This window comes from Talpa europaea (assembly GCF_964194135.1).
Source record: "Talpa europaea genome assembly, chromosome: 6".
Lineage (NCBI taxonomy): Eukaryota > Metazoa > Chordata > Mammalia > Eulipotyphla > Talpidae > Talpa > Talpa europaea.
The window spans coordinates 11379568-11451656 of NC_140072.1; positions in this window are offsets into that span (position 1 = coordinate 11379568).

The window sequence follows — 72089 nt, forward strand, 5'->3', positions numbered from 1 at the left end:
CAAAATAAAAACTTAGGCATAGATTTAAGAAAGTAATTTCACTGCTATTATTTGCATTTTCATGTATGTTATCTTCCCTTCTCCTAGCATCCTTTAAATGACCAGTTCCTCTACCTCTGTTGAGATTCCTTTCACCAAAATATTCTTAAACTATCTGCTTCTTCTGGCCTCTCCCAGATTCCATCCTATCTGCTAACTCCAACTGCAAGTAGAGGAGCCCTCTTCTCCCAGTTACAGCCAAAGTCTACAAGAGTAAGCTTTGTTCTGCTCTGAACCTTGATTTCTAGTCTCCTTTCAGCTTTGCAAACATTTGCCTTCATCCATAGCACTCTCTAAATCTACCCTCAAAAGGTCAGCGAAGCTTCTATTTCCTTAAGTACAGGATATACATTTTCCTTCTCATCTTTCCCAATCTGTTAGTACTCTTATCACGGTCATCCACTAATTACTAATTCATAACTGTGACATGTCACTTTCTTTTACGCCTACTTTCTGATCACGTCTCAGCATTACCTACTTGTGGATGCTGGTATTTCCCATGATACTAAAAAGCTCATGTCTAGGTTTATGGGGTGAGCAGTTTAGAGAAGGGGAACAGCATTTACTGAGGTGAGGAGCCTGGAAACAAGCTATGGTGTGGGTGACATTACCACACCGTAGGGTCAGGGAGTCTGAGGTGTCCTGCAAAGATCCATGATATCATTTGGGCAGATGAACCCAAGACACTGAAGTCCAGAGGAGAGATGTGGCCTGACAAATAAATCTGTTAATCATCAAAGACCAGAATGAAATGGAAGCAATGAGAAAGGACAGGATAGTCTGGGGAGAGTAGGCAGCCTAAGAATTAAGATGGCTGTTGGGGCCTCCCCGGTGGCGCAGTGGTTGAGCGCTGGGTTGCGAAGCTGCCCACAGCCTCTGCAGCGCAGGTTCAATCCCCAGCCACGGGGCGAGGGTCCCACCTGGAGCGCAGACCTCTCCTGCTGCCCGCTGCTCCCCTCAGCGCTGTGTTTCATCAGTCTGCCTGTTCTGTTCCCTGCTCTAGTTGGTGAGTTCTCTCACCCTCCCATGCTTCTGACTGTACCCAGTGCTTGTATAAATAAATAAATCTTAAAAAAAAAAAGAAAGCTTAAATCTAGGGAAAAAAAAAAAAGAATTAAGGTGGCTGTTAAGGAAGCTACCGGGAAATGAGAATATTTGGTAGGGTATTTTATTTAGAAGTGAGAAGCACAGAATCCCAATGGTGAATGGTAAGAATTGAAGAAAACTCCTTAACCAATGCTATTTCAATAAAAAATGCTGCAATTTTAGGGGCTTCCCTGGTGGCACAAGGGGTTCAGACACAACCTACGAAGCTATCCATAGCTTCTGCAGCACGAGTTCGATCCCTGGGCAGGGAACTACCCACATGACACAGCAGACCTCTCCTGACTCACCCGCTGCTCCCCTCAGCAGTGTATTTCAGTCAGTCTGCCTGTTCTGCTCCCCAGTCTGTCTCTGGTGAATCCTCTGACCACCCACAACCACAACAAGCAAAGAAGAAACTGGGAGTCCTGTGGAACATTAGAAATGGTTTCAGAGGTACTGAGATACTGACTCAGGGAGCTCCCCAATAAGTCAACACAAAAATCACCAAAACTAAAGACTGTAAGAAATATGTTCATCTACTGTCTTAGCTCTATCTTAATGGTTTATATTACACAGAACATTTCCACTTACTTAAAACTCTGGTGGTCAAGTCTCTTTGTGAAATGCCAAGCCTGAGACTAGACTGAGTGTTCAGGAAGTGGGGCTAGTCTACACTGCATTGCTCGCAAGTCTGTGGTCTATGAGATCGCGACTTCTTAACACCCTGATATGGTTAGTTTATCAACATCTGACTGGAAAGCAACTTATCTGGATCCTATTCGATTGGCCTCATATAGAAACTTATTTACTGACATTGTTTCATATATATCCTGGTGTTCTTGTACAGATCAATAAGAATTAGCCACGTAAAACACATGAGTGAGCCTTGCATCCTGACGTGAGCAAACAAACATTACCGTCTAATATTCATTTCTAGAAGAGTTGCTCTTCCCCTGATGATACTGCACTTTTTATTTCATTATTGGACAAATAAAAACAGTGTGACTCTTCCTGCTCTTTTATTACAGTTTCAAATAGTTCACAGTTAATATGTGTCTGACATGTAATTTCTCCCTCTTATTACATTCTTTCCCCATTTCAACAATCTTACTTTAAACTTTTTTTTCATTGCAAGCTCTCTCAAATACTTTAAAAATGTAGAGAATATAAATAATATACACATAACCGCATTAAGGAGATGCGTGTGAAACTTAGTTCTGAGACGGGACTGCCTAGCTCCAGTGTCTAGACTTTGATACTGTGCCATTTCATGGAGATGGTAAGATTATTTGGATCAAAATGTGAAACTATAGAAATGATAACTGGTCTATTTTCAACCAAGCAAGAGCTATTCAATACACAGACTAGATCATACTACACTGGAATGAATTTTCCTGGTTTTTAGCGATGCCCAACAGACATGAGTGCAATGAATATACAGTCACTCCCCAGTGACTTCATAGTCCACAGAATTCCATAGAAATCTTTTATATGCAGAAATAAAATAAAGTGCACTCAATTTGAGTACTCTCAAATCTGAATGCAGATAAAGATAGAGACATTGTGAATTAAGACAGGCAAGATCCATAGAGATACACATGTAGGGACTAGGCCTTTCAACAAAGCATTGAGATAAAAAAAAAATTGTTTGGTTGCTGTTAAAATGGAGACCTCAGGTTATGTCAATCGCCTCTTCAAAGCAGTATTATAATGTTCATTTTCCTTATATGTACACAGAGGACTCAGAGAAAGGATACATCTCCTATTCTTTTAAAAATAATTTCAAGGACTTCAGATAGTAAAGAGAGAAAAACTAATTGTATAAAGATAAAACCTCTAGAGGGTTTTTGTTGATATTGCCTTCATGGAAGAGAAGTTTAAGACACAGTGATTATTAAAACAGGAAAACTCATCCACGCTCTCATTAAAGTAGATAACAAAATGATTTTGCTTAGAGCAACAAATGTGAAATCTCTTAATTTTCTTCCTAAACCATGTGACTCTTTAGCAGCTTAGATAAAAGAAACAGTTAGAGCAGATGAGCATCAGATCTCCCGTTAATGCAAAGTAAATTGAATTCTAGAGAATCTTGGTTCTTTCAAGTTGGCTGAGGGTGCCACAGTTCAATACAAAAACCATTATGCTTACTTACCACGCTACAAAGTCCTCCAAATCATTTATAAGGGTTGAGCCTGAACGAATGGCCCCAAGCTTGCCTGCTTCATTGCCAATAAATCCAAGCCCTCCTCAGACATTATTGAATTGTTCTGGCACTCATACACAGCACATAGCTCCTTTCTCCTCTCGTTTCAAAGCATAAGGCTGCTTTTTCTCACTAGCTACTTTTCCTTCTCCTTTACCTGCAGTACTGCTCATTCTGGCCACCAGTATTCACAGCCCTAAGGAATTTGGGGCATATCCAGGGTGGAGGCAGGTTACCCTACACCCAACAGAGGTCTGCTGGGGAAGACCCAGTAGGATATCATAATGACTACCACAGTGTCCCACTGACTTCTCATTTCACACCTGGCAAACTCTCCACCAGAATGATTTAAGATTTCACTCCACACTGGGCACTCACAACTCTGGGGCTGCTTCTAGCCAGGAGAATGGACATGCCGAGAGCACTTTAATTTCTAGTTACCCAAGCAAACCAACGCGAGTGATTGCAAAAGTAATCCAAATAGAGGATGACTCACAGAGCACATTTAAATTTAGTTCTGGGGATTGTTATAAATTCCTTCTATCATCAGCCAAAGTATCATTATTCTAAAATTTAATTAAGCCTATGTCAGAGTCTTTAAGAGGATACCAAATGGGGTGGAAGTATATCGATTAGAAAATAGCCCAGTTTGGATACATGCCATCACAAAATATGAAATGAGCTACAGCTCCATGGTCTGGGTCAACTGGGTACTAATAATGCACCTGCTTAAGACTGGCAATTAGGTTTCCCTGAATTCCTCCTCCATGTGGTTTTGGGCTAGAGCCAGCTAATGAGATGAACTCACATGAGTTTTAGGATGATTAACTCTGCCCAGAACAGGGGTGGCTTGGGACATAGGACCTTTAGTGATAAAACAGGGAAAGTTGTGCACAAACCAGGATAGCTAGTTACCCCGAATGTTCAAAGCAGAAGTGAGGCCAAGGTTATTACTCTTGGAAGATGGTGGGCTCAGGAGGATGGTTTCCGACAGGCCCCAGATTGTCCTCTCTCCCCTCCTGTCCTGATTTCAGTTCCTCTTGCCAACCTTCAGCGCTGTCTCCTATTGGTCAACAGAGGCCACCAGCCCAGCACCAGGGGCTTGATGCAAGACCCTGGAGATAGCATTCCATGAGGGGCGGACACTGCCACAGAGCTGACCACACACATGCCTTTGCACATTCCTCCCTTTTGTGGTTTATCTCAACTGGTGTTGCTTAGATTCCCACAGGCTCTAAAGTGCCCAAAGGCACGAGTGAGTTGTTCACACAGAGCTAGTTGCTGTTAATAGACTTGCACCTTCCAGACCTGCACTTCCCAGCTCCCCCCACTTTGAATTAACTCTCATTTCTATATGGTCTGTTGAGAAAGCCCTGGCCAGGTATCACAGGGAAGCCCCATGGAGTTCCACTGACTTCTCCTCACCCTACACCTGGGAATGCTCCACCAGAATGATGTAAGATTTCACTCCACCCTGGGCTCTCACAGGGTGGAGAGCCAAAATATTTGTCGCTAGGTTTCCTGATCTCTGACACACAGGGTGTGGTACCAAATGAGTCCAGATCAGGAACCGGAATCCCATGTCATCCTATCAGGAACCTAGTGACACACTCAGCAACAGAAATGCAGGGCACACACGCTGCTCTCCTCAGAGTTAATCCACTGTCCCTTCTGTCCCTGCTTTCCCCATCCCCTGGATTTTATTTTCCATCCTAAGCCATTCTTTTGTCCATTTTAGCATTTATCACAATTTTGAAATGTAAATCTATTTATGTGATTAATGATTTAATGTCTGGTCTTCCCTGCTACCCCACTGAAGGTTGGAATCACACTTGTGCTGCCCAACACCATTTACAACATCTACCCAAAGGCTACAAAATTCTTGGCACCTACTAGAGACACAATGAAACATGACAAATGCAGTAAATAAAGGAATTGCGCTTTGAGGCCTAGGATTCTCATCAAGGAACACACACTTGTGCATTTGTTTTTTAAGTACAAACCACAATATACATCCATGGAAGAAGGAAATAAACAACTCTTCAACTCTAAACATTGAGAGCCTTTTTATATTCCACCAGTAACATAACCCATGGCCAGGTAAATACTCGTCTCCTTTATTTCCCCCAACAAAGAGAATCAATTACAAACTTCTCTGTTAATCCCCTAAGTAAAATGTGAAGTCCATTAAAGACTCAGAAGTTAGTAACCCTGGGATAGAGAGTAATGTTTATACTATTAAATGAATAATGGCTCCACATTGTCTCGAGGAGAATTTTCCTGGGTTGCCATTTGGTTTATTTGTTAGCTGGTTTTAAATCATTTAACGGGTCAGGAAGATGCTAGGCTTGGCATGAATACTAATGTTCTAACAGGGCTGTGGAGGAACAGCCGGTTTCAGCAAAAGTTAGCACCAATTTGCTTTCTGGCTATTCACTTTGGGATTTTGCTTTCTAGAAGTCATGGTAAAACTGTAATATTGACATGGGTTAAGTGGATTGAAAGAACTCTCTATTCTTTGGTCAGTAGGAAACTGGGTTAAACCCTACTCAGTTCTAACCTGGGAAGTACAGTTCTTGAGGTCAAATATTTCATACATTCAGGCCCTACTTCACTTCCAAAGCCACAGAGGTCACTCATTTTTAAGACCAGACTTGATAATCATTCTTAGAGTAGTTGCCAACAGCACTTTCATCACTCTGCTCTGGCACCTGAACATTAGCCTAGTCCCCTGGCATTTCCTTTGTCATCTGAAGTTCCAGAAAAGTCAGCAGCTCCTCTGATGACAGACACTTAGGAATCCCAATCAACAAGCCAAGTTCAGCAGTCACCACGCTTCTTCTGCTAGACACACACATGAATACACTTACCCAGTGAGAAACATCCCATGGTGCAGCAGATACTGACCTCTGACAGGCCCCCCAAACTTCACATTCATCTCACAGGTGGGAAAGTGGAGACCCATGCAAAGACAGGGACAACTGAATTTTTCTTTCAAAGTAAAAAAAGGTAAAACATAAAAGTGGTGCTCTTCTTTGGCCATTCACACTTCCAGTAGGAAGCCTGCTGTGTTTTTGTTTTTACACATGTGATTGAAGCAGCTCTGCTTTATGACTTTATATCAGAGTCAGTTGTGCATCATTATAAACCAGCCTCTGTGTATACACAGTAAAAACACCACTAAAAGTGCAATCGTGGTGGCCTCCCTGGTGGCACAGGAGTTAAGTCTCACCACTATCAAGCTATCGCCAGCCACTGCAGCATGAGTTCAATTCCCAGCCAGGGAGCTAACCCACATGGCATAGCAGACCTCTCCTGTCTCGCCCGCTGCTCCCCTCAGCAGTGTATTTCAGTAGATCTGCCTGTTCTGCTCCCCACTCTGCCTCTGGTGAATCCTCTCACCCCGTGCACCTGTGGCCTACACCGCAATTTTTGTATGCATAAATAAAATAAAGTGTAATTATATCCTTCACATAGGATTGACCCTTTGAGGTGATTGGCCCACCCCCTTTCATTCTGCTAACCAGAACCCTACTTTCACCCCAAGACATTTGGGGGGATGGAGGTACTGAACAAGTGACACAGTCAGTGGCAACTTGCTGACCTTATTGCTTTTTCACCTGGCCCCTGCACCTCCTCACCTTCACTAGACCAGTAAGTCCAGGTCACACCTGCCTCACATAGTAAAATTCTGGGTGGAGCAGCTCCTCTACCTGTCTCTGCCCTGGACAGCTTATCTCGCCTCAGCCAGTGAGATGCTGCTGCCTGGGGTTTTGGATCTTACAGGAGTAAAATAATGAAATGTAAGGACAGATGAGAAGCATTCCATATGAGAATAGGGTGATGAGTCCTTTCCTTTTGTGAGGCTCCTGGGAGGAACTGAAGATCCAGGCAGCATCCACTGTGAGGGCAGCATCCTGACTACATAATTCCAAGACAAGGCTTGTTTTTGCCTGGGATCTGATCCTGTCTGTCCCTCCAAATGCCTCACCATTCAGAGCTCCTGCTCTTCTTCCAAATCTGGGTCTCCAGCCTTCATCACATTCAGAGATAATAAATTCCACTTCTGTTTGACTTTGCCAGAGCAGATTTGTGACTTCACAGTCTGGCACTTATGGTGAGGCAGAAAACTCTTGTAGAAGAGATAAACGGAGACGCCTGTTGGCTTCACTGCTTGATGGCTACGTGGCCCTGGGCAAGTCATCTCCTTAGCTGGAACTCAGCTTCCTTATTCTATCATAAAAGCACCCAGGAATAGATGGCTCCTGTCACTGCTACAGTGTCATTATCATCTTTTGTTTAGTACATTGTTATAGATGCCTAAGTTGATGTCACTGAAGTTCTTCATATCTTCGATGAATTAATTCAATTTAACAAATTTATTGAACACACATTTTGTGTCAGGCAGCATGTTAAATGCTGGAAATACAACAATGAATAGATCAGTCATGGTTTCTGTCCTCTTGGGGCTTTTCAGGAAGACACCGTGACTGCCAGCCAGTTTCCATGGAGCAGGGGACGCATCGTGCTCTCGGGAGGACAGGGTGTCCTCGGAGCACATCGTAAGGGGAGCCAGGGAATTTGCTCCAGAAATTGTGACTTCTGAGCTTTTCTGGCAAGAACTGGAGGATGAGATAGATAGGGCGGGGAGACAAATTGTTGTAAACCTAAGAGACAGCGCTGGCCTCAAAGGCCAGGACAAACTGGGAGGAGATCAGTCACTGGGCTGAAGGGACGATGCTGATGATGTGGAAGAGGAAAGTAGGGACCAGATTAGACCGTGCAGGCCCGACTCACATCGTACCTTTAAATTTAGGGAATGTTTCAGAGATTCAAAGGCCTTAGGAAATGTTAACCTCTCTCCCTCCTTCCTGCTATTCCTACCTCTTTTCCTTCACAGAGGCAGGAAAGTCAGCAATTTTTTAAAGAATGATTTAAATCAGCAACAAAGCTTACATGAAAGCATCTTTTCAAATTTAATAAAAAAAATTAAATTCCCTGTTTCTTGTGTCTGCCTCCCTGAAGTTTCTCGAGGGAGTCACATTGAATCTGCTCCTTAGGGATGCACTCTGGCCTTCGACATCAGGTTTTCAGCAGGTTAGAGGGAATACCTTTCTGCTTACCTAGCGCCCACTTGGCTGATTTGATGTAGATTTTTGCAAGTGGCTCATGGATGACAAAGGGGTGGGCAGAGAAGGAGACCCATGGAGCAGGCAGCTTGAGCACAAGCTCTTATGTGCTTCCTGGAGCAGCTTTGCCCCAGCGTGATACACATAACAAACATCTCTCGCCTTTTCATCCTCAGAGCAAAGGAGAAGTCTGCTGGAGAAGTAAAGAGTTTCAACAAAATTAATTTTCCCATTTTCCCAGCACTGTGCTCTGGGGGGGGGGGGCATGGAACCCCAAAATCTACGCTGTGAGCTTATAACCTTTATTCTCTTAACCAAGCCCCACATTCTTAGGTTTCCTCATTACCCACTTGTTTCCTTTAACCAAGACAAGAGTTTACTTGAGTCTCTGGAGACATCCACACTCGGAACCACTGGGGTGAGGTCTGCTGTTGCTCAGGGCTACAGCACAGCCTTTCCCGGGATTCTGCCCTAATAGCAATGTGCTGGCATTTTTGGTATTCACATCACACTGTGGACTCCCACTGAGCCTACCATCCACAAAATCTCTACGGCTTTTCCCACGTGTTGCAATGGAGCCACTTCTCTCCCATCTCATGTACAGTTTGACTTTTGAACCTGAGTGCAGGACCCTCCATTTATCCTGATTAAATTTCATCTTGTTAGATCCAGGCTATTGTTCCAGGCTGTCGACATCATTTTAGATCTGGGCCCTGTCAGCTGTCTCCCTCTTTGCTTTATGTCATCTGCAAATTTGATCAGCATGCTCCCCATGTTTTCATCTATGTCATTGAAGCGAAGGTTGGGTAGCATAGAGGCAAGGACACGGCCCTCCTGGTCACTGGAGATGGCTCTCTGGGTTACTGGTGATCAATCAATCAGCATTCATTGAGAACTGTCTTCCTTCCAAGTTCCAGTTCGCTGAGCTCCATTATCATCCAGTCCACATATTCCCAGCAAGTCCACAGTAATATCAAGGGCTACTTCGTCAAATGTCCTACTGATATCCAGATACACTATGTCAGACACCGTTTATCTAGTGGAAGAGAGAGACTGGGTGCAGGAAAATCTACAAGCTCAGCTGCAAACACTGATAAATCCAGTTTATGTAGAGTGGCTTTTCCAGGGACATAGAACTGAGCCCCTGAGAGCCAGGGACGTTTGTCTGTTTTTCTCATGGCCATTTCTTTCTAGAAAGTGGTGGTTAACAATAGAAGACACTCAAATATTTATTAGATTACTTAATAACCATAGTTTAACCAAACCAATTCATAAGCAAAATGTCTATAGATTTCTAAACAGAGGAACTGTAAGATAGGATACAGGATTCACTCCCTGTCAACTAGTAGTTGGCAAACTTGGCCCCCAGGACAAATCAGGTTCACTACCTGGTTTTATAAATAAAGATTTATCAGCACACAGACATGTTCCTTTGTTAACATATCGTCTATGACTATGCTATACTATCTATACTATACTATTCTATACTATACCACTCTACACTATACCACAGTAGTCCTATACTATCGTGGCAGAAGCTGGTCTACAAAGTTGAATCTGTTTACTCTCTGGGTTGTATAGAAAGAAGTGACTGACCTCTGACCTAGTGAATTAAATCCACCCTTGATATCTAAGATGCTCCATAATGGAACTTTCTACTAATTTGCTTACTGATCAAGATTAAACCTCTGGAAAATTATCCCCTAAAGTAACATGCCTATTATTTGTGCCTTTCATTTATTGTTGGGTATGACCAGAAAGACCTGTCACCCTATCTAGGGCTTTTTCAAATTGCACAGCTCACATAAGAACTACATGCAAAGTAAACATAATTATGCACCAAACCTGTGCTAAATGTGTATTAAAGGCTGAGCACCCCATTAGACAATAATTATCTTCACAATAGTAACACAGGTAGATAATATAAGGTCCTTCTTTCTATTGACAAAACTGAGAAATTAAGCAACTTGCCTAATGATTCATAGAGAATAGAGATCGTTGGCTAAAATTTGAGTTAAGGTTTGTCAGAATTTACAATTTGGTTTGTTTTTATTCATTGCATGTTCAGAAACAAACCAGTTTACAAAGATGGTAAATGGAAAATTCTAAATATATAGAAACCTTGATTGGGGACTTAAAATACAGTCATTTTTTTTAAATCTTCTATTGAAGCTTAAGTCATCTAAAGTCAATTTTGTTTTGAAAAACCACTAATTTGCATGAATTTTAATAATAAAATCAATATAGAGACCATTCAGTTAAAAATTGGAGATAGCCAGAGTAGTGCAATTGTACTTGAACTATCCTAAGTGTAAGTTCATTCATACCCAGCCCTAAATCATACTGCGTTCTTCACTCAGGCAGCTCCCATCCCATCTGCCAATGCACAGATGGGCTGGTCTGTGCTCACGAGTGTTCTTTCTGTGTTGTATGTAACAGCAACAATGAGGAACCCGTGTGTCCATCAGGAGCCTCACGTGTAACCTGTTCTTTCTCACCGTGTCCTCGGGCAGCAGGTAAGCAAGTAGCATTATCTAATCATAGTTTCTATTTATGTCCCTCCACTTCAAATCACTTCTCTAGCCCAGGCTGGCTCTTTCCCTCCACTAATAACTGGATTTGAGCTTTCCCTTAAGATCATATTTCATCAGCTGCTGGCGCGTCTCTTCTGCTGCTAATGCCACACTGATCTGCTTTGGCAAGCTTCCAGACCTTCTTTTATCACCTCAGGGGCTACATCCTAGCCAAGCTTCTCTCTCTACCCCTGACCTTTCCATATGCCCCTCTCCCCCACAAGCTCTAGCATCAACCCCCTGGCCAGATTTAATTTCTTATCCATGTCTATTCAAGCAGACACGGAAACGAAAATAGTATTTCCCTGGAAAGAGCTTTATTTCCCTTGGCCAAACTTAGCACAGCTTTCACCATCAGGAAGCATCTTCCAGGGTTAGTTTGAATCCCTTGAGTGGACCTAGAGGAACAGCGAGACAGATGTAGAGAAAAGGAAGAAGAATCTTATGTGAAAGCACATTTAAGATCTGCTGGGTATTATGTTAAATAAACACCACAGGGTAATGTGGTATTTATGGAAGGATAAGACCCAACCTTAAAGATGATGGAGCATCAGTGAAATTTAATTACTTGCTTAGGTCTCTGCTGTGCAAGAAGTGCCACATGACAACATAGGTGGCCTGATTTTTACAGTTTTGCTTCTCTCCCCCCATGAGGGAGCTGCTAGAAATGGCTTGTGGATGAAAGTGAGCACACATCACAAATGGAGCCTACCCCTACCCACACCAGTTCTCACTCAGCAAAGGGCAATCTGTGTCAAATTCATGTGTTCAGCCCCCGTGCTCCACGGAGGACTGAGCTCCAGGGAGGAACTCAATTGTTAGAGGCGTTGATGCCATGGCAGACCCATGCAGGGTGCAGAGTTTCTCAGGAAACAGAAGTGAGGGTTCTAAAAGGAGTCCAGCAAGATGTGATCCTCCCTTCTCCTGCTGTGGCAGAATTGTGTGAAGGGGACTACACAGCATGAGCACAGCTGGCAGAATTGTCTCTCTTCCTAAGAGGGAAACTTCAGACAGCCTTTTTTGGGTCTCAGAACCCCCTGAGGTCTTTTTTGGGCTCTTGGACTCCTTGGCTGAATATCTGTGAATGCACAACATGATATGCACACTCTTCTGATGGGGGTCTCTGCCACCCAACTTGATGAGGGGTCCACAAGCAAGTTGGAGATGATGCTAACATCTAGATGGAGGCTGCTTGAACCATCCAGAACTAATAAACATAGGTGTGCCTTCCACACTGCGTTCACCCTGAACACCTCTTTGGGACAAAGCCTGGTGCTATTTGAGTAGATTCACAACAAATGTGGTATTCTCTCTGCTTCTCCAAAATACAAGGCAACTGTGTGATAGATGGGTGGTTGCTAAGGTTTAGTCTTTAGAGGTCTTTCCCAAAGGAAAAGTATTACATTTCATTCTACAAATAGGTCAGGATATCGATCTCTTCTAGGGGCGAAGGAATATCTAGACAGCATGATATTTCTTTGAAAATTCAAGTTTATGGAGTCAGGAAGCCAAGATTTGTGTGCAAGACCAGTAAATTCACCATTTTGAACTATAGCCCCACCACCAAAAAAAAAAAAAAAAAAAAAAGGCATGGTGTAGGTAGATAACTGAGTACTACAACATTCACATCACTCAACTGGACCCTTCTTCCTACAGCTCCTCATCCCTAGGCTGGCTTCCTGATAATCCCTGAAAACTACCGCCATGCTTCTAGTGACTAAACACCCTGAAAACAGTCTGTGATTCTTGTTCTTCCTAGCCCAGACCTTATCTCAGACCAAAGCAGTCACTATGCATTCCTGATCTACTACCTACATACTTCTTGTGTGTTTCATTCCTCGCCCAAGCTCCTGCCTTGGAAGACCAGACCCCTCCTGTGTTTCTCCTGGTGGCTGGCCATCACCCCCTTTCCAGTCTCATTGTCTCTAGTCCTAAAGTCCTAAACACCCCATCACTTCCAGTCTACATCACATAGAAAAATAATGACTTGTCTTAAATACAAATCTGATTATAGCATATTTCAATTTAAAATGCTTCAAAATCATTGTATAGCTGCAAAAGAAAGCCCAAGTATTTCTTTAGCTCCATTTTCCCTTGTATTCCTGAGAATCTAGCTAACTAATACAATTTGGACTTTTTTTAAGAAGATGATAAATTGAATTTTTAAAACATTTCATGGACAATCACTTTTAATATTGAACTTTTGATTACATGATAATTGTAAGTTCACATGCAGTTTTTTGAAACACAACAAAGAGAACTCTTGAGTTTTTTACATGGTTCCCCCTATGGTAATATCTTATACAACTAGAGTGCACTGTCACAGCCAAGATGCCAACAATGGCAATCAAGATGCAGAATGAACTGTCACCCTAAGGACCCCATTCACTACCTTTATAATGATAAAACCCTTGTGCCTGACCTCTGGCAACTATTGATACATTAGTTCTCCATTCTCATAATGTATAATTTTCAAGAGTATTATATAAACAAAACCATATAGTATGCAACCTTGTGGGACTTTATTTTTCACCAACCTTGATTCCCTGATTCATATAAGATGTTTTGTGTATCAGCAGTTTGAGCCTTTTTATAGTTGAGATGTATTTCATAGAATGGATGTACCACAGTTTGGTTAATAATCCATCTGGTGGGTCTCCCCTGGTGGCGCGGGTGGTTGAACGCAGCACTGTGAGGCTGTCCGCAGCCTCTGCAGCACGGGTTCAATTCCTGGCCTGCCAGGGAAATACCCACATGGCTTGACAGACCTCTCCTGTCTCGCCCGCTGCTCCCCTCAGCAGTATCTTTGGTCCATCTGCCTGTTCTGCTCCCTACTCTGTCTCTGGTGAATTCTCTCACCCTCCTGTGCCTCTGACCTGTACCCTAGTTCTTGTATAAATAATCTTTTAAACATAAGTAATAAAAAAATAAAGAAACATCACTCTTGCTTAGATGTGACAACTCACTTGTAGAAACAGGATTTTTAATCTAAAGTGTCTGGATTTCCTTGGACTTGGTTCCCAATTTCACAGCACATCAGACTGTGTCCTGGCTCCTTGTTTACTACATCATTTTAAGGCTACCATATTGAAAGAATTTGTCATGCTCAGATATGTGGCTCCTATGATAGACAAATACTTATTTATGTGCTAATGGCAGAGACCACAGAAAACCATGGGAGATCCCCTAGGCCTCTCCATTCCTAAGGTAGCATCTATGTCACAACTGTGTTCACTCTCAGAAGATGGACCTCTCTGAGGTCAAGCCATTAAGCCCCCCTGTCCTTGAGGCAACATCACCCCATCAGGATGTCAAGGGCCGTTCTTTCCCTGACAGATTCTTGGGGGGGAGTTTCGGCTGAGACCCCATGTAGACACAACAGGGTTATTTAAACAATGCCCTGGGAGTTCTTTGGCCACAGCATGGTTCACTCCCTTGGGAGGTAAAAACCTGGCCACTGAATCGATCCTGATTCAGTCTATGATCATTTCTGGTTGTATTTCACTGGTTGTATAAACCCTGGATGTGACAGAGAGCTCAAGTGCTCTTATCCACAGGTCCATTTTAATGGGCCTGGGTGTCTCTGTCCCTGTCCACTCTTATTCAATGTCACTGTCATCAATGAATTTGATCCTATTTTGCTGGAGGCACTTCAAGCAAATTGGACCTTTTTTTTTTTTTTAATAATAGAAAGCTGACAAATGAAATGTTTAAAATAGGATGGTGCTAATTCTGAACATATATCCGGAGCATCTGTGTTAAGAGTGCAATGACGTCTCCAGGCTTTGCTAATGCTCTCTGGTGACCTGAAACATCCTATGGCCATGAAGGGGTGGTGTCCTTCATTTTGGTTTTTTTTTCAAGCTATTCAGACACTTTAGTGCAACTCCATGGAAGATTTTGCCATTGCGCACACTGAGAGTAACAGGAAGGGACTTAAGTTCAAGGAAGAGGGTGAACAACCTCCTTTTCAGCCTCATACCTTACTTCAGCCCTCCCTTCTCCTATCATGGACACACACACATACACACATTTCTCTCTTCACGTCCTGCATACGTTTGTGCTCATACCAGTTACCTGATATGTGCAAAGCCCTCTCTGGAACCCTCTTGTACAATATTTATATAGCATGAGAGAAATCTTGTACTGTTATTTAGCATTCCTGGCAGGAATTCCATTTTTATCCAACTCCATGCTAAATTTCTCCGTCAGAAGAGGCCATTTTAGCTCCACTGCAATTGATGATATAAATTCAAGATATAAAGTTTTATCTGATTTGACTATCTGGTAAACGTTCAGTTTGTTTATTTGGTTTTCTTTATATTTTATTGCTGGAAGTTACAAAGCTTTGTTCACAAGCTGGCTGGAAGCTTTCAGCACAATAAAAGTTCAGGGCCTTTGTGAGGGTCCTTCACCAAACATCATTTGATTACACTTGATTACATTCTTTCAAAATTATATGACATATTTAGACCTGGATTTCAGCAGTGACCTTCATGAAGTTTACACACAAATTGAGTCAACAATGAACACCAGAAACTTAAATAATGCTATAATTATGTATGTTTTGTTACTTCAAAGAAAAAAAGGGAAGTGGATTTTTTGTGAGCAACAAAAACTAGCAACCTTTATTGCCCTTAAATGCACCTTTTAGAATTTAGTAAGGAATCTTCCAAATTCACAATAACTTTATTTGCAATGTTGCATCATAATGCTATCTTGTAAAAGTGCTAAAAGCAATCATTAGCGTCCAAATTTACATTTAAATGAATGCAGTTGTAGGGTAAATGGTTTTCAGGCTTTTCTGCCCTCCAACCATTAGGATTGCCCTGCTTGATGGGGCACCTGCAGTTGTTACATTGTTGCAAGCTGTCAATTTACTTCTGTGGACCATGAGAGCAGTATTGAGATAGGCAACAAAAGGTGAGAGGCAGGAGAGAGAGAAGGGGAGAAAGAACCCAAAGAAGCCCAGAGTGATGACTTGCCAGAGGCTAGGAAGCCTGCCAGCCTCCTGGCCCCCTAGCACCCATGCCTGCCATATACCTGGTTGCTGCAGTACATGTAAAGCTCAATAAAAGCCTGAGAAAGCCACCAAGGGCTCCTGGACTCTCCTTTACCCAGTCTGCTCAGATCATAGAAAACCTGCTCAGTGCCATCCTGGCACTACAGCAGTATAAGCTACAAATACAAATTATTTAAATGAGGTATAGCACAGATAAAGTCTTCTCCAATATAGAGAGAAGTTGTCAGTCATTTAAGCTCAATAAAGATGTGATCACCACTTAAACTTCTCCTTGACCACTGAAAATTTTTTCTTGACATAAGATGGTGTCTCCCAACTTGCAAAGTGCTAAAATTTGAAGACAAAGCATGAGTCTTAGAATCAAGAAGTTATTGCATAATGTTTAATACTCTGACTCCTCAGTGATGCTTCAGACATGGGTGTGAAAAAACAATACCAATTAATTCTGGTAGAAAATAAAGTATGGGAGTTCCCTGACAGTTGCCCTTGCTAATTGTCTCATCTTTATTTACACAGAAAATTGGATTCAATTATTATGTAGATGGATAACCCCCAAGTAAAATACCTGCAATAATTGTGCCATAAAATGTTTTCCTCTGTACTAGGGCTTTTTCTGTTCTTCTAAGTTTTTCCATGTTTGGAGAGAAAGTATATGAAACAACGTAGCAGTACAACCAGCAGTGACTTTGGATACAAGAGTTAAAAAAAGAAACAATTGCTGGTGGTGCTAGGGGGAAAAGGCTGTCCTAAAGCTAATTCCATACAGGCTTTGTGGACTCCACCCCCACCCCAGGCCAAAGCCAAAGACACTGGGAACTCCAAATCCCATCACCACCAAAGGGAAGGTGGCTGGGACCTGAGGGTGGGGTTCAGCAGCCAGGTTGGTATAAAGCCAGACACTTGGGCTTGCGGGGGTTCCCCCATTTTGGCTCTCAACCAGCTCGCAGCGTCCGGCCAGCTCGGAGAGTGCCTTTGGGTTTCCAGGTTGGCGGATCAGGTAGGACGCATTAAAGACTTTATTTCCCTATTTTCTCCCTGAGTTATACATTTTCCTTATTTCCTTTTCCCTTGTCAATAAACCTTGTATTAACCTTTTGTGTGTGTCTGTAGTGGAGTGTTCATAAGTCCCTTGTAAGCGCGCAGGTGAGGACCCACAGCCAGGCAGCCCATTTTATATCGGGGCTGCCCTATAACAGTGGGAGTGCAAACTGGTCCAACCACTTATGGAGAGCTGTGTGAAGCTTCCTCAGTCTACTAAAAATGGAGCTACCGTACTGGCAATTCCACTTCTAGGGATCAACCCAAAGGACACAAAAACATTGGTTCAAAAAACCACCTGTACATCTATGTTTATCGCAGCACTATTTACAATAGGTAAAACCTGGAAACAACCAAAATGCCCCAAAATAGATGACTGGATCAAGAAGATGTGGTACATATACACCATGGAATATTACTCGGCAATCAAAAAAGATAAACTCATGCCATTTGCAGCAACATGCATGGAACTAGAAGGAATTATGCTCAGTGAAATAAGCCAGAAGGAAAAAGAAAAATATCAGATGGTTTCACTTATAGCAGGAATATAGAGGAACCAAGGAAGACATCGGTGTAAAAAAGTAATAACCGTACAAAACACAACAAAGCAAAACCAGACAATTATAAATCAGAGACACACTGCAGGAGAGGGATCAGAGGGAGGGAGGGAGCAGCACAGGGGACTGTGGTGATGGTGCAGGGGTGCCTTGGGGAAGGAAATTCTGTGGGGACTCAATCTGAGGGGGAAGCAAATAGTTAAAAAAAAATTTAAAAAAAATGAAACAAACATGGGGACTACACTTCAGGGGGGAAACCAAATACTGTAAATAAATGAACAACATATAAGAAAATTGTTTTAAAAACCTCCCTCCCCCCAAAAAAGAAATACACAGCAAATATACTTGTGACTATATCCTTGAGAATAAGACTATTGACAGTACTGCACCACCTTTTAGTTGGTAGATGCTTCTCCATTATAAGTGCACATAATTTTAAAAAAACGAACCAACCAAAAATGTGTGGTTGTATGGGAACCACAACTCTTACAAGCTCTGTGTGTTTATTTCTGTGGCTTCTGCTTCCTCAAGTATGAAATAAAGATTGTTTTTAAAAAACCTATCTGGAAGGGGTAGTGTGCATTTGTAAAAGATCAAGTATAGCACTGGCCTCTCAACATAATAGGTACTCAATAAATGATAGTTTGTGATAATATATATTTCCTCCTGCTGGTCTTTTATTTTCCTTTGATATAGTGTAAGAATCCTAATTTGATTCAAGATTGTGGCACAATAGCCAACCATCTCTAAGTTAGAAACAACACAGATTAGAATGTATTTTTCACTGCCCAGGTGATCTAATTAAACCTAAACTGTCACTGGCATATGAACAAAGCCTCACCCAGGAACCACACTGAGGCAGCACTGCTTCCGGGGCTGCATTTGCCAGCTCTCCCATAGTTCCCCAGGTGACCAGCCAGGTGAGGCAGGTGAGTCCCAGGGGGAAGACAGCAAAGTGCAGAGATGACAGAGATGACATCTGCTAACATGGCCTCTCCCTATTCTGGGCCTTCCCTGTCAATAGACATTTGTTTCCCCATGTGCAGGGGGACCCTCGGACTGAAATTATAAAAGAAATTAGGGCCAGCGTGTAGGAACGCACTTACAAACGCACTCCTGTATCTGCAGCGCTCAGCTCCTCTCTGCTTGTTACCTAAAAGGCTGTGTCCTATTCCTGTCTAAATTCAGTTTCTCCACCTGTGTTTTGGTTTTTCTAGAATCTAGCTCCCTGCTTATATCACCCATTTGATTTCGCATGGTGGCTAGTTTTTACATTAGCACCTTTACCATATTAATCATCATCATTTTAAGTGCCTGTCTGATAAATCCCACATCTCTGGCATATCTCAGTCTGGTTCTGAAAAGTATTTCTCTCTTCAGACAGTATGTTATCTTGAATCCTGGCCTGCTTTGTGGGGTTGAAATGGGGTTGGGAGCCTGACTGGTGACGGGAAAAGGTACGAAAGTGATGATGGTCACCTGCTTTGGAGCTGGGTTATGTTTAACACTCTTTCTAGTTACAGCCAACAGGGGGCCCGGCTCCTCCTGGGCTTATTCCTCCTCCCCCTCAGTGTGTGGGCTTCCTCCTCAGACAGAGCCTGTGACCTGCAGCTTTCCCCCACATACCCTTTGTCATTATTACTGGAAGTCTTTGGCATGTGGTGGTTTGGGGGCAGGGGGTAGGAGCAGAAAGAGGGGCATGCTCTTTAGGGTGTGTCTTTAGTGAGGTTTGTGTTTGTTTGGGGGTGTAGATTTTAGAGTCTGTCCCTCCCCCAGGGGTGGCGCGCCCCCAACTGCTCCTTAGTCTCCTTCCCAGCTATCTCTTCCTACTCAAATTCCTTGAAGCCCTGCCCTTTATAGGCCAGGCTTTTTATTTATTTTCTCTCAGGTGAGGCAGGAAGACTGATGAGGGAGCAGCCAGATGGACAGAGCAAACTTCCACCAGCTGGGGTAAGACTTCCCCATTGTGTCCTGGGGGCATCCTCCACCCTGAGACTGGGCCTGTGCTTGGGAGAAAGGTCCTGGAGGGCTTTACTCCAGTCACTCTCCCGCCCCATCCCTTCCCTGCCAAGCCATGATGTGAGGCCCTGCCTTAGATGCTCCTGTAAGATACTGATGGGATTCCTGAAGGAAAATCCTGGAGAATATGGGGGTGAGCAGTTACTCTATAATTGTTGCTGTAACATATGTGTCACCGCCGTGCTAGCCCAGACAGACGCTAGCAGCTTGCCGAAATTATCCTTTAAATTTTCCTACCTGGTGATGGTCCCAGCGGCTCTGGTCCAGGTCAGCAGATCTCAAGGTATATCGCCGGATTTCGGGCGTGACTTGACTTCTCTGATTGGTCCGACAGTCATTTGTTTTCATCTTGCACAGCTTGTCCTGGTTGCAAGGACAGGAGTAAAGAATTCTGTAACGGCAGGAAGGGACACAGAGCAGGTTTTCTATGATCCGAGCAGACGGGGTAAGGAGAAGTCCTGGCCTCCGTGGCTTTTCAGGCTTTTATTGGGATTTACCAGGTGCACAGCAGGCAGGGGTGCTGGAGTGCTGGGGGGCCGAGAGGCTGGCAAGCCTCCCAGCCCCCAGCAAGTCTTCACTCTTTCTGGCTCCCTGGCGTTTTCTGGTGGTCTGCTGCTAGCATCCCCGTGACACCACCCTTATAAGCCCAGCCTTAGCCCAGGTGTACCCACTTATGCATGCCCACACCCTCCTCCAGGTGCTGGCCATCAGGCCTGCATTCAGGCCCGCAGGGATCCACCATCAATCCTAATGGCGGGAGGGCAGAAAAGCCCGATACTTTTTACCTTACCCTACAACTTCTAAGCTCTTAATGCAAATCAAAACCAGAAATCCCTCCGAGATTTGAATCCTGTCCACCATCCTGCTTCTCAGAAATCTCCCCCCAAACCACTAATTTGCAACCTTGACTGTGCAGTGGAATCGCCTGGGGAGCTTTCAAAATGGCAGCTGCCTGGGTCCACCCAAGCTGGTCTGGCTTAATTAGCCTGGGGCTGAGAACAAAAGCCCTAATGACTCTACACTTTCCAGATTAGAGTGATTAGGGAAAAGAGAAGAGAAGAGAAGAGAAGAGAAGAGAAGGGAAGGGGAGGGGAGGGGAGGGGAGGGGAGGGGAGGGGAGGGGAGGGGAGGGGAGGGGAGGGGAGGGGAGGGGAGGGGAGGGGAGGGGAGGGGAGGGGAGGGGAGGGGAGGGGAGGGGAGGGGAGGGGAGGGGAGGGGAGGGGAGGGGAGGGGAGGGGAGGGGAGGGGAGGGGAGGGGAGAGTGCCTAGGGCCTCCCTGGTGGCACAGCAGGTTGAGCACAATGCCATGAAGCTGTCTCTAAGCCTCTGCTGCGTGGGTTAGAGTCCTGGCCAGCCAGGGAGCAACCCACATGGCGCAGCAGACCTCTCCTGTCTTGCCCGCAGCTCTCCTCAGCAGTATATTTCAGTAGATCTGCCTGTTCTGTTCCCCACTCTGTCTCTGGTGAATATTCTCGCCCTCCCATGCCTCTGGCCTGTACCCCAACTATTGTATAAATAAAAAATAAATTTAAAAAAAGCCTAAACCTGATCACCTCTGCCATTTGCTTGTAAACCCCCCCCCCCGTCACTACCCATCATTGCTTATTCCATCTTTATGTGGTCTACAAAATTGTGTAGAGTCTGTCCCCTGCCTAACACCACTCCTCCTCAAGTCAGCTCCCCATTCTGCCCCCCTTACATTCCTGAAGTGCCCTCTGCTCCCTCTCATTACCTTTATTCATTCCACAAACATTACTGAACATCTACAGAGGTACAGTCACTGAGGAGGTATTGAACAGAGAATGTATTTAAAAGACTTAGTGCCAGTCCATGTGGAGTTTACATTTTTTTGTGGTTGGGAAGATAGACACTAAGCAAACAATGTGGTATCTCAAGACTAGAAATGATTTTGTATTGTTAAGTTTAAGCACAGTGTTGCATGGCAGCTTTCTCAAATGTATTCATCATACATAACTGCAACTTTAAACCCATGGATAGTAACTCATTTCTACTTCCTCCAGACCCTGGCAACCACCATTCTCCTCTCTGTTTCTGAGTTTAACTATTTTAGATCCCTCATATAAGTGGAATCAAACTGCATTTGTCCTGTGACTAGATTATTCAACTTAGCAAAATGTCCTCCAGATTCATTCACATTGTCACATACAGCAATGCTTCCTGCTTTTTAAGGCTGAATAATGCCCCATTGTATGTATGTATGTATACACCACATTTCTTTATCTGTGAATAAGCATTAAGATTGTTTCCACTTCTTGGCTATTGTGAATAATGCTGTGATGAATATAGGGGTTAGGAAGTCTGAGATCTTGATTTCAATAATTTTGGATATATACCCAGGTGTTATATCATATTGTGGTTCTACTATTAGATTTTTGATGAACACCATGCTTTTCTCATAGTAGGTGCACCAGTGAGCAATGGTTCTAATTCCTCAACATTCTCACCCTCCCTTGTAATCTTTTGTTTTGATGATAGCTACCCCACTAGGTGTGAGGTGATGTTGAGTATCTAGTGATGTTAAGTATCTTTTCTTGTACCTCCTTGGTGATTTGCTGTCTCCTTTGGAGAAAAGTCTATTCAAGTCCTTTACTCATTTATCAGTCAGGTCCTTTGTATTTTTTACTCTTGAGTTGTAGAACTTCCTTTATGTTTTGAATATCCTCTCCTTATTGGATATATGGTTTGCAAACATTTTTCTTCAGTCTGTAGGTTGCCGTCATACTCTTTTGTTTTCTGTGCAGAACCTTTTTAGCTGATTTAGCTCTACTTGTCTATTTTTGCTTTTGTTCCTTCTGTTTTTGCTGATATATCTGAAATCATTGCCAAATCCAACGTCATAAAGCTTTGTAAATCAGGGTAAGGGGATAGAGCATGGTGAAGGTGACAATGCTATTTTAAGTAAGAAGAAGAGGGAAGAATTCTCAAATAGGCTGACATTTAGCAGAAATCTAAATGAAGGCGGATGCAAAACAGTCAGATTTTAGGGACTGATTGTTCAAATCAGAGAACAGCAAATGCAAAGGCCCAACAAAGAGACCAGAGGCTGCAAGAAAAAGAATGTGGCAGCAAGAAGTAGGTGAGATAATAGAGACTATCTTAGGAAGACAAATCACAAAGGGGCTTGTAGGCAATGCTAAGGATTTTAGATTTCATTCTAGGTGAAGTGGAGATACCAGACCCCAGAACATTTGAGCAAAGCAGTAACATATTCTAAGTTAGGTCTCAAAAATATCACTCTGGCTATACCCATAGATATTAACTCATCCCCACATATAAAAAAATTAGTTAAATAGCCATAATAATCCAGGTTCAACCTGGTAACATCTAGAAACTAGAATGATGATGGAGAGGATGGTGCAGCATGGCCAGATTCTGCATTTATTTTGAAGAGATAATTCTCAGGTGCATTTAATGTGGCGTTTGAGTTAAAAAAGAAGGATTAAAAATTGTTATATGTTTTTATGAATAAGCAATAGCGTGACTGAAGTTAATTTTTATTGAGAGAAATTTTATTGAATTTTTATTAAGAGAATATTTTACTGAGAGGCAGGCAGGAATAAAACTCTTGGGGACAAAAACCAAGAGTTTAGATTTGTATAGAGTATATTTGAGATGCCGAACAAGCCACTAAAGGAAATTTGAACAGGGTTGTGAGATTTATGGTTCTGGAATTCAGGGCAGAGATCTAGTTAGAGATAAAAAAAAAATGTTATATAGTATTTAATCATAACATTAGCAGAGGTCAACTTGGGAGTGACTTTAAAAACGAAAGTACCACTAGGTCTGAATCACCCCTAGTATTGTGATAAAAATATGAGTTTGGTGAAGAAAAGGACATTAAGAAGGAGAGATCAGTGAAAGAGATTAAAGCGTATATGTCCTGCCACCAAGTGAAAAAAGGAAAGTGACAGAAAAGGAATATGAAGGTCAAATGCTGTAGTTAGATAAAATAATAAAAGGACTAGACTGACCATTGAATTGGCCAAAGTGGGAGATAATGACAACAGTGTTAAGGCTCTCAGTGGACAGTATTAATACAGAGTAGTGGACAATAGACTTACTGGAGAAGATTTAAAAGAAATGAAGGAATTTGCATCTGTTGGTGTTAAAGATGTATGTATTGGGCTAATCTCCCTTCATGGATAATAACTATAAGCTCAGAATAAAATATAAAGTATGAAAAAGTATAGAAAAGCAGCCAAAAATCAAAGAGAAACTAGAAAGGATTTGTCACTTATATGAGGACTACTCTGTGTAAGAGTCTCATTTCATCTGAAGATTTTCATTTCATCTTAAGTATTTCAGAGAGTGCAGCATAGGTCTGCAGGAACTCAAGCAGAAAGTTATAGTGTTAGTAACTTGAAGTTTGAGCATGGAAGTTAGAACTTCCAAAGTTCTTCAAAAGTGAGAAGTAAGGAGCCACAGTAAGAAAGGAGCCCCAATATCTGTATTGAAACTACCAAGTCCTTGGCTAAATCTCAACTGTAACTATCTAGGTATATGCCTTGGATGGAAAGGAAAGCCAATGTTCGGACATGAAAGAACTAAGCAGAGATTCCAGCCGCCACTCACCAAGGGGAGCAGAGGGGCAGTGTGGAGTCCAGCCCACTTAACTGGAAGCCTAACAGAAATAAACACTCTTCAGCAGATGACGACAGAATCACATGTCCCTACTATATGTTACCCATAATATCCAATATACTCTTTTTTTTTTAATAGAGGCATGTTTATTTATTTATTTGTTTGTTTGTTTGTTTGTTTATACAAGCACTGGGTACAGTCAGAAGCCCGGGAGGGTGAGAGAATTCACCAGAGCCAGAGTGGAGAGTAGAACAGGCAGAAGGACCGAAGTACACTGCTGAGGGGAGCAGCGGGCGGCAGGAGAGGTCTGCGCGCCATGTGGGACCCTCCTCTGGTGGCCGGGGAGCAGTCGGGGATTGAACCGTCGCCGCAGAGGCCGCGGGCAGCTTTGCAACCCAGCGCTCAACCGCTGCGCCACCGGGGAGGCCCAATATCCAATATACTCTTAAAAATTACTAGCCATGTAAGGAAACAGGAAAATATGACCTATGGCCAGTAGAAAACACAATCAATAGCAACTTATCCTGAAATGATTCAGATAGAGAACTATCAGGAGGGACTTGAAAATCACTTTTATAAATATGTCTAAAATCTTAAATTAAAACATGGCCATGATAAATAAACAGACATAGGGGTATATAAAACACAAATCAAATATTAAATTTATAATAAGTAGAAGAGCTGAAATAAAAATGTCACTAGATCAGATTAAAAGTGCAAACTAAAAAATAAAATGTCATAGAACTTGAAAAGACAGCAATAAAAATGATCAAATCTAACAAAGCAAGGCAAAAAATCATGAGCAAAGCCTTAGTTACCTATAAGACAATATGAACTTATCTAAGATGTACATAAAATTAGAGTGCTGGGAGAAAAAGACATCGGATGTAAAAAAAAAAAAAATGACTGAAAATTTCTTAAATAGTACAGAGCAGGGGCCTCCCTGGTGGCGCAGGGGTTAAAGACAGCAATATCAAGCTATTGCCAGCCACTGCAGCACCATTTCAATCCCCGGCCAGAGAGCAATCCACATGGCACAGCAGACATCTCCTGGTTCGCCCGCTGCTCCCACAGCAGTGTATTTCTGTCAGTCTGCCTGTTCTGTTCCCCACTCCTGTCTCTGGTGGATCCTCTCATCTCCCCCACCTCTGGCCTGTACCCCAGCTCTTGTATGCATAAATAAATAAATCTTTTTAAAAAGTAGCACAGAGCATATTGTTTCCTAGATCTAACACATTCAGCAGACCCAAAGAAAAAAGCAGACCAAGAACCATAATCAAATAGTTGAAAACAAAAACAAAAGATAAAATTCTGAAAGCAAGTAAGAGAAAAAACTGCATTTTTTTTCTTACAGGAGAACAACACCATGAATGACAAACAACCTTTCATCTGAAACGGTAGGGTCTAAAGAGAGTCATATGACTAAGGGCAACTAAAACAGAACTTTAGATCCAGAATTCTGTATTCTGTGAAAAAAATCTTAAAGTGAAGTTGAAATAATGAGACAAAAGGAGACAAATGGGAGACAGTTCTACTAAGCAAATTGGGAAGGTTGTGAGCACCAAAATAATTCCATATTGAATTTTATTTTACTTTTTTTAACTTTTTTGAAAAGATTTATTTATTTACACAAGAACTGGGGTACAGGCCAGAGGCGTGGGAGGGTGAAAGGATTCACCGAGACAGAGCAGGGAGCAGAACAGGCAGACAGACCGAAAGCACTGCTGAGGGGAGCAGCGGGCGAGACAGGAGAGGTCTGCCTCGCCATGTGGGATTCTCCCTGGCCGGCCGGGAACCGAACCAGCACTGCAGAGGCTGTGGACAGCCCCACAGCGCTACACTCAACTGCCTGTGCCACTGGGGAGGCCCTCCATATTTAATTTTAAAATACAATTATGAAATAGAGAATGCATGCATCCCCAATGATAATTAAGGGAGGGAGGAAAGGAGAGAGAGAGAGAGTAAGGAAGGGAAAAAATGCAAAGGGCCTAGAGGAGCCAAATCAACTTTGAAAGACATAGTTAGAAAATGAACAATACTGATTTCCCAGTTCATTACAAAACTACAATAATACAACTTTGTCGTATTGGCATCAAGATAGACACACAGGTCAATGGAACAGAATGGAAAGTCCAATAAAGGGTATACACATACAGGAAATTTGATTTTTCGAAAAGTTTTGTATACAAAATTTAGTAAATAAATGATAGTATTTTTCAACACATAGTGCTGGAACTATTGGATATCCATATGCAAAAATAAATAAATAAATAGTGTCGATCCCAAACTTGCCATACATGCAAAAGTTAACTCAAAATGGATCACCCACCTAAATGCAAATTCTGAATCTTTAAAACTAAATTTATAAAATGTCTAAATCTATGAAAATAAACAGAAATTTTATTAAATTGATAATATCTATAAAAGGAAAATCTGGGACAAAATTGTGCAAAAAATGTATTGTGTCAAATAGCTGACAAAAATAGCACCAACGCAGAGTAAAAGCAGGAATGATAGGCCACAGACACAAGCTGTCCACAGCCGCTCCTGGAACAGGCTGACCACTCGCCTGCTCAGGGCATCCTTGCATGCCAATGGCTGCTGCAAGATGAAGGCTGAACTCTTAACTAGTTTTGTTTTGTTCTTTAAGTCCTAAAAGCAAAACCCTCTTTCGATTTCTTTCCACTAACAAAAGCAGGTATTAATGTAGATCTCCCACAAATTCAAATTTTAAAAAATAGGATATAACCTATATGTAAACCAGGCAAACACAGAAGCACAGAGTGGAGTGGTGGCTAATAGGGATTAGTGGGGGGTGGGGGAGAGAAATGAAGAGTTATGCTTCAAGGGCCATAAATTTTCAGTTATGAAAGATAAGTAAGTTCTTGGGCCTCCCTGGTGGCACAAGGGGTGAAGCACAGCACTAGGAAGCTATCCACAGCCGCCACAGCACGAGTTCCATCCCCCGCAAGGGAGCTACCCACATGGCACAGCAGACCTCTCCTGTCTCACCCGCTGCTCCCTTCAGCAGTGTATCTCAGTAGATCTGCCTGTTCTGCTCCCCACTCTGTCTCTGGTGAATCCTCTCACCCCCGCACCTCTGGCCTGTACCCCAGTTCTTGGGCACATAAATAAATCTTTAAAAAAAAAAAGAAAAAGAAGTTGTAGAGATCTGCTGTACACCATCGTGCTAGTAGTTGTTACTGTATTTGTATACTCTTAAAATTTTGTTAAGATGCTAGGTCACATGTTAAATAATCTTATCACAATAAAAACACAAAAGGATAAAAATAATAGCTGCATAAAGTGGAACACATAAAATAGGCTTCTATCCATTAATTCAAAATGATACTAAAAAAATAAAAGAACACTGTCACCTTAGAGAATGCTAGCGAGGGAAGAACTCATTCTACTGAAATCAGGTAAGTGAAAGAGAATCAAATATTTATCCTGCTTTCCCGATATGAAATAACCCTTCACACCATTTTTGCAAACTTTAATAAAAGTATGAATCTAAACAACCACCGTCAGAACTGCCCACATCACAGAAAGATAACCAGACTGTGTCTTCTTGAAGGAAGTACGGAACATCACCTACGACATAGTTTAACCAGAAATATGAAACTGAATCTAATCAAACCTCTACATTTAACTAGCAATTTATAGGACATCCAGAAACAGAAATACACGTGAAGGCAGAGATCATGAATTCAAATAACCAAACACTGACTTGTAAACTTTAAAGCGTGAACAACTCAGTTTCTTCCACAAATGAAACGCAAGGAAAAATAAAAAAGAGCAGGAATTTCTTAACAGACATCAAATGATTGATTCTAAACAAAAGGATGTTCTGTAGATCCTGGTTCAAACAAACTGCTAAACAAAACGACAAGACAATCAAGAAATTTTAAGCAGTGATGATATTTGATGATATTAAAATCTTTATTGTCCTGATGTATAATTATGATAATTCAGTTATATTTTTAAACATCATTATCTGTTAGAATCCCTGTAATATTTGTGGATTAAATGATGTAATACAGTGTTTGATATTTGCTTCAAATTAAAATAACATGGATGTTGTGTTTAAACATGACTGGTCTTGAGTTGGTATTTCCTGAGGTTGGGTGAAGAGCACATGGGATTTATTATACTATTCTCTATTATTTTATATATTTTATAATAAAATAAATTTTAAAATGAAGACAAACCAAATCCAGCTCATAAAGCAAGAGAATTCTTTCCAAATCATATTTACTCATAGCTGCTTAAAAAGAAACATTTTTTTCGATGCTTTAAAGTAGTCGCCTTATAAATCATTCAGTATTAAACACAGGGCAGGGGGAGGGGAATAAACAAATGTGAATTATGGGAGCCTCCACGAATGGGAAATTGAACATAAATGAAGTATAACTGCCTCTGAAATGATAATTCTAGTTTATGGTAAAGTGGGATTGGATTAACAAACACCACCTCAGGATCAGAACTATTTTGCAAAGCAAAGTACACTGGCAAACAAATATGTGAAAGATGTTTACCCTTTAGGAAAAGACAGGCATAGGTAATTGTAACCCAGCTCTCAGCCTGTTTGTAAACACAGATACTATATTTTCACTGCTTCTCAGATTGTGGTCTAAACATTTGACATCTTTAATGTCTTTCGAAGATATTAAATGTTGCAGGCGTGTGAGAAAGGTCATATATCATTTCTGATTTGTTGTCGACATTGCTGGCAAATAGACATTTGTGTGCAGCTATCTTTAATAAACTGCAGGCTTCCTGTTTGTTATATGGCTCTCCCATTTTGAATAATTTATTGTGCCCTCCACTATTGGCACCACTTCTGAGAGATGTGAGTAGAAAGGGGCTTCTAATATATCATTAAAAAAAAAAGTCAGAAGATACTTGAAATCAGTGCATTATTTTAAACAGCTTCTTCTCATTAGGGAAGAAACTTATAAACCCAAAGGAAAATACCTCCCAAATCTACACAGTGAAGCAAAGAGGCACAATGGAAATGGGACTGGCTGTCCATCACCCTTCTAAAGTTGCTCTGTGTGTAGCCCAAGCTCTGGGAGCTAAGTCAAATGGTCACCTGGTTCTTATTCTTTATTTACTTTCATTTAAGAAAGGAAGTAAGAAATGAGTGAGCCTCCCTAGTGGCATAGGGGTTAGGTCTCAGCACTATCACCACCTGAGTTCGACCTCCAGCCAGGGAGCTGACCCACATGGCACAGCAGACCTCTCCTGGCTCGCCTGCTGCTCCCCGTGGCAGTGTATTTCAGTCAATCCACCTGTTCTGCTCTCCACTCTGTCTCGGGTGAATCCGCACCTCAGGCCTAGACCCCAGTTCTTTTACTAAATATTAAAAAAAAAGGGAGTAAGAAACTAATAAAAACCTCCATTTGCACATCATGCAGACAGAGGACTGTGCATTAGTTGTCACTGCTGTGCACAGTGTACTGGGGTCTCATCTCAACTGGATTAATTAATTAAATTAAATTAATTAAATCAACCCTTCTAGAGACGAATCCCAACCACAAAATAGGGCCAAGCAAGGACCCCTTATTGGAGACTTTGGCTCAGTGTAAGCTGAGGGAGCTTTAGAGCTGTTGAAATGAGAGCTGGATAAATCAACAAGTGTTGCTCTCCCTGTCACTGTCCCACCTGGTAAAGATGCCACAGACCACTGGTTGCAAGAACTTGTAAGGATTTGGAAAATGCATTCGAGCTTGGAAACTTCTCTATGCAAAAGTATGTATACTGAACAAAATGTATCATAATATATTGGGGCTCATTGACCTCATGTACCCATCAATGATTTAGAATACGTTTCTACATCCAGAGAAATCTTTAAATAGATTAACATCCAGGGTCACTGTCTTCTCTAAGATTCTATTTTTTCTTTTGGAAAGAGTTTTAAAATAAGAATCACTGAAAGTGATTTTAAATCATTCCATCCTCCCCTCTTTATTTATAACCTGCCAAAATGGTGCAGATCCACTGTAGCTGAAATTATTTTGTATGATTTTGGCTTGTGTTCATAAGAGACAGTGACAAATCCACAAACAGTAACACCCTTTTCCTTCAGTATGAACATCAGGCTGATTCTCTTTCTGGAATATTTACCATTCTTGTTGCCCAGTACCTCCCATTCCACTAGTTCAAACCCAGGCCTTTCACATACCCTTTGAGATGCTCCTCTTCATCAGAAGCCTCACCTGGCTTAGAGGCATTACTCATCTCCCATCATCCAAACTTCCACAAAACGATATTTGCTGCACAGTTCCACACAGAGTTATATTCTGTCATATGCTGTTAATTTCTCTGTTTTGTATGTTTCATTGCTGAGAATAGACTGTCATATTCTAGATCATAGGTACCTGGTTAAATTTTCTTCTGCTTTTCCATACTCAAATTAATGAACTTCTAAAATGTGTTCTGTGACTGCTACCTTATTTCACCATGTCTTTGAGAAACAGTAACTTCTCAGGGATGATTATCGAAACAACAATCTTTTGAAAGGGAGCTAAGAGTTGAGGAGTAAACATTGCTCAATTTGAAACAATCAATGCAAGTTTAGAGTATTATATTTTATAGGAATAATGATTAAAGGAAACTATATGACTAGATTAGAAAGTTGAAGACTGATGTGTGAAAATAGGTTGACACATTTTTAAAAGGTTTATGACCTTTCAAATCATTTTGTAAAGCTGGAAAGAGTGGTTTTACAAAATTTATTTCTAAAAATATATCTTGAACATATTTGGCTCAAGGAGTCTTTTGAAAAATATACAGATTGGGTTAAATTCACTGTGACTGCAATGGTTTAGTGCCCACCCAGCCTTGCTTCACTTAAATGACCCATTGTCACCTTAAGTAGGAAGGTTTTTACTTTCTTTAGTTATGAATATTCCCACTTGCTGTCGTATTAAACAAGGGGTCAGCACCACTGGAGAATAGAGAGTCGATTGTGAATTCTCAGCCTCACTGTCTAATTAGAGGTAGTGTATGAAATGCCTGCCTTAATTACTTTGGAGTCATTGGGGTATTTCATTAGTCTCAGTTTTTATCTTGTAACTTCATTCATAAAATATGTTTCTTATCAATTAGCTCCGCTGGGAGCAAATCACTGGCCCCATGCATCCTGCTCTCTGTGTGATCCCTCAGCCCTGAAGGAGGAGGTCAGAATTTCTCTACATAATAACACTTTCAACTCTATTACCACATTCAGAACACCATGAAAGGAAATGAAAGAAAGGAGGGCATGATGTTGCTTACAGGATAAAATAATGTCTCCAGCATTTGCCAGGAATATAGGTAAAATTATTATCTTCAAAACAGTGAAATAGCAGATGTTATTTGGACATAAATTGATCATAGGTCCAGTATCTACTCTTCCTGGGATCAATAGAAGCTCCCTGGAGATATATTCAAAAGAGAAATCCTAATACTCTCATTGAGTATGAAGTTTGATCAATACAAATTCAATCAGAGGAGTTCATGCTAAAGGAAAAGATGGTTTCAGGGCAGAAGAACACTAAATTCAAGGTGATGTGGCTGAGGAACATCAATGCAGTAAGGTAACATCCCAGAGATTGTGCAGGACTGGTGACCACGGAGATTGTGCAGGACTGATGTGGCTCATCCAGGGACTCAGGCTCACCAGACTCCACTGCAGGTATTTGGAAGATGCTCTATTAGCTTGAGATCATTTAAATATTTCAACACTGCAGTAAATTTCCTCTTATTTTAATTCCTTGCTGATCAAACACTTATGATTACCACCTTCTAACTTTCCTTGCTACTGAGAAGAATTTAGCTCCAGTTTGGTGAGACTTGTCCACCACCTTGTGTGACTTTACTTACGACAAGTCCTTCACTGAGAGACAGGATTACTACCCCATGTAGTTTTGTTCTTTTCTCTATATTTGCTTATTTAAAAATCATTTCCATAGGAGAATTTGGAAATAAAGGGAGGAGCTGTTGAATCACTTTGGCATCTCTCAGCTATAGACCATCAGGTCCAAGCAGAAGGCTCTTCCTTTCTTCTGCTATAAATACATCCAGCAGTCCTCTTGTGACTGTCCATGGCAAGAAATAAATTTTCAAGGAATGGAAATCCATCCAGGCTGTGTTAGAAATATTCAGATCTCTGTTAGAAAATGGCCATCAGACCTCAGGACTTGTCACGTGTTAACTAACAAACAACTGCAAATGGCAGTGGTTTAAACAATCATCAGATTGCTTATGTGTCTATGGCTTTGGTGAGGTTTGACTGGTCCAAGCCAGGCTCAACCAGACAGCTCTGCTTCCAGGTATGGTGACTGCGGTGACAATTCCTCATGACCACATGTTAGTAGGTTGTGCTCGCTGGGATCCAGTCACCTTTCTTACTCCTTCAACCAGCAGACAAGCCAGGGCAAGTTCTCTCATGGCTTCTGCAAGGCACAAGAGGGCTAGTGGAAATATTCAAAGCTGCTTTAAACCTTGACTGTACTCAGGGTTGGCTCACTGTCAGCTCTTCCTCATTCTAACGGTCAAAGCCAGTGGAGGAGCCAAATGCAATATCAAGGGAAAGGGAAACATTCCCTGCTCATTTAGTAGGAAGAATTGGAAAATGGCGTGCCAGTGGGCTTGGATGGAGAGGAAGGTAGTGAGTCAGGGCCAATAGTGAATGGACCACATGTGGCCATCGCACAGCTGCAGAAACCCAGGGCTCTGCAGCAGCAGTAGCAGTTTTGCAACCTTGATTTCAGTATCCTGTTTATCTTGACTCTTGCGCAAATTTGCATATTTTCTTTTTCTCTTTCAAATTTTCAAAAGGAAGAATTTGACTGGATCAGCCTGGATTATCATGGCTTCTTCTAGAGCTGGGAGGGAGTTCCCTGGTTCGACCTGGGTGGGGCACATCCTCCTGTGAGAGCAGGTAAGCAGAGACAATGGTCCTGCTCGGACCCCACATGGATTTCATTAGGTTGCCATCATCTTAAATTGCCATTCTCTAGGTTTCTAGTTGTTTTTTTTTTAATTTTCTTTCTTTTTTTTTAAGATTTATTTATTTTTATATAAGAACCAGGGTACAGGCCAGATGTATGGGAGGGTAAAAGGATTCACCAGAGACAGAGCCGGGAACAGAACAGGCAGACTGATGAAATACACTGCTGAGGGGAGCAGCAGGTGAGACAGGAGAGGTCTGCTTCGCCATGTGGGTTGCTCCCTGGCCGGCCGGGGATCGAACTCATGCTGCAGAGGCTGCGGACAGCTTCACAGTGTGGTGCTCAACCACCTGTGCCACCAGGAAGGCCCTTTTTTTTTTTTAAATTTTCTAAGGAGCAACTTCCCCGTGAGATACACACATCTTCTTTCCCAAGGTTTTTTAAAAGATTTATTTATTTATTTTTTTAGTTTTTTAAAAGATTTATTTTATTTATACAAGAGCTGGGGTACAGGCCAGATGTGCAGGAGGGTGAGAGGATTCACCAGAGACACAGCGGGAAACAGAACCAGCCAACTGACGAAATACACTGCTGAGGGGAGCAGTGGGAGAAAGAGGAGAGGTCTGCTGCACCATGTGGGTATCTCCTAGGCCAGCCGGGAATCGAACCCGTGCTGCAGAGGTTGCGAACAGCTTCAAAACACTGTGCTCAACCTGCGGCACCTCCAGAGAGGCCCCCAAGATTTTTATACCAACAAAAGTTGGTTCATTTTGCTGTTACACAGTTACCCATGGATCACCTGCCCATGGTCAGAAAATCACCTTGTCTTCATCTTGACAATGTCTTAATACTCTTCATAAATGAATGAATTATGTCTCTAGTATGTGCATTCCTGACCCCAGACACAGATCAGACTGACTTCAACTCACTGCTTACCTCATTAGTGGCTACCTCTGATCTTGCAGAGGAAAGAGTAGCAGAGTTTGGATGGCTCAGCACAGCTTCCATCCCCTTCTAGAGATACAACCAGAAACAAATAGCTTGTTAGGTAGTAGACCCATCTTTTCTCACATCATTTCTTTGAAGGAGCAAATTTTTTCATCTTAAACTTCCACATTACTTAGAGGAAGCCTATAATTCAAAAGGAAAATGAGGTCAAAATAAAAAATAAAGAAGAATTTTCCCCCTCAATACAGTGTTTCTGCTGTTGTTCAAATGTAAAATCACTCACAAAATACAGAGAATATTTGAATGGAGGGATGGAGGGTGGAAATTATCTATCAAATAAGTCGGCAGAATACATTTCAATCTATTGTCATTATCTTGAAGGAAATGGTACCATTTTAGTTGACAATTTATAGAAAGAGCAATGAGATGCAGGTCCTATTTAAGGCATGATTTTACTTATGGGAAGACACCCGGAACACTGCAGAGGAACCCTAAATGTGAGCTTCCCTCTGCCTGAGCCAATTATGGAAAACACAGACATAACCTAATGTCTAAGCACTATGGACATGATATATTGTTATTTTGTTCAAGATCCCTGAGGCAAAAGAAAAATCAAAATAATTTTTACAATAGCACCTGTTTGAAAATAAGCAATTTATTCCACCCTTATAAAATATTTATGGATTTCAAATGGATGTCCTTGAATAAGGCCATTTCATTTCTGTTCTCCACTGAGGATAGGTTAGTTAGAGAAAAGTCTAGACCTATTTCCTGATAATTTAATACATTTCCGAACCTTTTGTGAAAAAGCAGCCAGCCAATAACTTTATTTACTAAACTTCATTCTTAATGATTATGACTTAGTAGTTGTACAAGCAACAGCTCATGCATCATTTCACCCTATTGAATTGAGAGGAATCACTTCCATGCAATAAAATAATTTGATTTCCATCGAGAAAATGTATTTCAAAAAAAAACCCCAAGAGATTGAAGGAAACTATTACTTTTTATTACCCATATCATAATGTTCATCTTAATTACTGCTAAAGCAGGTTCACAGATGTAGTCTAATTGAATGTATAACTTTTTAATTGAAAAGGGGAAAAAGTATGAGGTTTGAGTTCTAACAACAGGGTGGGATTCAAATTAAATCCGTTCCTTTCACAAAGCTTCCTTGGAATAATTTAGGTTTTGAAAAATGCTCTAATTGTTAGGTATCAATATTATACAAATAAAGAATTTTTGAACTTGGAAAAATGAGTCAGCATTGTATTGTCTATTACAACCAGGCTTAAAGCCAGGTCAACATAATAGAACATTGCAAGTAATATGGCAAACCAGTTGAGAGTCCTCTCAACACTACTTCTGATACCCTGACTTATTTCCAGGCAAAGTATTTCACATTTGACATAAAGAATTAAAAGATGGAGTCCCCACTTAACTTACTTGGATAGTCCAATGTCCATTCTGTCTTTGTCCAGGCTTCACCCTCGATCAAGTCTTGATCAGAAGACTCTGGCTAAAGAGTAAGTTTCTATGACCCAATGACAAAGATGAACACAATCGCCCATTGAAATTCTGCTTCCTGGCAAGAAGAGGCATCAGAGGGAGAACTCAGCTGTACCCTCTCACTTTTATCCTAAAAAAAAAAAAAAAAATAGTACAGATTCCTAGGAGTTAGTTCAAATTGATTCTGAAGAAATGGGAATCTAATTAAGGTCTCTGGATCTTTCCTTCTGTCCCTTATAACTCAGAGTCTTAACCTCTTGTTTACACTGGCAAACAGAAAATAATGATCATCTATTTTTGGTAACCAAAACTTCTAGCATTCTAGAACAGATGGAGGAAAAGAACCTCCTTGTAGTATTACTCACTGTTATTATACCTTCCATGTATAATTGCAAAGTATTTCCTACATCTGTTTTCCTTTTCCATATGAAATTATCTGGTGTTTCCCTGATGCAATACAATGGAACATGCAATGACTTTTAGTGAAAGAACATCTGAGATTCTCTGGAATACAACAAATATATGTGTTGATGATAAAATGTTTTTGGTTTAGTTTCATGTTATCTGGATGTGCATATGGACATGGAACTTTTTTCAGACATCCCATTTTGCCAAAACATCAATTAGCCTGACTCATCAAATCCTGTCTTTATATTCCATATCTTGTATTAGACAAGTTTCTATTTACGCACCAGAAAATACCACTCGAACGTCCTCTGAAAAGTCTTTGACTACGTAGACGGTAATCACATGCTTAGACAGCCAAGGAAGCCTTTCATGACTATTTTTAATATATCTATAACCACTTCAGATGTCCTTTTGGAAGCCAGCTGCAGAATCAATGTATGCAAAATGGCATCGTTCAGCGATGGCCATGTATCAGCTCCCATTCATTTCTTAAAGGCCAGGTTCTCCACTGGCACCCAGGCGGAAGGCATAATATGACTTTAAGGGTGTCAGTTATAATTCAAGTATGATTGTATTAGCATAAAGGAACATAAGCTGCTTTTTCTGAATGCAAACACAGTTCCTACACCAAGGATGTAAATTAGTATTACAATGAAAGCCGCCGAAGGACAGAAGTTGGACGTGTTCTCTTCTCTGAGCAGCAGGAGACTGTTCAGGTCCTGCTGTTTTGAAAACCTTTCTCCCCCCATGCAGGCTGCCCTGCTAAGAGAAATCCATTTGAATATTTTGGCAATCACAGAGTCCCCCACATAAATTATGGATACAGAAATGCAGAAGACAGTCTAACAAATGGAACACGGTGGAATCTGTTTTTCTGCCGCCATATGGTGTCGACAGAATGCCACTTTGTTTCTCTGGGAAACAGCTCATCATTAAAAAATAAATAGCATCTTTTCTGTGGGGAGAGAACCCAGTCATTATTTTGAAAAATAACAAACAGGAAACTCTGTCCTTTCATTTTACAATCTTACCCCCCCCCTTAGATTATTATTATTGCTGTACACAGACTTTTTTTTTTTTCAGGAAAACTCAGAATGGTTTGTACCTGGTTGGTGCACAGGAACTCCACAGCATGTTTTCCTAGATTCGAGGAGCTAAGTCCAAGCATGACATCATCCGTGAAAAATCAGGGCATTTCATGATGCAGCTTCCTTCCTCTGGAAAAACTATTATTTCCACCTCAAATAGGGATTGCAGTTATACTTTGATTTCACACTTAGAAATACACTGCATATAAACCATCCTGGTTTATGAAAAGTTAAACAATTTCCAAATTGAATTCAGATGACTGTATTATTTGTGGAATAAAGTTGTTACTGGAATTCATCCTGTAATGGACGTGGTAACTTACTGTTTCACAGGCCCAGGAATGTTGGAGCACATTCCATAATTAAGGGCAACGTGTGTCCATCCAAGCCTTTCTTCTTCCTACTATCCTTCTCTGAGGTTGTCCTCATTTGCCCACAATCATCCTTCCTTAGAAGCAGCTATGTCATCCTTTTACAAATCAGGCTGCTGAAATTTTTATCCGGAATGCTATTTGTAAACAAATCACAGTATTTTCAAAACAGTGTAATTCCCCAAGTGTTTTCTGAAACATTATTGTATTTGATGTTCAAATAGCACTAAGATAGGGGCAGGAAAGGTTATCATTTATTCTGTGCAAACAAAGAAATGGAAAGAGGGCATAAAATAAGTACCAGAGGTTAGTATTGGGGTTGGACCCCGTCTTCTGACTCCCCGAGAGACTTCGCCCCACAGTGCTGTGAGGCGGGGGACAGGAGATGACCCTGGTTGCTTGGTGCTTCTCCATCCTCCCTTCAGTGAGAGTCTCTGACCATGATATGAGATTGGCCTTGTTATTGATCACGCATCACCCACCTGTTTCTTCCCATATTAAGCGAATATTTTAAGATACAAGCGGGAGGTTAAATACCACAGAGCAAAAGAAAAGCACACATTGGTAAAGGTTACCTTGTGTTTCAAATGCAAATCTTTAAGAATCTGAAACCAGAATGATCTATTGCTATTCCATGAACTCTGTGAAATGAGATTTGGGGTCAGAAGAATTGTTTGAACTGATAAGTTTCTTTTCATGATAGCATTTTCGAATAGTGCCCAGAAATAGTATTAAAATATACTGTCCTGTTGGAACAAAGACTAAAATTTTCACCAACAAACAGGTAAATAAGAAGAGCAGATAATTGGGTCCTTCTGTAGACCAGAAATTAAGAGCAGAAGAGGTGCTTGTCCTCTTCTCTCCACACTGTCTGTCAACACTAAATTTTGTTCGGCAATAGAAGGTTGAATCTCAGCCAAATTGAAAGAGTCCTCACAGTTGCATCTGATTGAATTCATTTCTATCACTTCTAAAGAAAGCTCATTCAAAAATATGACTGATCTCAGGGTGCATATGTTATTGTTTCTTTTATTCAACTCTTCCAAGCTTTGTCCTTTAATATTCTCTCAACTCCTATCTGGGATGGGGGTTTTGCAAATTAAGAAGCAGGAAAATATTTTATATCAGCCAAGTTCCAAGGCATATGTTTTATTCCTTGTTACTGGAAACACTGTCCTTAAGACATTACATACACCTGGCATATAATTCTACAATATTGCTGACAGTTTGTCAATAGTGGCTGCTGATGGGTCTGTGGCATCCCATGCATCAAGCCAACATGCCATAATGTGGAACAAACACCAAAAGTAAAGATTATAGAAGGGGGGGGTAGCAAATCTTTTGTCCAGCTCAGTACTGTTTTATGGTTGTCCATTATCAATTGTATAGCATAGTTTACACGTGTCATTTGTACAATAACCACACAGATAGGGGTGAGAGGATGAGTATAGCTTTGGATGTTTTATCTGATCAAGAGAGAGGAAAGGGTATGTTCTGTGTTATTATTAAATGAAAGCTAGTCACCAATCACCTGCACCAATTATCAGATCACATGGTTTTGAGTTTCAGCTATAGAGGGAAAGAGCTGGGGGGGGGCGGAATATGGGGATTGTGGTCTGGGATGAAGTCAGATTGTATTATTTAAGGTCATTCCTTATGAAAAAAAAAAAAGAACTGAAGTTACTATCAGTATCAATGATTAAAATTAAATAAAATTAAAATTCAGGTTTTCAATCATAGTAGCTACATTTCATGTAGCAATGGCCACGTGTGCCTAGTGGCCACTGGTTGATGAGGACAGGTATGGACTATTTCCATTACAGGATATTTTATGGGCCAGCAGCTTACAGTGAGAAAACATTGCCACCTAAGATTTCATTCATTCAATATCTCTCTTTACTTACTGTGCTTTTCAAGGGGAGCAGCATGCTGAAGAGAGAGATTTAAATCTGACTCCCCTCCTAGTGCTTGGTCTTGGTTTTTTGCTTAGTGAAAAAGAGGCCACTGTGGCTGAGATTGTATGGAATTGTTCTATAAGAAACAAGCCTATGGTATTATCTAGCTGTTAAGTGCTCAGTAAGTGGTTTAATTATACTAATAGTCATGCTCACTGATTGTGTCCATAAATTTAGTCCTGTGTAGCAACTGTGGAATCATCTTTCCTCACATGTCAGGGGAGGGTTTCTCCATTAATATTTGACTTGCTAACAACAATAGGTACCGTAAACATATATGTTTATTCATTATTTAATATGAGCCAGGTTCAAATGTCTAGATCCAAGTTCTCCTTTGCTATATATTTCCCAGTGACTTGTGTGCCTTTGGAGTAGCTACTGCACCTCGCTTGGTCTCATTTTCTTAATATGTAAACTGGGGATGATAATAGTCCTTGGGAGAAATAAATTAATGCTGCAGCCAAGGTGCTTACAACAGTAGCCAGTGGATGCTAAGAACTCATTAAATGTAAGCTGCTTTTATTACTATTTTCCAGGCACTTTGATAAATATATCTCTTTGTTGATTTTTTAACAACCCTATTAAAATATATGATATATGTAATTGTTCTATATGTACTTTATCTATATGCAATTATTTCATTCAACCAGTAGCACCCACTAATGAGTATGGCTTTCAAAGGAAGCATCATGCAGGTAAGAGATTTAGGTCTGACTTCCTTCTTAAGGCTTGCTCTTAATTTCCTGATATACGTATGTTATTATTAGCTACATTTAACAATGAGAAAACTGAGCATGAAAAGCTTGAGGAGCTTCACCAATTTAACACTGGAGAAAAGATATAGTGAAAGGATTTGAACCAAGTACGGAGTTAGAGGTTGAGCCTGAGTAAGTGACCTCAATCACAGTACCAAACTTGTGGGTCATTATGGGAATTTTATGAGATAATGCAGGTAAAGCATTTGGCACATATATCTACAGTGATTACATTATTAATTCGTTAAGGCTCATTAAGTAGTGTTTTTCAATTTGATAGTAATTTTAGTGTTTTGTAGTGAGGGGGTGGTTATAGTGTGATGAGTGAAAGTCGTAGCTGATGTTTAATATTACAGTGCATTTAGAGCTTTGTAATAACTCATGTTTTATGACTGATGTGCCGTTCCTTCTCTCCAAGCTCATTGGGCAACAATAACAACAAGACATTCTATTCAAACAAACCATAAGTAAGTGCTGCATCTGGGGCACTGACAGTATACTTCCTTTGAAACCATGAACAGTCCTTCACAGAAGTGTCTCCAGTGGAATGAATATAAGGATTGTGTGCAGGGAGCTGTTCTCAGAAGTGGAACCGAAATAGATCTGTGAATGTCAAGAACTGTCCCCAGCCATGGTGTGGAAACTCCCCGCTGATCTGGTGTGGAGCCACCTCAAAGGCGACGCTCCGTAGACCACGATTTTCCAGTAGGTTGTTGCAGCCCGAAGCAGCCCATGTGTCTAAACATAGAGAAACCTAAGTCATTTTGGAAGGCATGGTGGGGGAGACAGTATTTTTTATTGCTCTGCTTCAGAAATGTGTTAAACTATAACTCTGGATATTTAAGCTATTTCTGCATCAAATAACACCTGACCTTTGATAAGGCAAACTCTTTAGGAACAAAACTCAAATAAAAGAAGCTTAGTCTTAGTCACTGAGGAAATAAAAAAGCCAATGATGAAAGACCATTTGGAAATTTGGGTTGAGGCCATCAGATTGTTAAAGAATGAGAAAAGATAAATGGTCTTTTTGTAATATATAACATTTTTCCTATAGCGAGGAGAGTGAATATATCAAATTTCACAATCATTGAAAGCAGTATAGAATGAGATTTAAAAAAAAAAAGCATGCATTTTCTAAAGCATGATAGTGGTTACCTAAAGGCTGAAGAGAGTCATTAAAGCATACTATGATATTATCACGATCTAAAAAAATTTGATTGGTTAAAATGATAGGCCAAAACAAGTTGCCTGAATTTTAACAAAAAAAAAAATCAAAGTTAAGTCGCTCAGGGATCCCAAATTTCAATTTCACAGATTCCCTTGGAAGATATGGCTTAAGAACTCAGGTGGAAAATGAAGCAAAGGCTTTAGCTGCCCATAAGTCTACTATGCAATGTTGCAAGACTAAATTTGATGTAATCTTCAGCAGTGTTAAAAGAGGCAAACTGTCCAGGTCAAGGGAGGTGACAGAATATTTCTGTGCTGGAGGAGACAGAATCTAGAGTTCAGGCAACTAACACACAGACAGTAGAAAATATTCAGATGATGAGAAGGTGCTTGGCTCCAAAAGAAGTTTTGTGAGAAAAATGAGGAAACCTGGGACATCTGAGCAAGAAGTTATGTGAGTAAATTAACTGTGCAAGAGCTGCCTGAAAGCAAGAAAAGATCTAGCCACTCAATAACAATCATGATCAGTATGGCATTTTTTATGATTGCATTCTATCTCCCTGAAATTGTACAACCCACCTGAATTTGACTTACTTTGGGGTCGCTTTTTTTTTTTCACCTAGTGTCACTTATAGTTAGTTTCTAAAAGCCTCCTGTGAGCCCCCCGGGCCAGGGATCCTGTCTTGTTTAGCTCTCTCTAGGTCCCACAGCAAATGGGACTAACTCCAGGAGGTCCTCAGTGACAATTTATTGATTTCCTCCAACATGTCACTTTTTTTTTGCTATTAGGTTAAACACTGTTCACAATCTGGAGGAGACGTCCTGCTTCAGCTTAGCTGCTCCTCCTGATCATCCATATGGGCCATCAAGATGTGTTATCATTAGCAGCCTCTTAAAGGCTTAATTGGAGAAGTTAGGCATTTGGTATCAGGGGGCATAGAATTCAATTGACTTTTGATATTCCAGTATCTACCTTTCAAAATCCAAAAAAGGAAATAAAAAGCCTTCAGTGGAGCAAAAGCTATAACTTAATTGGTAACACCTGCAGAGAGCAGGTGATCGTAGCAGTATGAGGAAGATAAGGGGTATCGCCAGTCTCTTTCTGTTGGCATTCCCTATACACACGTTCCTACTGAGCAGCATGCCTCTAACCGTGGGAGTCAGACCTGTTCAGGAGAAGGGAAAATATCAAGTAGAAAAGGATATTCTAATATTAACAGCACTTTCAGAAATGCAGTTGAAATTCTTAATAAAAACTACTTCATCTCTTTCCTTTCTTCCCATCACAATTTAAGTTATTGAGGGTAAAAATTCAAATGAACATATCTTACCAAAATATTTATTCAAATAGGAATGTTAGTGATTTTCAGATGCTTGCCGGCAGAGTGGAAACAGGAAGATAAACGACTCCCTCACCCTGTTCGGGAGTTATTGTTATCTTGCAGCCTGTGATGCTCCCTCATTATCTAGGGGTACACATATCCAGTCAGTGCATAATTTGGGAACCAAAAGTAAAATGGTAAAACATTTCTCAAGATGCTTTCACCATTTTACCATTTTTTAAAAAGAATTTAAATGCAAGAAAATAAGTATTATTCACACTGGCTCTTCACAAGCATTAAAATTCCAAGCACAAAACTACATGCATGATACCCACACTCTGGAAAGAGCAGGCTGCAATCCCAGTAACTCCTGGGCCTTCTGGAGCAACGGTCCTGCTGCCAGAGCTCAGTCACCACATTTTACAGATGGTCAAACTGAGGTCCTAGGAGGGGCGACAGCCATAACGTCTCTCAGACCCACCTGCAACCATTGTGCACTGAACGTCTTCTAGTCTTCTCAGCGATGAGCAAAATAATCACCTGTGCTGTTTGCTTCCATTTTCATCAGTCAGCCAATCAAGTCTGAAATGAGTGCTTGCTTAATTATGCTCTCAGCCTTGTGCTCAGCTCTGTAGTAAAGAACCAAGATTGCAGTTTCGCCCTCTAGGATACCTGAGGCACACCGGAAACAATTAGAGAACAGTACAGACAAGATGCAATTAAGTGAGAAAACCTTCAGCAGAGTGATGATGCGTGCTTTGAAGGGCTCAAAGGTGTGGCTTCAGCACCCGGAGAAACCCCTGAAGAGAGGGTCCTTTCTCTCCCCACTTCATTTCGCCCTCTCTGCCTCTTCCTCGCCGCATCATGTAGGGCCAGCAGAGACGCCAGGTTGTCTCCGTGTAGCCCACGTTCCACAGCTACTCCCATCAGTGCTTGTTCTTTTCCATTCACTATCTGACTCCGCCTTGATAGATACTCTGGCTAAAACCTCAAATCCCTTTCCTTTGTCCCATTTCTTACTCCCCCCATTGATGGTATTAACAGCCTCTCTCAGGTGATTTCCTCAGCTCCTCTCCCCTCGCCAGCCATGTCCTTCTGCCTTCCACCAGAGTCCATCTTCTGGAACTGGGGCAGGCATGCTTTTGGCCTCTCCTGAACTAGTCTGTGGGGGTCTCCAGAGGACCCCTGGGTCTTTAGTAATTGCAGGTGTTTAGGAATGAAAGAATAATTTAATTCCTGAGGATGGTCTCAAGGAGGTGATATGACAAGTGTCTCCGGTATTGCTACATACGGCACTGTAAGAGGAGGTCCAAATCCTCCCAAGAGAGTGTGCTTATTTGAGTACATCCAGGGAACTAGGAACTTTTTCTAGCTTCACTCTTGAATAAAAAAGTAATTTATTTTGCTCACTCAAAACGTATTTTCCCCCTCCACACTTCTCTTTAGGGCATGCATCGCCAATGGCCCTCATACCATCCTCATTATTAGAGTCCCTGAGTGTGACACTGCTACAAAAGAGAATTCTACACAGGTGGAGGGGGGATAATTATTTAAAGCTGACATCCTTTTATACCTTTATTTTTTTCTAAATGCCTATGTCACACTAATTCAATTTATCATGTCCATTTTTCTCCAACAGAAGACACAGATCTGAAGTAAATGAATATGCTCTAGATAACATGGAAGGCAATGCAAATATGTAGTCAAACTTAGACCATTCCAAGACTAATATAACCAGAGATATAAAATTTTAATTCAAAAGTTAACGATTCATATATCACTTGTTATCTTCACCTGTCAACACTTCTGACAGCCTATTTTAATATTTGGTATTTTTTCATACTTTATCTTGTAAAAAGAATTTTATTCCTTTCTCACTGTATTTCTCAACATGAAAAAAAAAAAAAGGTTGGACTAGAGTTTTAAATTTTTGGCAGGGTGGATGGTAACAATGGTTTCTAATGATAAAAAAAAAGTTCACAGTCTCCTAGGAAAGGACTGACTTCTCTTCCGGCAAAGCAGCAAATAATTATCACAGTCAAATTTAAATTCACCTTAATTGATCAATAACAATTTCTTATTGGCAATCATGATTCTGAATGCCGGCTAATTGCTGACAGCCCATGTATCTGAAAATCAGCCAGTGGCTATCAATGATTTTCAAGTAATCATGTTTTCACAACTGAAGGTCAGCCAATCTCTAACCATTTTGCTTTTGAAATTCTACTGGCCCTTGAACTCCACAATCCCTGAATCCCAATACCAAGTCAGGCCTCTGGTTTGTTCGGTAGCTATTATATGTTTATAAGTAGATTTCCAATAAGAAAACCATATACATACTTGTATATGTTGATGTCCTCTTTCTGGAAAAAAAAAATTAATGCTGCATGTAGTCTGTCTTTACCTAAGCTTGTCTGTGTAAAAAGGTACAAATATTTGCTGATGACCCCATATAACAGAGACTTATGTACAGAAGGTTAGCCTGACCTCTGTAAGGCTTATTGTGTCCAGAGAGAGCTCGTTATCATTTTGTAAATGAGAATCTGGTCCCCTGACACATTCTGGTGTGCTACGATAAATATCATGACTCTCCGCGATCCTTTAGATGCTTTGAGCAAGCTTGCCTGCCATCTGCTGTGAGCCTGCCACATGGCCTCCCCAGTTTCCCTGGTTCTATCTCTTCTGTTCATGTTCTTCACCCAAATACATGCTATTCTGTCCCCTTCATGTCTACATGCCCAGACGCTCTCTCTCCATAACCCTTCTTCAACTCCATAACCAACAGGAAGTTATCAGGTCATGAGATCGTTTCACCCTCCTCTGAGCTCACTGTTCCAGTCAAAGCTTTTATTGATTAATTTTCCAAAAATATTAAGCATTACCTTGTTAGGAACATTCAGACATTTGGTAATCCCTACCTGTTGCCTTTCTTGCCATCCCTTCCTTGAGTGCAAAGAATATGCCTTTCCCATTGCAGAGGCTGAGTACATGCGAAGTGGACAAAGAGCAAGGGAGGGGGTCACAAACACCCCAAAGAAGTAACCAACTAGCGGCTCAGTTGTGAGTATCTGATCTGGTCTGGTTTAATGTGTGCTCCAAATTTCCCTTAAACAATTTTCAAAATGATTCATCCGCAATGGATGAATCATGAGCTCTATGAGAAATAGAAGTTGAAGCAGTGCAATTGTTAGGGGAAAAGTACGTTGTAGGGTAAGGAAAAATGTCAGGCTTTTCTGCCCTCCTGCCCTCAGGATAGATGATGGATCCTTGCGGTCCTGAATGCATGCCTGATGGCGGGCACCTGGAGTAGGGTGTGGGCAGAGGTATATGGGATTCACCTGGGCTGAGACTGGGCTTTTAAGGGCGGCGTCACGGGGATGCCAGCAGGAGAAGCCAAAAGAGAAGCTAAGAAAGAAGCAGCGGAAGCCGAGAGAGAAGCAAGAGAAGCAAGAGAAGCAGAAGCAGAGATCACCGGAGAGCCCAGATAGAGGGAGGACTTGCTAGGGGCTGGGAGGCCTGCCAGCTTCCCGGCCCCCCAGCACCCCTGCCTGCTGTGTACCAGGTAAATCCCAATAAAAGACCTGCAAAAACCACTGAGGACTCTAACTCCTCCTTTACCCGGTCTGCATGGGATCAGAAAACCTGCCCTGTGTCCATTCTTGACCTTACATATGTCCTGAGCTAAATCCATACAGGCTTTGTGGACTCCACCCCCACTCCAGACCAAAGCCATCAAGACACTGGGAAAGACAAATCCCATCATCACCAAAAGGGTTGCTGAGACCTGAGGGTGGAGTTAAGCAGCCAGGTTTGGTATAAAACCAGACACATGGGCCTTGGGGGGGGGGGGTCTCTTGGCTTCACGGCTCCTGGCTCATGGCCAGCTCTCAGAGTGTCATTGGGATTCCAGGTCGGTAGAACGGGTAGGAAGCATTTAAGACATCATCTCCCTCTTTTCTCCCTGAGTTGTACATTTCCTCACTTCCCCTTCCCTTGTAAATAAACCTTTTATTAACCTTTTGTGTGTGCCTGCAGTGGAATATTAATAAGTCCCTTTTAGCATGGGTGAGGACCCACAGCCAGGCAACCCGTTTTATATCAGGGCTGTCCTGTAACAGTTGGGTGCCCAGCGTGCTTTCCAAGTTACACCCATGGTCTGTAACACAATCATAGAATGCATGGAATAAGTTTTTTAAATCGCCAGTAATTGGTAATTATCAATCATTTTTAAAACTATCCCTTTAGCTCCTACACTGCCAGAACTGTGTGCCTAAATATCCCAAAGGATGCCATGTATCCCTGGGATCATCATGCTTTCAATCTCCCAGAAGCATGAAAGAGGCTTCATGGAGGTTCGTTAAGTTGACCAGCTGTCGCCAGCACCAGACAAGGCAGGTAATGCCACTGGATCATTTGTCCTTTCAGTCTGGAAGGCAAAAGATCGTGGCATTTCTTCATGACCCCTGCCATGCATATGTTAAACTGGAATTTTTATTAATATGCACACTACCTGCCATTCCTTAAGAAATAGAACCTGGTTCCAGAGAATAAGAAGACAAATCTGGATAAGTGGACCTGTGTCCTCAAGGTGCACGGATTTACTGGTTTCTCAGTCTCACTGTTATGTGGCATTTGTGCCAGGGGCTCCTCCTTGTACAAGCCCTGCCCAGGGCCCAGGCCAGTGCGGCTCCAGGGCTCCCGGAAGGTGTCCTCGCTTGGCCCCATCTGGCACCTTGTCGCCCACCTCCTCCTCCGTGGAGGTGTCTCCTGAGACGGGATTCTATTCCTTCTCCTCTCCACCTGTCTTCTCTGAGAGCTCATCTGCTTGCAGCACTTCCTCTCTCACCAGGATGTAAATGACTCCCAAATCTATTTCTCTACTTTGCATGTCTATCTCTCTACATCACAGGGTACTTACTGCATGCTGTTGGCAGGCAATCATTACTCAGTAAATACTCGCTGCCTGATTGTAGGATAAGATGGAAGTAATCTTCTTTCAGGTAAATGTATAAAGGGCTTTTCTGGGTCAAGATGGCCTTGCCCTTCCTAAATTCAAAACTAGAGAGAAAAAGGAGGAAATTACTATAGGGAAACTCCTCAGCGGAAAGGACTGTATCAGTGTGGTTCAGCGTCTGCTGTCTTATCTGCCCAGCACTGCCTTCCTGTCCTGGCATCGCCCCCTCGCCCTCCATCTACATCCACAAGAGTCATGTTACCTTGAGGTCCTCCCTCTAATGCCCAGTGGGCATCTGACCCAGACCATGCCAGTGACTCCCTTCCAGGGATTTTGTAATGTGCAACTGATGGGCACTCTCTCTGCTTGTGTCAGAATGGAAATGCTCACCTCTTGCGATGCTTTCCATCATCAGGTCACTAACTCAACAAATATTTGCTAAGTCACCATTATCTAGGCACCACACATTGAAGAACCAGAGGGATATCTTCCCCTGCTAGTCAAATAAGTCAGATGATAAATAAATATGCAGTAATATCTAGCATACCAGGCACGATAAGCTAGAAACCCACTGACAAGAAATCACGATGTCAGGCCTCCCCGGAGGCGCAGCGGGTTGAGCACAGTCCTGTGAAGCTGTCTGCAGCCTCTGCAGTGCGGGTTTGATTCCTGGCCGGCCAGGGAGAAACCCACAGGGCGCCGCAGACCTCTCCTGTTGCGCCGCTGCTCCCTCAGCAGTGTATTTCAGTCGTCTGCCTGTTCTGCTCCCCACTCTGTCTCTGGTGAATCCTCTCACCCTCCTGCACCTTTTGCCTGTACCCCAGCTATTGTATAAATATAAAAAACATTTAAAAAAAAAAAGAAATCATGATGTCTATACTCAGACTAGGAAGGGAGGGAAACAAGTTCATCTCAACACAAGCCTGTTTCCCATTCTCATTTCTATGGTTTTCAAACATGAAAACAACAGCGGTCAGAGGAATGACAGGATTCAAGGAGCTCAGCATTGTGACCAGTCAGCCAGCGTCTCAGTCCATCTGATCTGTGACCTGCCCTTTGAAATCAGTGCTAAACAGCAGCCTGGCTTTATAGATGAAGAGACTGACTCATAGAGAAGTCATGCGGCCAGTGTCACAGGGCGATGGCCAAACCTGTAGGTCTGCTAATCCTAAGCGGCCTGTTCGGCCACCATTTTGTTACCTACAGTTCTAAATCCTGAGCAAAGTCAGAAGTTCAGGTCAGTTAGGTACATGAGCCCAACCCTGCAAGGTGCCTTTCAAATCAATCAAGAGCACAAAGCTGGATCCTGCTGGGAAGGCTTTGCATCATGAGGTATGACCAGGAACGCCCGGCTGAGGACCGATGTATATCTAACAAGGGAACCCAGAAGCTGATCGGTGGAAAGCCTTGTGGATAAGATTGAAACCAAGGCTGGGAACTAGAGCTGATCTCAATTACAACACCGAGTCATCAAACAGATGAGAAGTGTCTGGAGGGCAGACTCACAACCCCTGAAACTCTAGATGACGGAGCACCTTTTCTAGTTCCACCCCGCCCTTTTCTCTTTGTCCTCCTTCCTCTCAACAGATGCTGTATAATTCTATCAATAAAGAGGCCAGGATCTTGCTGTTCAGCTGCTTCCTGTATTAGGTAGCCTGCTCCACGACGCCCGTTTCGTTATCAGTGTGGTGTTGCCCAATGCAACACAAACCAGCTTTCAAACCCAGGCTGCCACACACTGGAACCTTTGCTTTTATTGTCACCGCTCCACACCACTCTTGAGCATCTTCTCATCCAGAAACTGAGTCCAGAAGGCGCATCTTAACTCAAGGACCTTGTGGCCAAGCAGAGGAAGCAAACCCATCAGGGGACAAGTATGATACAGTGACTGTCTTTATGTTGCCGACCATGGGTCTTGCTACCCTATGGCACGGAAGCCAAAAGACCACGCACCAACTTTTCATAAAAGAGCCAGCTTAAGGGAATGTCACCTGGCAGAAGACTGGAGGTAAGGCCCTCAAGTCTGTCTCCCTGCAGATGGGGCGTTGGACAGTATGAGATTGAAGGACAAACATAGAAAATGCACGTTGGTAGTCTGAGTGGCTGCTTCCTGCTAAATCATGGTGCAACTGGAATTTGGACCCAGGTCTGTAATAGACTGAACCCCCCTGCTTCTGAATGTTGTCCACTCACCAGGAGTCAGGTACCTTAATTCCACCTTCCAATGCTATTTTTGTTGTAGACCATGAGATGTCATCTTGAGGGCAGTGAACACTCCTCTGGGCCTGAGCTCTGAAACACAACTTGTCAACTTATGAAAAATTGATTTTTTCTTCTGTAAAATGGGTAGGGGTATTCTTGCCCCATCATTGCCAGTCCACCCTGTTGTTCTTGCAAGATAAGCAGAAACAGCAAGTGAACATCATGATTGTAAGTGCACACAGAAAATCCTGTATGAGTAGAGCAAAATGTATGTGGGCTGGTGGGCTCAGCTCCACTAAACCTTCTGGAATCACCTAAAGGTCAAGTCCACCTGCTTCCAGGCTCAGTAACCTGACGTGGCACCCGCTCCCTCTCCATCAGGCCATGCAGACAAGAAGGCCCCTCAGGGTCAAATGCAGAAAACACAGTCATGTCTGCTCCATCCCTTGAACAAGCTGCCCTTGGTGTTTGCAGAAAGCACACGAGATGAGGCGGCATGGGTCCTGTCCAGCACCTCCTGACATCACTCCCCCTTACAACTGAACTCAGAAGGGGAACGTGGGCCTGTCCTTTGCACTGCTCCCCACAAATGCACCAATACCTCCAATGCCAGAAGACTGTCACCCCAAATATGAACTCACCATCAAATAGAAAAGATGCTTTTCTAAAGCTCCATAAATGCAAAATTATATTCCAAACAGCAAGGACTTTTGAAGAGTATGACTTTTTTGTTTTAATGCAATAAATTTCCATTTAATTGGCTGCCAATAATTTAAAGGAAAGGAAAATAGGAGTGTGCAGTTAGCCCCGTTCACTTATATACTCTGTTCTCCCACTATTTGACCCTATTTTCTGGCCTCCCTACCTGAAAATCCCAGGTCAGGAATTCTGTCTCCAAGGACCCAGGGCAGAGTGAACTCTTTCTGGAAGAATCCAAGGCCTGTGGCCTGAGCAGCAGCCCGTAGGGAGAAGGAGGGGGCAGCAAGAGGGGGCTGGGAAACTCAGCAGAAAAGTGGGTGAGGAAGGCGTCTTTAGAGTTCTCTTAGAAGCTAAAGTGCTTGGAAATTGAATGTCAAAGCCTGACCAGGTTTTTCTTCCCTAAGGGCACCTTTTCTCATCTGGAGAAATATTAAGTTCATTTCGACACTGCTCTCCTGGAATTCTCAATTGATATCATTTCAGGGAGCGGTGGCAAAGCCAGGGTAGGTCCCCTCCTCCACCGTGTCTTCCCAGCACCCCACTGACCAGGTAGGCTTCATCTTGCCCTGGTCCCCCACAAAACCCTCAGCCATCAAGGGGCCTCTACCTCCCATTGGGATATCCATCCCTTGTTGGATTACAGAATTCTGATCCTCAAGAAACTGGGCTCCTTCATCCAGGAGCCCCCAGAGTTTGGAAGAGGGGGAAGAGCAGGGGCTTGAAGTCAAACAGAGGTAGTTACAACTCTGGCTCTTGCATCCAACAGGTGAGTGGCTGACTTAGGTTATTTAACTCCTCATGGGTTCCCTTTCCTTTCTAGTACACTAGGAGGGGGAGCAAGACATGTCTAGCCAAGTTGTTCTGATCAGTAAAAGAAAAAGTGAAGCAACTCACAGTTTCAGGATTGCTTGTGCTGGGCTTCTGAGCTCTATGCCTGCTTTGCCTCCTTTAGTCCTTACAGAAGAGGAAAGGAAATCCAGCACTGCATTCCATTTCATAGATGTGGAAACTGAGGTTTGGAGACGTTGAATGCTGAAGGTGCTTAGCCTGAAAGACACACAATACCCATCATAATGACAATGGTTTCAGGTATACTGGCTGTTGCCTGGGAAGTGCTAGATAATGTGCCTGTATTATGTGAGTGTAGTTCTGTTAGGGGGAAAAGGCTGTCCTAAAGCTAATTCCATGCAGGCTTTGTGGACTCCACCCCCACCCCAGGCCAAAGCCAAAGACACTGGGAACTCCACATCCCATCATCACCAAAGGGAGGGTGGCTGGGACCTGAGGGTGGGGTTAAGCAGCCAAGTTGGTATAAAGCCAGACACGTGGGCTTTGGAGGGGTCCCCATTTTGATTCTCCGCCAGCTCGCAGCGTCCGGCCAGCTCGGAGAGTGCCTTTGGGTTTCCAGGTCGCGGATCGGGTAGGACGCATTGAAGACTTTATTTCCCTATTTTCTCCCTGAGTTGTACATTTTCCTTATTTCCTTTTCCCTTGTAAATAAACCTTGTATTAACCTTTTGTGTGTGTCTGTAGTGGAGTGTTAATAAGTCCCTTGTAAGCGCGGGTGAGGACCCACAGCCAAGCAACCCGTTTAATATCGGGGCTGCCCTATAACAGCACCAGGAAGGGCACAGAGCAGGTTTTCTGATCCGAGCAGACCACAAGGGTAAAGGAGAGGCCTGGAGCCCTCAGTGGCTTTCTCAGGCTTTTATTGAGCTTTTACATGTAGTGTAGCAACAAGGTACATGGCAGGCAGAGGGGCGGGGCGGGGCGGGGAGGGGTGGGTAGGGGTTCTGCCAGGAGACCAGCAGGCCTCCAAGCCCTGAGCAAGCCTTCACTCTGGGCTTCTCTCTCCCCTTCTCTCTCTCTCCTACTTCTTTCTCCTGCCTCTGCTTCTCCTGGTGACTATCTGAATACTGGCCCCCATGGCCCACAGAAGTAAACAGCACAACTTACAACAATGTAACAACTGCAGGTGCCCCATCAGGCAGGGCACTCCTAATGGTGGGAGGGCAGAAAAGCCTGAAAACCATTTACCCTACAGTGAGTTATAGTTTTTTAGCTAAAGAAATGTTCCTGATCCTGAGGGGTCTTTGAATGGCTTTCATCAATTAATTCCTTCCAAATACTTGAACGGGACTCAAGCTAGGAACATTCATAGGATCAGGCAATAGGAGAGGCAGCAAGTGCTGGGGGCCAAGCTCTCACCCTGAAAGCAATGCAGGCCCTGGTTTCATGGGGTTGGTTACCAGGACAGGGTAGTGGGGAGCCCCATCCCCACATGTTTTAAGCTGGGCTGCACCATGCACAGAGAGGTTACATGCTTCTTTATCTATCACAGGTTCATTAGCATATTAAGTTTCCACCCAGGGGTGTGTTTTAATATGTAAATGGGTCCTCAGTCATTTAGACTTCAGATCCTCTGCCATCTGTGTCTGCTGAGAATTCAAATTTTAGCTGGTACAACCTGAGTTTGATCCCCCGCCAGGGAGCTAACCCACATATGGTGCAGCAAACCCCTCCTGTCTCACCAGTTGCTCCCGGTAGCAATGTGTTTCAGTAGATCTGCCTATTCTGCTCCCCACTCTGTCTCTGGTGAATCCTCTCACCCCCTGCAACACTGACCTACACCCCAGCTCTTCTATGCAAAAAAAAAAATAAAAATAAAAAAATGTAGCAGCCCTGGAGCCATTGCCTGAATGCAGGAAGTCTCTGCAGGGTGGGCACTTGTGATTGGCTGGCTGGCATTTCATGGAATTCTTATTAGCCTGGAGACTCAACAACTGGAAGGTTAGGCAAGTAATGTCTAGGTCCAAAAGATCTTATAACTTTATTTTACCTGTACTTTGAAAGATGAAGTAACTAGCTGCAGCGGTTCAATCATTATGGCACTGAGTAGAGATGTAAACCTCAGATCTTTGCCTTGCAGTCTTTGAGTTTAACCATCACTGACTCTCTAGAGATGGTAGTTTCACCTCTTAATATGTTTTGTTAAATCAAATTGACACTGTGGGGAGTTTTCCACTCAAACACATTAGCTGTCTTCTAGAGCAAAGTAGATTTCCGGTGCTAGACATAGTGGATTTCATTTCTTAGTTTCTTTATGAAAAGGACCTAAAAGAAAACAGCAAGAGGAAGCTGGGGTGAGAAGCCCAATATCAATTGTTCAGCCCTTAAAATGAAGGCCAGCTCACCCTCCCCATGATGTGGGAACTGAAATCCACAACATGCATTGCAGGCTTCTGAGTTACTAGAATCCCACTGCCATGATTTTGGAAATGGATTCAAAGCACTTCTATAGCAGGTTTTATTGCCAAGACGATGGTAGGAACACAAACAACTCATAAAATGGGTTGAGTATGATCCAACAACTTGATGCAACATCATGTCCTCAAGAGAACAGTAGTGACAAAGACTAGAGCAACGCGCAGGAGAATGCATCCCCTCAGAGGCTAAACAATGAAATGCAATGTTGTGTCAAAAAGCCCAGTAACAACGAGTATCGGGGAGGGTGTGGAGGAAAGTGAGCCTGTACACCATTGGTGGGGATGGAGATTGCCCAGTCCCTGTGCGAAACAATATGGAGTTTCCTCAAAATATTAAAAATAAATCTATCTTAGGCGCCAGCAATTCCACTTCTATGGTTTACTTTTAATACTGTCGGTTCTGAGAGAAAGATGCCACAGGAAACGGGAGGCCTTTAGAAGGGGATGCTCTCCTTTCTCACCGAGGCCTTTCAGATGGGAGCCCCTTGGAAGCTGGTCCCAGGGGAACCTGGAAGGGGCCCCAGGAGGCACGTCCCTCATCCTGAACGCACCTGTGCACAATGGTTGCTGTCCTGCTTTCCCCCCAGCCTCTGTCCCTTTTGCCAGATCCACCCTCCTCTCAGCCTCCCCTCTCCGAGTCCAGAGGGCTGGTCTCTGCTGACTCAAAGCCTTAGTCCTGATCTCGCTGCCATATTAAAGGCTTAACTCCCATGTCAGGGAGCAGGAGCAGGGAAAAGCACTTGGGAAATTATCAATGTACACAATTCTGTTCAACCGCCAAGACACCACTGCTCCTGTCTGTGCTGTCTGCACACTGCTGGCCCCCAACACCAGGGGACCACTTGGGGTGAGGGACACCTGCTCCGTGCAGAGCTCTGGCATAGACAAAAGAGGGATCATTGCCTGGTTGAAGTCTTCCTAGTTTGCCTAGGAGTGAAAGGCAGATGCCAGACTTGGTGTTGCCAACAGTGCTTGCTGCATGTTCTCCCTGCCTATGTGTGTGTGTGTGTGTGCATGTGTGTGTGTGTAAGTCCAGGAAGTCAAATCTAGGTGTTTTGAAAGTTATCAAAAATCTATGTCCACGCTAACCTGGGAACTAATTTCTGGCCCAACCTCCCTTTTTAACAAAGCAAAGGGCTACCAACCTGCCAGCACTTTTCCTTTTCTTCAAGTTAAGCTTCCCTCCTGCCTTGGTTGTAGGTCATGATCGTGGCTGCTCCCTGCAGATTGAAAAGGTTGACTCCTAGATATATACGTGCCCAGCTTAATTCCAGGGAGACTGTCTGAACTACTTCACCATGGTTTAGTTTCCACGTCATTTATCACTGACATGGTCTCATGCATGAAAGTGCAAGGAGATTTAAGGAGCTGGCATTTGCTCACAAGGCCTCCCTTAGTGGATCAGTGCCTAACATGGTACTTAACTCGCTCTGCCTCCAAAACAGAACTCCTCTCTCCCTGTACTTCTGTCTTCCGACAGAACAGCAAGCCCCTGGCAAGGGGAGCTTTACTGAGAACTAAGCCCTTCTGGGCTGAGCAGTGCATTAACCCACTGGGGGAGGTCATAACAGGTCTTTGCACTCCAAATCCCAGGCCTCAAATGCACAGAAAGAGCCTGGATTGTAAGAACAAGTCACCTCTGAATGACCAAGAAATCCTCTGATGCCACAGAACAGACAAATCAAGGAAACAGACTTCGTTTGAGTGAGAAGAGACCTGGGGTCAATGTTTTTCATTGTATTTGTTCTTATTCCACTTATTTTCCCTCTTTAAATCCACCATTTTTGTTTCTCTATTAAAACTTAAAAAAAGGCCTCCCTGGGGGCTTAGGGGTTAAGTCTCAGCATTATCACCACAACAGCCTGACCTCAATCCCCGGCTGGCAAGCTAACCCTCTGGACTAGCCCCTGCTCGCCTCAGCAGTGTATTTCCATCAGTCTGCCTGTTCTGCTCCCTGCTCTATCTCTGGTGAACCCTCTCACCCCCCACACCTCTAGCCTGGACCCCAGCTCTTCTATACAAAAATAAATTAAAAAATAATTTTAAAAACTTAAACAAAATCTAGCGTAATATGTTGATGATTATGTAAAGAGTTTTACTGGATCCATCTTTCTAGAAAGAGAAAATTCAAGTTTCACAAAAGCAAGCCCCTCGGAAGTAGAACTCTCCAGTAAAGGAGTCACTACTCAGGCTTCTACAATTGCAAGAAGTCCTGTAAATGAAATTCCTAAATCAGAAGTCACAAAGATTCAACATTTTCCCCAAAATGCAGAAACTCTATTCTAAAATTTTAGGATTCTGTTCAGTCAACAGAATGTTCTCCCATCGGTCTGCCCACCCCTTTCTGAGTTTGAAAGACCATGTGCAGGCGCTCCAAGTATTTACCCCAACAAATACATGTATGCACACATACACACACATGCACATGTGTACACACATCCACATGCACAAATACACCACACACATATACATATAAGCACATACATACTGCTCCTTAATCGGAAAATAGATCAAATGAAGCTGCATTCACCCTACTTTTCCACATACTGCCACATACATACACACACATGCACACACATATGCATACATTCCCCTCCCAAAGCAGGAAGCAGATCAAACAAAGCCGTATTTTACCCTATTCTCCCATGTACCACCACACACACACAAGGTTTCAGATACATGATATACTACATCGCCTCCATTAAACAGATTTATTTGAACATCAGTGCCCTCTGAAATTATGATTAGCCATTGAGAGTGAGCAGCTCTCTGGAAGGACGTGCATTAAACTGGTAAAATTTCGAGATAAAGTTCCTGTGACATTTATATGATATCAAGTTACTAAATTATTTTTAAGCCTTTGACAATTATAAGTGAAGATATATCCCATTTTATCCATGTCTAAGCTACAGAAAAAGGAAAATGAGTCACAATTCAATTCTGCCCCTATTACTAAAATTTGGATTTCTTCCTGTTTCACTGTGGATCGGCTCACTTGCTTCTTTTCTGTGTAGATATATGCTCTCTCCAGTTCTAAAAAACAAAACCTACTGGTAGGCTAAACAGGTGGCCATTTGTTAAAGTAATTTAAAATTTCTAGGGAGGGATCTTCAGCAAAAGACCAGGCAGGTCACCGAGTTAGTGGTAATTTGTTGACATTCCGATTGTCTTGCTCACTGTCCAGCTCTCACTTACTGCAACACCTTCCTAATTGCTCTTTCAGTCTCCAGTTTTGTTCTTCTCCAATTTTGTATGCCATGGGCATATTTTGAAAATGCATATTTTGATAGGTATTTTTTCAATGTCAAGATCAGTAATAGCCCCTAAAAATCCACAGAATGAAGCCCAAACTCCCCGGCATATTGTAAAATACCCTCCCCAGTTTAGTTCCCAATTACCCTACCTCCTAATCTCTTGCCAGTTCCTTCATGTGCTACTCATTCATCAGTCCTTTCAGCTGACCTACAGTTACCTAATGCCTACCTTTTACCAGAAATTGTTCTAGGCACAGTGCATATAAGGCCTAAATAACACTTCATCTAAAATAGGTCTCGGGCCTCCTTTGGTGGTGCAGCGGTTGAGCACTGGGCTGCGAAGCTGCCCTGCAGCCTCTGCAGCACCAGTTCAATCCCCAGCCGCCAGCAAGGGTCCCACATGGCGCAACATATCTCTCCTGCCACGCCCACTGCTCCCCTCAGCAGTGTGTTTCGTCAGTCTGCCTGTTCTGTTCCCCGCTCTGGCTCTGGTGAATTCTCTCACCCTCCCGCGCTTCTGACTGTACCCGGTGCTTGTATAAACAAATAAATCTTAAAAAAAATAATAAAAATAGAATGGGTCTCTAATATAGTCAGAAAGACAGATGACTCAGTCAACTAAGACAGTTCAATATAGTAGATGGCTTGATGAAATCAAAAGGTAAAATTCTAATTCCCCCACTTTCTGTTTCTGAGGTTTGCCTAATTCAACTTTTATCTCTGAATTTCAGTGTCCTCACTCATGAATATTGGAAATAACAGCTAACCTCTCATAGCATCATCAAGAGGGCTGGAACTTAATGATATAAAGTTATTTCCATAATGCTGAATACAGAATGAAAACTGAATATTAAACTTTGATGTTCAGTTTGTGTTTATATTTGACACACACTGAACATGAAGGTGGGGAGGACAAGGATCAGGGAGGCGTGGCAAGGCAGAGTGCTCACAGGCTGTAAAGCTTGGGGTGAGCATCAAAGAATGGTGGGACTTGGACCCAAACCTGGGCATTCTCCAGGGTTGGACAATGCATGAGAAAGCACAAGTACCTGAAGCAGTAAAGTGTGCTAAAGACACAGTAGACGGGTTGATCTGAAAATTAAGAAAAGGTGCATGTGATCAAATTGATTCAAATCACTCTCATTAACTTTCCCAATACCCATCTTTATTCTTCCACCAGAGGAGAAGAAATATCTACTTATCTGGCACTTATTATGTGCCAGACATCATTCTAAGTGCTTCAGACCTACACATTTAGTGAATTCTGCCCAATGAGACAGGTACTACTAATGTCCATATTTTGCAGATGAGGAAAGTGATGCCAAGAAGGGACATTTTTCCCAAGGCTGTGTAGCTGGTAAGCTATAGATCTAGATTTGAGCCCTTCACTCCAGTGTGTACACAGACATTTCCAGACTCCACCAAAACTAGCAGACACAAACATACAAGCGAAGAAGAAAATAGGGAAAATGACTGGGTACGCAGAATCATTAAAGCTTACCTACTTGATTCTTTTCAACACAAATGAGAAAAATGAAACTCAGAGAGGTAAAGGGATGCTCCCTTCATATTGAGAATAACAAATAGCAGTTACAAGGCTGGAATCCAAACATCTATTCAGCAACATAATGGAACTTAAACACTGTGTCAGTGAATGCATATACGTCTACATGATACATACATACATGTGTGTGTTTATAGATATATATGTATATCTGAATGCATGTAGGGAGGATTCATTTAGTAGAGTGAGTAGTTTGAAAGAATTTTTGCCCTATGAAACTAAGAAAAACTTCATATTTAACATCAATCAACTATTATCAATTGGCCTTCCATTTGAAATGTTGATTGGCTTCCCCATTGCCAACAACATTGAGAAAGCAGCCTCTCATATCACTTTAGAACATATCCAAGTAGTATCAGATACAGTATTTCTTATAAATACCTTGAAGGGTTGTTGGGAAAAAAGAATATTAAAAATGAATAAAACAGAACCTGCTATTATCTATGTGAAAAGCACTCAGAATACAGATAATTAATTCAAAAGACCTGAAGTCATCAGATATATTTTATTTTCCAAAACACACTTATAAATGTATTTAGCTTTCATCAAGATTTCTTCATTTCATAAATAATTCTTAAATGCCTAGTGAATGAAATATGCGACTCCTGGGCATTTGGGGTGCAAAATAGATATGATCCCAGCCCTGGTGAAACTTACATGGCAGCAGGAGTAGACATGCAATACATAATACATAGAACACTAATTATATTAACTCAGCATCAAAACTTTAAGTTCCAGAGGAACAAATATATGCAGACCAGATAAGGAAGACATGGAGGTGCAGGCTGCAGTACTTAATAGGGGAGTCAGGGTGACCCTTTAGAGAGGGCAAGTGAGGAAAATTTGAAGGTAGTAAAAATGGGCAGCTAGAAATCTGGGCTAAGCCGTTTTCAGGCAGAGGACACTGTAGGTGCAAAGGCCCTGAGGCAGGCACATGCCTGGTTTGGCTAAGTAATACCAGGGAAGTCAGTGTGTCTGAAACATAACTAGGGGGAAAATAACAGGAGGAGAGGTCACTGAGACAGATCACAAAGGGAGCTCTATCCCAGTTTGAAAGGAAGAGCTATTATTGAGATTTTAGCTAAAAACGCCACAGTGTAACAAATATTTATTTTTTCTTTTTTAGGGAAAACTGTGTGAGAATGTGGTAGGGATCCAAGTGAGAAAGGAAGGTGATACGCTGTGCCATGTTTCCAGTCTCAGAGAATCTTCACCACTGCACCACTGCACATTTTGTTTCCTTTAGGTTGTTGGAAGGCTGACTTCTGATTTTATTAATTTTAACAATAAATCATGTCCTAATTCCCTATGTTATTTTAAAAAATCATTTTAATGTTAGTTTGTAATACTAACATTAGTTAGTATTCTTTTGTCTTGGTATGCTTTGTCTTGGTATGCTTTTTTGTCTGTATTTAAAAATAATGAATTATGCTGACTGGTTTTCTAATTTTAAAATAGTATTGCATGTCCTGGAGAAAACCCTCAAGGTGCTTTCTTCCTTTGATACTCTGTTACTTTTGATTGTGACCATATTTTCCATTTAAAAACAATTATCTGCAGTGATTATTCCAGTCATAGGACAAAAGTGCTTTCACTCCTCAAAGATTTTGCGTATGCAAAATCTTGTGTTGGCAAGCGCCAACACAATCTATGATCAAGTGTATGAGGTTTTACCATTAATATTAGTATTTTTTAAATAAATCTTTTTATTTATTTATTTATACAAGAACCTGTGTACAGGCCAGATGTGCCAGAGGGTGAAAGTCTTCAACAGAGACAGAGTGGAGAACAGAACAGGCAGATCCACTGAAATACACTGCTGAGGGGAGCAGTGGGCGAGACAGGAGAGGCCTGCTGCGCCACATGGGTATCTCTGCCGCTGGCCGGGATAGAACCTCCACTGCAAAGGCTGCGGACAGCTTCACAGCCCTGTGCTCAACCACCTGCACCACCAGGGAGGTCCTAATATTAGTATTGAGGAGTCTTTAGATTACCAACATCAAGTCTATTTGGTCACAGTATGATTTTTGTTAGGACACCACTGAATTGTAGTCCTTTGAATCTATAAACAACAAAAAATATTGGTCTATTTATTTTTGTATTGGCCTTTCTCTTCTGGTATAAAAGTAATATAAGTCTCTTAGAATAAGTCAAATGATTTTTACTCTTGTTTATTTTCTGAAACAAATTATATATCATATGAACTTTTAATTATTTTGTCATTTCTTTGTTTTTTTTCCCTTTCCCCTGATTTCTAATGATCTGATAAAGACTTCTATGATCCATCTTTTTCTCCCCTAATTTGAGGCTATAAATTACATTACTAATTTTCAAATACTTTACCCAGATTTCATGATGCATTTTTCTGATAAATTCTAGGGTTATACAATCTGTCTCCCTTGCAAACATGTCAAAAAATATAATATGACTTAAAGATGCATAGGACATTTGTTATTGCTCTGTATAATTTTAGTTTAATTTTTTAAACACACAAAAATATATTTTTAATCTAGAAACATACTTTTAGCATTTCTGTGCTCACTTATTTTTCTTTTGTCCATGTCCCAGGCTTACATCTTCTGTAAACGGGAAGTAGTTTTTGTGTGACTGAAAAATTCCTTTACTCTCAAATGAATGAAGATTTAGCTGAGTACAAAAGTCTAGGTTAACAGTGAGTTTCATATAGGAGTTTGAATATCTGCTTGTTGTCTTCTGCACATTCTTCTGGGTGATAAGTTTGTTCTTAGTTCAATTATAATTAAGCTGTAGATAACCTGTCTTTTTGCTCTGCTAGCTTCCAAGATTTTTCTTTTTCTTAAATTTTTTGCAGTATCACTCCTGCATGTCAAGTTATACATGAGATTTTATTTTTTTTTTGCATGGACTTTTGTTGTGTAATTTTTGAATAAGGACTCAGTGTTACTTAAACTCTGAAAAAAATCTCACCTATTATTTATATATATATATTTATTTTTGTATATTTACATATAATGATATATTTATATTTTCATATAAATACATATTATTTATATATTTATGTATTTAGATATAGAGAGGCAATCTTGGTGTAGATGTCAGTAACAACCAGATCCCTACCCTCTCCCCCAGAGTTGTGAGACCCAATATATATATATATAAATATATATATATTTATATATATATAGCTTCTTCTCCACCACCCCACCCCTGTTTTCTCCCAGAGTCCTTACCAGACATACAATAGGCCTTGCCTATCTATATTCCTCTTACTTAATTACTTACCAGTGTTTAATTTTTCTCCTGTCACCACTTAGTTCTGGGCAAATTCTGCAGCATCATCTTTAAATGACTGTTTTCCCTTTGGGTCTGTTCCATATTTCATATAATCTATTATGTTCTTTAGTTTCAGTTTTAATAAATCCCAAGATCTCTATTGACCTTCCTGCATTTTTTTAGTTTACTTTTGTGGTAATTTCTTGTTTACTTTAATGGGTGTTATCCAATTATTTGTCTATTGACACCCTAAACATGTTGGTATTAATTATTTAAAATAATATAAAATTCATTTCACAAGAACAAATTGATATTGGAATAATTTGTTCTATTGGCCTTCTTTATTAACATTCGATTTCTTCCTGAGATTAGGTGTATATTGGCCCCATTTGGCGTGCAGGGGCCCTCTCTCTTTGTACTCAATCTTCTCCATGTAACACAGCAGAGGTTGCCTCATGTCAGGCCCCAGAACTAGGTTTTAAATAGACTGTCAGGACTTTGCCTCAGTGATCCTTGAGAGTATTATAGATTCAGCAGATGGTTTTGCTGGTTTCCTCATCATGAGTCTTTCCTCTCACCTTTAGCCCATAGCTTTCTGTAAAGCCATGGATCAAGCAGCTATTCTGCAAAAGATATTTTCAGCCTCCTTTCACTGGCTGTGAAGGAGACTCTGAGTCTGCCTCCTCTCGCAAATCAAATGTGGAACACTTTTCTTTGCTCCTTGGAGCTGAACTTTGGTCTACTGTTTCTCATTCCTCCTCAGCTAGAGGACAATGACTTGAGCTATTAAAAGGCAGCTGGTAAAAGCCAATGCTCTAGTCAAGAACAACTGGAAAATGCTAAATCATAATTTAAAACTCTGTTGGAAAACTTTGAAAATAAAAGAAAGCAGTTTGGTCTTGAGGAACCTGATCATAGAGCAAAAATGTCACACTGAAGTGAGTACTGTTTCTGGAATCCACATTCAGCCCTGGGGGTGCCTATTCCCGCACAGGAGGTGAAGTTGAGATGCTTGGCAGAGGCATGCTAAGAATAGTAGCAAATATATTTAATACCACATAAGGCTGAGGAATTTTTTTCCAAATGGAATTTTGCAACTACCAAGGTAGTCAGATCTGGTGGAAACAAGATTTATGAGAGAGGAGAGGTGAAAGTAAACTTGATTCTGGGGCCAGGGCTTCTCCTGCTGTGCACTATCAACATGTCAGGCCAGATCATTCCTCCTTGCAGCGAGCTTGCCTCTACCCACTAGATGTCAGTAGCAACCAGACCCCTACCCTCACCCCCAGAGTTGTGAGACCCCAAAGGTCTTCAGGCATTGTCTAATGTCTCCCAAGAAGCAAGATCACCTTGACTGAGCAGGAAGAACTTAGACTTTTAAGGAATTTGCCAAATCCTTAAGATGTGGCGAGTAGGAGGCTAAGAAACTAAGCAGGAAAAATAAAAGCTGGAAGTCACAGCAGACTGGTTAAGTTACAAAGTACCAAGAAGATACATATTAGTTTGCTAGGGGGAAGAATTGTAGCAAACAATGCAAGCTCCAAATTGGTGCCACTGTATGGCTATGCCTTAGGACAGGGATGATCCATTCTGATCTGACTGAGGACAATGGCAATCCAGACTTACTGGGCTCAGGTCCTGAGTAGAAGTGGTCTGCTCTATGAGAGATGTCTGCCAAAAACCAAAGACAATTATCCCCAGAAGAAAGTAATTTCAGCCAGAACAACAAATATTTTTTTTTATAAGCAATGTCTTGCACATGATGTCTTGAGTAGCAAGAAACAGAACCAACATGGGCCCCCTGGTGGCACAGGGATTAAGACACAACCAATGAAGCAATCTGCGGCCACTGCAGCATGAGTTCGATTCCCGGCCGGTCAAGGAGAAACCCACATGGTGGGACAGACCTCTCCTGTCTCGCCCACTGCTCCCTTCAGCAGTGTACTTCAGTCCATCTGCCTGTTCTGTTCCCCGCTCTGTCTCTGGTGAATCCTCTCTCCCACCCCCCACCCCCCGCATCTCTAGCCTGTACCCCAATTCTTGTATAATAATAAATAAATTTAATTTTTTAAATAAATCTTAAAAAAAAGAAACAGAACCAACAGAAAATAAAAGAGATAATCAAATGGATAGATGTATATGTGACCAAGGTATTGAGGTCATTAAAAATGGATTTCAAAGTCAATATTAGTCAACATACTAATATTATAAGGTTAAGACGATAGATAGCAAGATTGAAATGATAAAGCTTACCTTGACAAGTTTCTTAGAACTAATAAGTATAACTGCTAATGAGAAATCAAAACATGAGTATAACAGCAAAGAAGATATTTCTTGGCTCCTGGGTGCACCTCATTCTTTCCGCTGTTTATATTCTCACCTCTTCTTCAAGTCTGATAATCTCACTTACCTCTTGGAAAAATCCTTGAGAATACAAGGAGGCTGCCTGGATAATTGAGGATGTTCTTCCATCTCAAGTTCCTTAACTTATCTGCAAAATTTTATTAAATTTAACAAAAATATGCAAAAATAATAAAATCTATAATATATTGTTGAGCAGAAGTAAAGAGCTCAAAATAATGGAATGATATGCCATATTCATAGATCTGATGACTCAATATGTTTTTATTTTTTTATTTTTATATTCCCCATACAATTGCACCCCCCCCCTTATTTTTACCCCAAACCCTTCTTTCCCCACCCCCCCATAGTGTGTCTCTGGTTCATAGTTGTTTGTTGATTTTGACTTTTTCTTTCTTATAGTTATTCATTTTCCTGGTCCCTTGTTTAGGTTTTCTAGATTCCTGCTATGAATGAGAACATCTGGTATTTTTCTTTTTTCTTTCTGGCTTATTTCGCTGAGCATGATCCCTTCCAGCGCCATCCATGTTGCTGCAAATTGCATGAGTTTATCTTTTTTTGATTGCTGAGTAATATTCCATGATGTATATGTACCACATCTTCTTGATCCAGCCATCTATTATTGGGCATTTGGATTGTTTCCAAAGCTTATGATGACAATATTTTTAAGATGTCAATTCATCCTAAATTAGTCTAGGGTTAGGTGGGTGTTGTTTTGTCTTTTTGTGTGGAAATTGACATGTGGATTCTAACATTTGTATTGAAGTGAAAAGAACTTAGAAAAACCAAAACAATTTTGAAAAATAGCACATGGTTGGAAAAATTACATCTTATTTTTAAAATTTCTATAGGACATTCTCTTCTGAATCTGCTCCCACTCACTCTTGAGTGTACTTTCACCTACCATAAAACTTCATTTCTAACTCACCCAAAAAAATAAAATTTCTGTATAGTTAACATAATCAAGAGAGTATTATAGGGCCTCCCCGGTGGCGCAGCGGTTGAGCACTGGGTTGCGAAACTGCCCGCAGCCTCTGCGGCTCCAGTTCGATCCCCGGCTACTCCCCGGCCACCGGAGGAGGGTCCCACATGGCGCGCAGACCGCTCCTGCCGCCCGCTGCTCCCCTCAGCAGTGTACTTCGGTCCTTCTGCCTGCTCTGCTCCCTGCTCTGGCTCTGGTGAATTCTCTCACCCTCCCGCGCTTCTGACTGTACCCAGTGCATGTACAAACAAACAAAAAAACAAACAAATAAATAAATAAATAAAAATACATGCCTCTAAAAAAAAAAAAAAGAGAGTATTATACTGGTATGATTTTATGTATACAATCCTTGAAAGAGAAAGAGTTATGATTAATAAATTTTTAATGAAAGTAGCAAGGTAATTCTGTGGGGAAAATGATTGTGAAATAATTGGTTATGTGAAAAAACAAAACTTGACCCTTATTTTACATAATATACAAACATGAGCCTGAAATGGACTACAGACCTAAATGTAAGTATTAAAACTATAACATTTCAAAGACTATTGAAAACATTTATAATCCTATGAGGCCAATATTTCTTAGCACACAGCAGGCACAAACCACAAAAATAAATATATAAACTGGGTATCACCAGAATTAAAAACTTTTGTTCTTCAAGAATACTTTTTAAGAAAATAAAAATAGAGGGCCTCCCTGGTGGTGCAAGGGGTTAAGACGCAATCTATGAAGATATCCACAGCCACCGCAGCCCGAGTTCGATCCCCAGCCAGGGAGCAACCCAGATGGCCAGCAGACCTCTCCTGTCTCGCCCGCTGCTCCCCTCAGCAGTGTATGTCAGTCAATCTGCCTGTTCCGCTCCCCACTCTGTCTCGGTGAATCCTCTCACCATGGCCTCGTCTACACCGCAGTTCTTGTATGCATAAATAAATCTTTAAAAAAAACACTTTTTATTTATATTCTGATTATGGTTGTGGTTACACAAGTAATTATACATATGAAACATCAATGTATATTGTATTTTTATGTTTTTCAAATTTCTATTTTATTATGGTTAATATTATTGCATATGAATTATACCTTAATAAAAATAATGAAAGGAAGAAGGCAGGGATTGACAAAGTAAGGTGCAAAGGTAGTCATAAAATCTAGGCAGATAGGCTTGAACTTAATATAAATGATTTCAACATAGATCAGTGTGTTTGTGTGCCATAAATAAATCATGTTCCTGAGGTTTACAAAGGAATGATAATTTTTCTTTCTACACACTTGTGTAGAAAGTGTTTTCTTCTTTGTTAGTTGTGAGAAGTCCTAAGAAATTCCCTAGTAAAAGGAGTTATAAAAATATATTGATGCCACTTATACAGTAACATTCTGAACAGAAGGATGAAAATAGGCAAAGGTAATTTTCCAAGGTTAGTCATGAATTAAAGGAGTCCCTTAACATGGCATAAATGAACAATGACGTAAAAAATAAAATAAATAAATGAATGAATGAGTAAATAAAATTGGATGCTCAAGTCAAACAAGAGCAAAAAGAAAATCAACCTGCGGGCCTCCCTGGTGGCTCAGGCAATTGAGCACAGTGTTGTGAAGCTGTTCACAGCCTTAGCGGTGTGGGTTCGATCCCAGCAGGCTGGCAAGATACCCCCATGGCATGGCAGACCTCTCCTGCCTCACCAGCTGCTCTCCTCAGCAGTATGTTTCAGTCAGTTTGCCTGTTCTGTTCCCTGCTCTCTCTCTGGTGAATCCTCTCACCCTCCCACACATCTGACTTGTACCCCAGTTCCTGTATAAATAAATAAATCTTAAAAAAAAGATAATGCAAATATAACAAATATCCTCTGGCCTAGTTATATGAAACAAAAATCAAATGGAAAACTTCACACCTGCATTGCCCCTAAAAGAATCTATATGCCATAGAATATGAGCTCTGGTCCTGCCAGATCAGATGCAACTTGAAAGAGGTTGTTAAACCATGAAGAGCATGTCAGAATCACTAGTGTGCCTTCAGAACACTGAGGAGTTCACCAAGAAGAAAGTAGCACATGCATATCATATCGGTCCAAACTGAAGTACAATTTCATTAACTATTCAGCATCATGAAGAACTCCTTGATTTACCTATAGGATCTGATTCCCTTTGGGATGACATAGCATGAAATCCTTGCTATACAGTTCCACTGGGGATTGGAGGGCTCTGACTAATTCTTGTAGACACAGAAGTTCTACTGTGCAAATCACACATAGGTCAGCAGCTGCAAAGAAGTTACTTTACATAGCAGATCTCTATAGGATCTTTGTAAGAATTTTATTCAAAATCCTAGCAAGTTACTGGTAGAAAGTGTTTAGTGTAAATATAATAGAGACAGTTATTTGGATATAACTTGATGCAACTATAAATATTTGATGGGCACAAAGAAATTGCAAGAAGTAAAGAATATGTATCAAATGGTATTATACCTCACTGGTGATCCCACAAACACAAATAAAAATGACATATATTTTTTTATCCATAAAATTGACCCAGAAGAAAGGTTGAGGTTAAAAATGTTCAGTGTTGCCATGATGGAGACAATATCTTACCATTTTTGTGGAAGACATCTTGGCTAGGTCTATGGGAAGGGTAAAGCACATTTGTTTGGCTCTATCCATTCTTCTAAGAATTAGTTTTCCATAAATATCGACTCTTTCTAAAGGACATTTTTGCAGTAATGTTTGAAAAGGAAAATATTGGAACCACTTCAATACCCATTGGCAGACAAGTGGAAATGTAATTAGTGCTCCACCCGCACTACAGAATGCCTTGCCAAATAAATAAATGAATAAACAAATGACAAAAAACGAATAGATCCACGTATCAATATGTGGAACAACTGACTGATCACAGCGTATATTTTTAAGTGGAAAGACCAAAAAATAATTCCATTTTCTAAATTTCAACTCCATATGTGTCTGTTTTCTATTTTACAATTACCATATTTGATATTGTTTCAAATGCAAGGAAAACATGAAAGGAAAAATTACTTGACGTGATTTGACCAAATGATGATTCAGAGCTTTTTCTTGATTCATCTTTCCATGGTTTTTTAGTCTTTCTCTCTCTCTTTCTCTCTTTCTCTTCCTTTATCATTATTGGATAATTATGAAGCAGTTATTGGTGTAGGTAGTGAGAACATAGATATTTAGAGTATATTGGGAAGGTGTTAAAAAGGAGTAATTAGAATAGATTACTAAGGTGACATGGTTAAGATTTGCTTAGAATCTGATATAAACACAGAGAAATGAAAGCTTACACTTCACTGAGGAGGAGGGGAGGGATCAGAAAGGAAGCAACAAGGGTGTAAAAGGCAAGTGGATGTTTTCCAGACAGATAACTAGGCAAAGTTGCTTCATGCTGATGGAACCAAAATGTTGTATCAAATAAACAAGACTTCTTCATTCTAGGTGACTAGAAGTGAAAGGGAAAGAAAACAATTCTCTGTAAGTTCACATGAATGTTAATAGCATTCACTATGTGGGATGCTAAAAATCTGACCCCATCACAAATTAAAGAACATAAATTCTTTGAATTTCCAATTTACCACAATGAAAAACCATAGAGTCCAGATGTTTTATTTTCCTTCTGAGTAATGGAGATGCCTCAAGATATGTTATCTCTCTCTGTGGAAAAATTTCACAGCACTTTCACACCTGACACATCATTGTGACCTGTATGGCGGCTCATCATCTTAGGTGACCCTCCAGTATGGAGGATGCGAGACACAGTGACTACGTGATTCAAGAACTGCTGAAGAATTCTGTGAGGAAAACATTATTCCCCCGATTTGCAGTGAGAGAAAGGAGAGAACATATTAAGTAACTTGTCTGACGTGCAACTATTCATGATCTGAACTGTTGCTGTGTGATTATTTGCTGATCTAGCTCCTCTGAAAGGTCCCTGAGAATGAGATGGGTCTTTTTCTGCTTGTGAGAAGACTGCATCTGAGATGGTTAATAGTGCAATGGAGGAAAACAGTTCTTTATGGAGTAAAGACATGCAATGTCATAGCAGCCTGACCACTGTCCACCAATTAAGCCAACATGTTACAGTGGTTCTAAAATCATTCTCCTGGGGCCTCCTCAGTGGCACAGCGGTTGAGTGCTGGGTTGCGAAGCTGCCCGCAGCCTCTGCAACGCTGATTCGATCCCCAGCTGCTCCCCGACCACCGGAGGAGGATCCCACATGGCGCGCAGACCTCTCCTGCCGCCCGCTGCTCCCCTCAGCAGTGTATTTCGGTCCTTCTGCCTGCTCTGCTCCCCGCTCTGGCTCTGGTGAATTCTCTCACCCTCCCGCCTTCTGACTGTACCCAGTGCTTGAAAAATAAAAAAATTAAAAAAAAATCATTCTCCTGTTCCCCTTTATGTTAAAAATTCATCCATAAAAATTAGTTGTATACACAGTAATATTAGTAAGGAAAATGGAAAGTTTTCTCTTTACCCTAAAAAAGAGAGGAAATATCAATTATCTCACTATTCTAACACTTTTAAAATGACTCTTTTCAGGAACTTGTCATAGTCAAATTTAAGTAATATTTACTTTTGCCCAGTATGTTCCTTATCATACAGTTTAAGATCTATTGGATTATCTTTCTAACTTCGTATTGCTAGCATCATGCCTTATCTGATGCACAATAATAATTTTTAGAGTGAATTAATCGAAGATTGCCTACCAATGAATTAAACAAACTAGACTTTCATGCTAGATATGTGTAAGGCAGGCTTTGATGAGCTCAAACATGCTTGTTGACTTTTGAAGAGAATTATGTTCTTATGTAATTAAATAAACACAAAATTCATCTAGAATATCAAACTCAAACGACATCCAAAGGACATGGGAAACCTGGGGCAGACAAGAATACAGACATACAATTATCTCGAGAAAAGAGAAAAGGATGGGAAAGTATTTGATATCCGGGGGAGAAAAAGGGGAACTATTCTGAGCAAATATTTTAACATATGTTAAATATTTATTTTGTAGTTTAATATATGAAAAATCAAGGTTCAGTATATTTTAAGAAAGTTATAGACCCTCCTTTTAATCTTTGTAGAGTTTACTGCACTTGCAAGGAGATCTCTTATGTGACATATGAAAAGCTAATGTAGGTGATGTAGAAGAACAAAGAAGCAATGAATATATATTCAATGCCGTGTGTTTGTATGTGTGTGTGTGTGTATGTGTGGTGTGTGTGTATGTGTGTGTGTGTGTGTGTGTGTGTGAAGCTTTACTTTGCCAGATATTGGGATGGGTTAACAATCTAGGAGCAGTAGCTCTAGAAAAAGCTGGAGAAATAGGCCTCCAGTTCTCTTTGTCCTTTTCCCTTGCCAGATGGGGTTCCTTCCTGAAGAAGGAAGGTGAGGACAGTTCAAAAGTGGAAGTGGGATTTTGAGTCATGTGTCTGTATGTCCCTGGAATACAATCTGCTCAAGAATATTTTGCCAAGAAGATGACACCGCCACTTGACATCCCAATAATTTCCTTGGTAACATATGCAATCAGTTCACAAACCCAGCCCAGCACAGTTGGCCAGAGTTGGAGGAATGGGTGGGAACTTATTGGCACTCCCAAGGAGACAGGTGGAGAAGCTGAGGATTAAGCTGTTTTGCTTAGCCAGCAAAGAGAGAGATATGTCAGAAGCATCTTCAGCCTCTCAAACACTGGTCTAGCGCTATTATCCATTAAAAGGCCTTAGTTTGACTTTAGAATAATGATAATTCCCACCATACAATCATGAATTATTTTAAATCTGTCTTAACCCAAGAAAGTAAACCCCTTGAAGGGAGAAGGGTGATTTTTTATCATCTCCCTTCAATGAAGATTTCTGTATTGTAAGATACTGTTTGAATTACAGAATGTGAATAAAAATACACAATAACCATAAAGTGCTATTAAAATGGTTGGGTTTGCTTCGAAAGGAATTAAAGTAAAAGGAAAAAAAAAACATAAGTTTTAAATTAAAAGAAAAAGGATATCAATGTCACATTCTAAAAGTAAAGTTTTATTCCCCATAATTCTTAATGTTGTCATGCTTCTCTGAGGGCCCTCTTTATCTTCTTTTTTTAATAAAAATTGAGTGTGCATTAGTGCTCTTGAGTCCTCTTTGGAATGCATCTAGAACTCAAGTGCCATCATCAGGAAATCATGAACATGGGGAATGGGAAAAACTGATAGCTCATCGTCCTTATGTGGCTGAATCGGGTGTGGGAGGGTTCACAGTGCACTCCACAAGTGTAGGATTAAAAGGACCATGCCCACCTTTTTGGAACTGCAAGTCCACCCCAGGAGTTGAGGTTCCCAAGGAGCAGAAACATGAAGCAGTCCAGGGGGCCCAGGCAGGAGAAGCACTGAGGGAGCATCCACATTTGCTTCTGTTAGGAAGAGAGACAGAGCGGAGACTCCCAGAGCACAGGCCAGACCCTCCTCCCAACAAGTACAAAACACGAGGAGGGCAGAGCACACTGGATGTGCTCTTTCTACCCTCAAAACACCCACCTGATGAGACACTCAGGGGCAACAATAGGAAATTGCACCCAGAGTTGGAGAGAAAGGGAGGGAAGAGGGACTGAGCTCCAGCAGAATATGGGGAGAGCTGTTGGCAAGATTCTGCAGCTTCTCCAGACTGACTGTTGCTAAAAAACAAACAAAAACAAAAAAAAAAACAAAACCAAAAAAACCCTGAGGATAAAAGAGGGAAGTTTGAAGAGTAATGGAGGATGGAATGAGACCTTGGTGACACTGTGAACAGATACAAGGATCTAGTGATTATGCCTGAGCCAGGATTTGCT